The sequence below is a fragment of the Amblyomma maculatum genome, chromosome 7 (genome assembly GCF_055883805.1).
Source record: "Amblyomma maculatum isolate TAMU_Amacu chromosome 7, ASM5588380v1, whole genome shotgun sequence".
NCBI classification, from domain to species: Eukaryota; Metazoa; Arthropoda; class Arachnida; order Ixodida; family Ixodidae; genus Amblyomma; species Amblyomma maculatum.
Genome location: NC_139350.1, coordinates 86,109,735 through 86,170,682, shown reverse-complemented (window position 1 = coordinate 86,170,682; position 60,948 = coordinate 86,109,735). Strand labels below are relative to the sequence as shown.

General features: G+C 48.6%; 2 pseudogenes; both read left to right on the top strand.

The window, feature by feature from the left end:
• The first annotated feature begins 1,705 nt into the window (after positions 1-1,705).
• Positions 1,706-26,456, top strand: LOC146183869 (uncharacterized; annotated as a pseudogene).
• A 30,085-nt stretch (positions 26,457-56,541) lies between these two features.
• Positions 56,542-59,912, top strand: LOC146183868 (uncharacterized; annotated as a pseudogene).
• The last annotated feature ends 1,036 nt before the right edge of the window (positions 59,913-60,948 follow it).

Below are 60,948 nucleotides of genomic sequence, written 5' to 3'. Positions count from 1 at the left end.
CGTTTTTGCCGCGTCAAGCCGGCGTATTACGCCCGACGGCGTGCTCTCGAAGCCCGGCGTTGGAAAAAACGCGCTTATCCGCCGATCCGGCACTGCCAGATATTTGACGCGCGGGCGGCGCGGTGTCCTCTCGAACCGGAAGCTACTGCGGACGCGAGCCAATAGGAGCGCGGAAAGCTGGCATTTCCGATTTGAGCGGCCGCTGTCAACATGGCTGCCATGGCCGACGAGGTGTGCGGCAGTTTGGCCGCAGAAATGTGATTATCGTAAAAATAAACGCTTAATCAAGCACGGAATGTCGCTTTTCTGTGAGTATACGACCTACTCTCGTATCGTAATGTATTTGTTTTCTCCCTGAAGCGAAATTTGTAAAAAAAGAAGAAGCAAAGAAGCGTGCCGCTGGTATCCGCGCGAGCGTTCCGAGATATCTTCGTTCAATTGAGCGAGCCAAATCCTTCTGAGACCTGTGTACGCTTTCTACTTTTAACACAGTTAACACAGTAGCGTTGGAATGAGCCCTTTCGAGATTTTAACACAAGGGACAACGTCGCTTCTCTGACGTACCTCGCTGTGCGTTTATATCTGCTCGTTGGTGCATTTGCTTTCGCATCGAGGGATCCGCGGCAGCGCTCGCGCCGCTTCGTCGTTCCATGTATCTCGAGCTGGGCGTCGCGTCGGCGCGGCGGTTTTCGACGCGCGAAAATCGTGGAGAAAAACGCAGCATGTATTTCGGCTACGCGGTAAAGCTCCGCGAGCGCCTTGAGGCAGCGCAGCGCGCGGCTCGTGAAAACCTCGATGTCGCGCGCATGGAGCAAGCGGATCAGTACAAGAAAGGTCGTCGTCACGTCGTTTTCAACACGGGCGACTTGGTACTGAAAAGAACGCACCCGCTTAGTAACGCAGCGCGTGGTTTCGCCGCGTCGCTAGCGCACAAGTGGGTTGGACCGTTCGAAGTTACGGCACGGACTACGCCACTCACCTACCAGCTGCGGTTGTTGGGGAGCGGTGAATCCGCTGGTCCGGTCCACGTCGCAGACTTGAAAGCTTACCACCTTCGCAAGGACGATAACTGCGAAGCGGGGGAAGCTCAAAGCGATGCAGGTAGCAACCTGGTTCGCAACCGACGTTATAACCTAAGGCCAAGGTAGTGCACTACTTTGTCTAACGTCTTTGCTTCTTTCAGAATGCATTCTGATAAGATTTTGCAGCAGCCAGATGAACCACCGTCGCTGGGGCGGGAAACCGCGCCCAGCGCATGGTTCAAGGAGGGGCCACTTAAACAGGGGGCACCCCCCTAGTTTGTAGTGGTTTGTGGCCCATCATCGTGACCAGCGCGGCCGTGCGGGCCGTCTTCAAAGAGGCTGGCTTTGGAGCCCGCTGCCCAGGCCTGGAGCACGGGCCTCGGGAAGCCAGGTGTGCCCAGGCGGAAACGCCTGATGCAAAGGGGGTCCCAGTGCATCCAACACGGCGCCACGTGGAAAGTAGTCGACAGCGATGTGGAGTAGCAGCTCAGGGCCGCTGCCAGGTGTATCCGCGGCCGTGTGCAGCGGCGCTGTGACCCCGAGGATGTGGCCGCTGCCGGAAAGGGACCAGCCGGAACAGTCCCGCCATGCCTCCTGCTTCTCCCGCCACACGGACCAGCTGAGATGGCATCCCGCCAGAGCCAGACGACGCCTCCATATTGCACGCCGACCCGGGTTCGGACATGGACATGACCCGGCTGTTGCTGGACCCCGGGTCGGACATTGAGAAGGGGCAAGATGTTGGGCCCTGCGCCACATATCTTTAGGGCCCGTGGCGCGCCGCACATTCAAAGGCCGCGCCACTTCCCAATACTCCCTGCGCGCTGCCTGTTTCCCTCTCCCCGCTCGTTCGGGGATAACCGGTCCCACGCGAGGGGGCTATAGGGGACCCAAGCAACGCAGGGTGGCGCTGCGGGCGCCAGTGAAGAGCGCCCTCTCCAGCCAACGCCATGTAATCGGTCGGGTGGAGTAAATTGCTCGCCTGTAGACGTTCGTATCTTTGCAGCCTCTGCACGCGGGAGCAGCTCGCTTTGCGCGCGCTCGCGTTCTTTGTTGCTCGCGTTGTTGAAAGCTGCTTGCGCGCGCGCGCGCGCGCCCTGACCGCAGTCTACTTGCTTTGCACGCGCGCGCTTCTGCTTCAACCTTTCAAACTCGCGTTTGGACGAAGTGGTGTTTGAAGCGATTGTGCAGCATGTACACGCTTCGATAGGGTTTCCAGAAAATAGCCGACAGCGATGGCTATTTTCACAGCACAAATGTGAAAAAGGGAGAGCTGTGAGTCAGCCATGTGCATTCTGTTGAGCAGATTATAGAAGATAAACTGTTATTGTGAAGGCTAAGTGTGTGTCGTAGGTCAGCAATCACATCACGTACGACGTGGGGTTTGAGGCAAGTATATAATTTTTATTATACCCATTTCATTAAGGCCCAGATTGTAAGGCGCATGAAGCCATTCGATGCGCTGTTTGTTTTAATTTCTGAAGAGCTTGCAGATGTAATCTAGTTGGTGCCTATGAACTTAATAAAAGATTCGTGGGTTCTTTAGCATTTTAGGCGCGCTTTTCGGTATGTGCCGATATGTTAATTTTGATGCCGATTGTCGTGCAATTGCATACTCAGAACATTTTATACGTAGCTTCCACCTGAATAGAATGTGCATTCACATGTATACAAAGAAACATCAACCCTTCTGCTGCAAACGAAATGTTATCGCGCTTTAATTTTCGTGAATCGCATTCAGCTCCTAATAGCTGGTCCCGCAATTGACCGAGTAATTTCAATTCCACGGAGTAAATGAGACAGTTCTGGACCATATCTAAAAAAAACAAATTTTCGCTGCGTGGGTATTACTTCATTGTTCCTATGCTTTTATATTGGTATATAACTGTTTTATTCAGTCACTCGCCCCGCCGCGGTGGCTCACGCGTTAGCGACTGTTGGTCATGGCGACGCGGGTTTGATCCCGGCCGCCGCTCGCTGGAGGCGAATGCAAGGAGGTCGTTAGAAATATACGTTCCCGTTAAATAACCACGGAAGGGAGGGGGTGAAATTTTTACAGGTCTCCAATACAGCGCCCCTCGTCGCGCTGAGGTGTACGTTAAACACTACAAAACTAAACGAACATGTTCACTCAATTGTATCCTTGCTTACAGGTCATTTTATATATCCTGCCTTGGAGCTTCAGTGTCTGCTTTCTAAAGAAGAAACAATCTGCGTCTGAGCATGAGTTGTGAGGCAGCATGTCCTTGTTCTCGTTTGTTAGTTTTGCTCCTTATGTCGTGGGTTCGAAATGAACCAAACGGCCCGTCTCTGTTATGTGACATGTTTCTTTGCAGCTAGCATGGACATGCCCTGAAAAGCGCCAGCTTGAGATTTCCCGTGCTAAGTGTACCTGCAAGGCAGGAATTCAGGATCGCTGCAAGCATGTTGCTGCTTTGTGCTGTTTCATAAACTCCCACGAAGAGGAGTCCTGCACAAGCCAGGCACAACAATGGGACAAACCGAGCGGCAAAAATCCGAAGCCCTCTTTAGAGAGCACCTGGGCCTTAATGAAATGGGTATAATAAAAATGAAATACCTGTCTCAAATCCCACGTCGTACACGATGTGGTCGCTGACCTGCGACACACACTTAGCCTTCACGATAACAGCGTTGTCTTCTACAATCTGCAATGCCCATGGCTGATTCACAGCTCTCTCTTTTTGACGTTTGCGCTGCGAAAATAGCCACCGCTGTCGGCTATTTTCTGAAAACCCTATCGAAGCGTGTACATCGCTGCACACTCGATTCAAACACCTCTTCGTCCAAGCGCGAGTTTTAAAAGTAGAAGCAGGAGCGCGCGCGCACGCGCGCAAGACAGCTTTCTTTCAGCACGGAAATTCAAGCGCGCGCAAAGCAAGTAGACTGCGGTCAGGGCGCGTGCGCGCGCAAGAAGCTTTCAACAACGCGAGCGACAAAGAACGCGAGCTGCTTCCGCGTGCAGAAGTCGCAAAGACACGAAAGTCTACAGGCGAGCTGTTGCGACAGCCAGCAACACAATACCCTTCCCCACATTCCGAGCGTCGCGGAACCACTCCAGCCATTTTTTAAACTCAGCTGTGACACCTGTTTGCATGCCTGCGAAGCTACGGCGGCGGGCCGGCGCGAGCACTCACAAAGAGAGGTAACGCGAGCGACGCGAGCAGCACACGAAGCTGCCAGAACACGTTCGGTCAAGCGCTGCATCAGCGCCGCGCCCAACCAATACTTCAAAATTTTGCCGCTTGCGGAGGAGCGCGTGCTGCAGTTGCACAGCCAAACTTGAGGTTGGGTTCCCTATAAAGGAAGGCACGCGCCGCCGTCTGGTCTTCTCTTCGCTCCTGGACGCGCTGGCTGCTCGCTGCCTGCCTTCCCGGACGACGACCCCACACTGCCTTGGACGACGCCCTGCTGGAGTGAGATAAAGATGTTTATTACATGGCCCGCTGTGTGTTTGTCTTGCGTACCTCTCGGGCAGAGGAATCGCCCAAAAACGTTACGAACGGGTTGCGTGCCACAACGGGTGGACCCCCGAACAGTGCCTTCAGAATATCTACTTCTCTCTGGAGGCATCGGTACGCTACTGGTTCGAAAACAAGAGGTTTCGTTGACCCCTTGGGAACTCTAAGAACGAATTGGTGAGCACGTTTGCCAACCAGCACCGGCGACAGCACGCCGAAGATCTCCTTCACGCTCGAATTCGGGGCCCTTTCGAAAGTGTGAAAAGCTTTTTTGAGGACGTGCTGCGCCTAAGTGCTCGCGCCGACCCACAGGCTACCGAGGAAACAAAAGTGCGCGCCTTGATGCGGGGTGTCCGAAACGAGATCTTTGGCGGACTTATACGCGATCCGCCGATTACAGTAGCCAGTTTTGTGGCCGAAGCGACTAACATTGAGCGCGCATTGGCCACAAGAACCAACCACTATCAGAGGCTGGGCACTTACCCCAACGTCTCGAGCCTTGCCTCGTCTGACCCTAGTGGTACTGGCCTCACCAACGTCCGCGAAATCATTCGAGAAGTCGTGCGCGAAGAGCTCCAGAGGTTTTTCCCATCTCCTGAGCAGCCTTTACCACTATCCATCGCTACGGCCGTTCGTGAGGAAATGAGACAGGCACTCACAGCCGAAGCCAACTCTATTGGGCCAGGGATTGCTGCTGCAGAACAACAACCGGCTGAAAGTTATGCTGCGGTTCTCCGTCGGCTTCCGCCTGTACCTCACCAATACCAAACGGTTGCGGATTCTGGACCTCCGCGCCGTGTATTCCTGGCGCAGCATGACACGTACTCGGAGTCGCGGAGACGACGAAAAGCTGACATCTCGAGCACTGCGGATAGCCGTCCGTTGTGTTTCCACTGTGGTGAACTTGACCACATCTACCGCTGCTGCCCATACCGAGATCTCGGCCTGCGAAGATTCAGGCGGAGCGACCGACTACCTCGTTACGGTGAACAACCCCGAGATATCCAGGAGTACCTTATGCGCACTTCATCTCCGATGCGAACCGATGACCGTGAATATCTTCCACGCTCTTCATCGCCGATGCAAACTGACGACCGTGTATCCCGCTCGCACTCGCCACGCCGCCTTCCAACGCTTCCTAACGGGTCTCGCCGTGAGAGCTTGTCTCCTCTTCCTCGTCGGGAAAACTGAGTACGGCAACGCCTGAAGGTGGCGTTGCCGAATTCGGCCGAAAGAAAGCGCCTTCACGTACGTTAACATCATGACACCACGGACAACGGCACACGTGGAAACGTAAACGGTTTTGCGGCCTCTAGTAATGTAGACGTTATATTCGACGGTCACTCGGCCACTGCACTCATTGACACTGGCGCCGATTACTCAGTATTCAGTGGAAAGTTATGTCGCCGACTTCGCGAGGTGACCACGCAGTGGGATGGGCCTCCGAAACGAACCGCAGGAGACTACATCGTAATTCCTGTCGTAAAATGCACCGCCCGCGTCGAAATTATTGGCGAGACGTGTCCCACCAAATTTGTGATCTTAGAGAATTGCGCCAAGGTTGTTATTCTCGGAATGGATTTTCTTTGTGAATATGGCGCAGTCATCGATGTAGGGCAGAATAAGTTGACCCTCTGAGCACGTTCTTCATCGCCGAGGTTTCGCAGAGCCACTCCGGTTGCGCTTAAAGTTGATGCCGAGCATGTTAACTTGCCACCGCTCTCGACAGTATTTCTACCTGTTCGAGCCGAGACCCCCGCATGTGGAGAAAGCCTCCTGGAAGGAAGTGTACAAATGTTGCTTTCGAAGCGAATTGGTGTTGCGAGAGGAATAGCCGACGTTCAGGGAGGACGTACGAACGTCTTGGTGACGAACTTTAGGAACGAGCCGCAGCACGTGACAAAAGGGGAGGTTATAGCCCATATAGAAATGATAAGTGACGCTCGTGAGGCAGTTGTGTTGCCTGAGAGAGATATTTCGCTAGAACCGCACGAGGAAGAAAAAACCTTACAACTGAACATCGAGGAAAAACTTGAGTCGTCCCAGACACGCGAATTACTCGAACTTTTGCATCGTTACCGCGATTGTGTTTCAACGACATCGAGGGTTCGCCAGACGCCCGTCGCGAAACATGGAATTATTGTCGATGGCGCGGCCCACCCGATTCCCCAACCGCCGTACCGAGTTTCCATGAAGGTAAGAGAAGCAATACAAGACCAAGTGCTTGAAATGCTACATGATGATGTCATCCTGCCTTCAAACAGTCCGTGGGCCGCACCTGTTATGCTGGTAAAGAAAAAAGACGGGACGCTTCGGTTCTGTGCGACTCAACAAGGTAACAAAGAAAGATGTATATCCACTGCCGCGAATCGATGACACCCTCGATCGGCTTCGTCAAGCCCGCTGTTTTTTGTCTATCGATTTGAAAAGTGGATACTGGCAGATCTAAGAGAAGGAGCGAGACCAAGAGAAGACTGCGTTTATAACACCGGATGGCCTTTATGAGTTCAAGGTGATGCCGTTTGGCTTATGTACAGCACCAGCGACATTTCAATGCGTCATGGACACTGTGCTCGCCGGACTGAAGTTTGGTTTGGTTTGGTTTGTGGGGTTTAACGTCCCAAACCGACTAAGGCTATGACAGACGCCGTAGTAGAGGACTCCGGAAATTTCGACCACCTGGGGTTCTTTGACATGCGCTGACATCGCACAGCACACGGACTGAAGTGGCAGACATGTCTAGTTTATCTGAATGACGTTGTTATCTTTTCAAGCACCTTCGCTGATCATCTTGTGTGCCTCGAAGCTGTTCTTCGTGCAATACGGAACACCGCACTCACGCTCAAGCCTTTGAAATGTCGATTCGCCTATGGTGAGCTGAAGTTTCTTGGGCATATAGTTCGCCACTGAGGTGTAAAACCAGATCCCGAGGAAACAGCGGTCGTGGCTTCCTTCCCGCCGCCGTCAGACAAAAAAACTGTCAGAAGCTTTCTTGGTCTCTGCGCTTACTTGAGACGTTTCGTTCGCAACTTCGCCCAGATTGCAGCGCCACTTATCCACCTTACGAAAGACAGCGTCGACTTTGAATGGAACGAAGAACAAGAGGTAGCATTCAGGCAACTAAAGCAAGCCCTTTTATCACCACCTATATTTGGCCATTTCGATCAAAATGCCGAGAATGAACTGCGCACGGATGCCAGCAACAAATGACTTGGGGCAGTGCTCGTACAATTCCAGGATGGAGCTGAGCGGGTTATTGCGTACGCAAGCCGAACTCTTTCTAAGGCAGAAGGCAATTACTCAACAACAGAAAAAGAGTGCCTCGCCGTCATCTGGGCCATAACCAAGTTTCGGCCCTATCTGTACGGCCGCGCGTTTCGTGTGGTCACCGACCACCATTCGCTCTTCTGGCTCGCCAGTCGTAAGGATCCTGCGAGCCGGCTTGCGAAATGGCGCGTTCGGATACAGGAGTACGAAGTCATGATTGTACATAAACCTGGAAGAAGACATCATGATGTTGACTGCTTGTCTCGAGCACCCGTGGGACCGTCGTGAGGAGGCGCAGAGGATGAGGAAGACAGCTTCATTGGGGCCTTGAATCCGGAAGATATGGCAGATCGGCAATGACATGATCCACAGCTTCGTCAACTGATGGCGCATCTCGCAGGAAATGAAGGTGGAACGCCTCAGGTTTTCCTGCGTATTCTCCCTGAATTTAAGATCCGGAATGGTGTCTTGTACAAGGAGAATTTCGACAGCAGCCAGAGATCGTGGCTTCTTGTCGTGCCGGAAGACCTACGCAGCGAGGTCACTAAAGCGTGCCACGACGATCCTACCGCTGGTCATCTAGGATACAGCCGAACGCTTTCGCGTATTCGAGAAAAATATTACTGGCCGAAACTCGCGAAGTACGTGCGTCAATATACGAGAACCTGTCGCGAGTGCCAAAGGCGAAAAACTCCTCCTACTCGACCGGCGGGTCTTCTCCAGCCAATTGAGCCGCCGAGTGCTCCGTTTCATACCATTGGAATGGATTTTTTGGGGCCATTTCCGACGTCGCAATCAGGCAACAAGTACATTATCATAGCGACGGACTACCTAACGCGCTACGCGGAGTCCCGCGCACTTCCGTCGGGGACGGCTGCCGAGGCAGCGAATTTTTCATCGAGGGCATGTCCTCCGGCACGGTGCCCCAGCTGTGCTGATTACTTACTGTGGCGCCGCGTTTGTGGCGCAACTCACTCAGGAGATCTTGGGTCTAAGCTGCACCAGCCACCGCCGAACTACAGCGTATCATCCGCAAACTAAGGGACTAACAGAGAGGCTCAGCATAACTATAGCCGATATGATTGCCATGTGTGTGGACGTCGACCATCGGAACTGGGACGAGGTACCGCCCTATGTCACGTTCGCCTATAATACCGCAGTCCAGGAGACCACCCCTATGTCCCCTTTTCAGCTAGTGCATCGAAGGCAAGTCACCACCATGCTTGACGCTATGCTGCCTCACGCCCCGCCAGATGACGTAGCCGATGATGCTCGGCTAGTATGCGAACGTGCAGAGGAAGCTCGGCAACTGGCCAGACACCACATACGCCAGCAACAGCGTACCGATGCTCGTCACTACAATCTCCGGAGACGTGACATCAATTTCCAGCCCGGAGGCAAGGTCTGGGTGTGGACACCGGTTCGCCGTCGAGGGCTTTCAGAAAAACTCATGAAGCGGTATTTTGGGCCGTACACAGTTGTTCGTCGCCTCGGTACACTTAATTACGAGGTGCTGCCCTCTGCAACGCAACTGTCGTCACGCCGTTTCTCGCGTCCTGACATTGTGCACTTAGTGCGGCTTAAGCCGTATTACTAGTGATCACCTAGAACCGTTCCTTTTACTGGCAAACGTTCCGAGACCACCTGTACTTCAGCGCGGCAGTTAATTCATTTTGTGCTTAGCATCGGGACGATGCTTCTTTTCGGAGGGAGGCAGTGTAGCCGAAGAAGAAAAAGTGCAAGCGTTTGGTGAAGAAAGAAGACGCTGATGCGGGCGATCCTTTTCGGTGTTCTGGTGTCCCCGCCGCCGTCGCGCTGGTTACTGCTACTGCCCTGCTGACTTGCGGTCGCTTTCATCGTCCCTTCCTTTGGCTAGGACATGACAATATGTTGCTAACTTTGCCAAAATGTCATGCTGGCTACAAATTAAGATCATTACGAGCCAATTAATCTAATCATGGCCACTTTTTCAAACAGTTACAAGGTGTGCCTTGTACAGAAGCAGGCCCTGGCATTACCAAGAGCGCAGGCACACAAGGCTGACATGGAGGACGCACTGTTTTGTATTCACTCAATGAAAGGAGCCAGGTCGACACTTGATGGTGAGGGTGCCAATTATATGCAAGTGAGAGGTTGGCCATCAGTGACTGCATTGCAGCTAAGGCTTTAGTAGTGATGACAGTGCTGGTGACGGAGGCCCCACTGGATCAAAATTATGGGCCAATGAGTTGTAACCTGAGTAGGTTTGGAGCTTCAGGTTACATGCATCACGACAGTGATTCACAAATTTGTCAAAAGCTGAGCTCCTAATAGTACTGCGTGAATGCGAGTCAAGCTATGAATTTCAGGCCAGAGTACTCCTTGAAGTGAAGTAATGAAATGCTTATCCAGCCCCTTGCATCAAATGAAGATGATCATATACATATACCCAACAGGCCATCGATACGCAGGGATGTTTAAAGTTGGGGTAACAATAAGTGGTTCAATTGTACACCTAAGCTGAAAAAATGTCACATTGCACAGGAGCTCATAACATCGGAACTGGGTTTATATCCAATGCGGCATAGGGAAACTGAACCATGGAGCAGGGGTTGATTTCCTTCTGCTATAGTCTGGAACATTTGACCCCAAGAAAAATGCTGATCCTACATTTTAGTCTGACTTCACTGGTCCACATTTGTGAGCATTATTAACCAATTAGTCCAGCGAAATAAATAATAATAAAATATATATATTTACACTCAGAAAAGATGAAAGATTAAAAAATTTAAAAAATGAGTCATCACAAAAGGTCCGAAGGTTGAGCAAAAAGGGCCATAGGGATGAGCCACTGAGCGCGCATAGATCCGGCTTTATACAGTTGTCCCAGCGCTACCGTGCTTTCAGCTGTGCTCATGTGGACACGTTTCCGATAAAAAAAGGGGAGAGGCGGGGGGAGGAGCCAGGTTGTGCGCGAGCGGGGAAGCGCGCTTAGCGCTCACAGATTCGTTAGTTTTTTTCTTTTTTAATCTCAAAATGCCCACGTGACTTGTTTGGTTGTCATTGATGCCGCCCAAACTCTACTATATGAAAAGTTAGTAAAACCCTTTCGTAGCTAAAAATATTGTGAGCCTTCCGTGGACGTTCTTTAATTTGTACATGCCATGATCTTCCTCTTTCATTTGTACATACCATCATCATCGTCCCGCGGCGCCGGCCCCGGCATGCGGCTGGGTTTTTGTCATCGGAGTAAAACGCTAGACAAGGCATCGCTGGCCTTGCCGTCACGACCTCGCCGTCTCAACCTAGCCTTCTTTCACAAGTGGTGGAGGTCAAATTTGATCCCCTTGCTGCCTTGGGCCCTGCCTCTCGCTAGAGCTACGTTCCGGTCGCCGTTTGGCAACTGCCACCATAATCATGTCCACCGAGAGAAATTCCGACCTGGCCGGACCCTCTACCTCGGCTGCACCGACGCCTCCGACTCTACCCACACGCCAACGCGACCCGCCGTTGTTCGCTGGTCGTCGCGATGAATACGTTGGTGACTGTCTCGACACATATGAACGCTGCAGTGCTTATAACCGGTGGGACGACACTTTAAAATTCCTCAACGTTTCGATCTATCTCATTGAGGTCGCCAGAACTGGTTCATTAATAGCGAACCCCACACTACTAACTGGACCACTTTCAAACAGCAGTTCCGACAATACTTCGCCGACCGGCAGTTCGGACTAAGATCGCGAGAAACAAGCTCGCTTCCCGCCTTCAAGGTCCCGATGAATCATATGCGTGTTACATAGAGGCTGTTCTTGCACTTTGTCGGCGCATTAGTCCCACCATGACAGAACCTGAACGTGTGCACCACGTCTTAAAAAGAATCAATTCTATGGCTTATCATACCTTAGTTGCCCAGAATCCTTCAAGTGTTGATTCAATTATAACGACCTGTCAACGCTTCGATTAGCTGCAGTCCTCTCAATTACAGCCCGGTTTCGCACCTGGTCCGACCTCTGCTGACCTTGATCTGCGGGCAATGATTCGAGCAATTATCCGCGAGGAGCTCCAAGCCATCAATTCTTTTTTTGCTTTTTTGCTCGCATTTGGCAGCAGCGGGAGCTCGTGTGACGCACTTCGCCTAACGCTCCTCTGTGATTTCCCAGTTCGTGTTGCTGCCGCTTTCCTGGCCTCTGCATCTGTGTGCCCCTTGGACGTGCGCTGTTCTAGAGGCTGCTACTTCGGGACTGCCGTTTTGAAGTTGGCGCCTTTCTTCACGCAACAAGAAGCTTCTTTACCATTCGTGGCATCTCTGGGCGACAGTGGCGACAGCGGTGACACATATTTGCCTTATCGGATTCGTCTACTGTCGGCGTTTTTTGCTCGCATTTGGCAGCAGCGGCAGCTCGTGCGACGCACCTCGCCTAACGCTCCTCTGTGATTTCCCAGTTCGTGTTGCTGCCGCTTTCCTGGCCTCTGCATCTGTGTGCCCCTTGGACGTGCGCTGTTCTGGAGGCTGCTACTTCGGGATTGCCGTTTTGAAGTTGGCGCCTTTCTTCACGCAGCAAGAAGCTTCTTTACCATTCGTGGCATCTCTGGGCGACAGCGGCGACAGCGGTGACACATCTTTGCCTTATCGGCTTCGTCTACTGTGGGCGTTTTTTTGCTCGCATTTGGCAGCAGCGGCAGCTCGTGTGAAACACCTCGCCTAACGCTCCTCTATGATTTCCCAGGTTGGTCACTTTTCTTATACCTTCAGTCCAAACCTGCCGCTGCTGCCAAAAAACAAAAATTCTTGTTGATGCATTTCTGCTTTTACCGGTCTAGTTTTTGACATGTCCCGTTGTTGCGCGTGTAGAGGAGTGCTGTCTGAAGAGCACTCACAACTGACATGCTGCGCGTGCGACTTTTCCTTCCACTCGAGCGCTTGCTCGGGTGTGACTGATGAAACTCTCAAGGGGAAACGAGAATCGTTTAGAAATACATGGAAGTGTCGGTCTTGCAGGCCAAATACAAGTAATGGTGCTATCACAGGGAAAGCCGACCAGGCAGAAGTTAAATACCTTCAATTCTGTTAGACATAAACAGAAAGCTTAGCTCTCTCCTTTGCCTCCCTGAAAAAGTGGACGGAATCGAAAAGGCAATTGACTTGTTTTCGAGTGAGGTCGACAAGTTCAAAGAACGACTCGATGCCCAAGAGAAGGAAACAAAAGAGCGCAAAGTTCGAGTTGCAGTGGTGGAAAGCAACTCTGCTGGGTCTGATTTGACCGAGATCAAGTCTAGTGTCAATGACCTGGAATGGCGTAGTCGGTGTTTAAACCTAGAATTTCATGGTGTTATTCAGAGCGAACAGGAAGACCTACTGGCTAAAATTAATGAAGTGGGTGCCGAGGTTTCTCTTGAACCACTACTGCAACAGGATGTCATGACCATGCATAGACTTCCCGCGAAAAAGGACAGAAGTCCCATCATTCTTGTCCGATTTTCTCGTCAGGAGCTAAGGGACAAATGGTTCGCCAAAAGGAGTGCCTTCCGTGATGTAGACAGCTCTGTCTTTGTCAAAGAGAACATCACCAAGTATTCGCGAGACCTCCTTGGAATCGTGAAAGAGCAGGCGAAACGATTTGGCTTCAAATTTGATTGGCATGTCAATGGCAAAATATTGGTTAGAAGGAAGGAAGGGGACTCCGCTTTGCCATTCGGTCAGAGAGTGACCTTGCTCTGCTAGCCCAATAACTTGCCGTAAAATGAAAACTAAATATGGAGTATCACGAATTACTACTTCCCCATAAAGTAAACGGTTGCCTCGACCTAAATAATTTCTCTGCCTTACATATTGTGAGCCCTCTGTGGACCTTGTTTCATTTGTACATGCCATGATCTTCTTCTTTCATTTGTACATACCATCATCATCGTCCCGCGGCGCCGGCTCCGGCGCTCGCCTGGGTTTGTGATCGGATTAAAACGCTAGACAAGGCTTCGCTGTCCTTGCCGTCACGACCTCGCCGTCTCGACCTAGCCTTCTTTTACAAGTGGTGGAGGTGAAATTTGATCCTCTTGCTGCCTTGGGCCCTGCCTCTCGCTGGAGCTACGTTCCGTTCGCCGTTTGGCAACTGCCACCATCGCTATGTCTACCGACAGTACCCACGAACAGGCCGGACCATCTACCTCGGCTGCACCACCCCCTCCGACTGTGCCCACGACAGCGCGACCCGCCGCTGTTCGCTGGTCGTCGCGATGAAGACGTCGATGACTGGCTTGACACCTATGAACGCTGCAGTGCCTACAACCAGTGGGACGATGTTCTGAAATTTCGCAACATCTCTTTCTACCTTATTTTGGTCGCCAGGACTTGGTTCATCAACCGCGAGCCCCACACAACTAACTGGACCACCTTCAAACAGCAGTTCCGACAGTACTTCGCCGACCCGGCAGTTCGGACTGAGATCGCGAAGACCAAGCTCGCTTCACGCCTTCAAGGTCCTGATGAGTCATGTGCGTCTTACATAGAGGCCATACTTGCACTCTGCCGGCGTATTAGTCCCACCATGGCGGAACCTGAACGAGTACACCACGTCTTGAAAGGAATCAATTCTACGGCGTATAACATCCTAGTTGCTCAGAATCCTTCAACTATTGATTCCATTATTACGACTTGCCAACGCATCGACCAGCTGCAGTCCTCCCGATTGCAGCCCGCCAACGCTACTGGCCCGACCTATGCTGACCTCGACCTGCGGACACTTATTCGAGCCATCATCCGCGAGGAGCTCCAGACCCTCAAGCCTGTCTGTCGACACGGGTGCAATCACTCGTCCGCAACATCTAATGGCACCAGTCTCCGCAGCATCATCAAAGAGCTGGCAACAATCACCAAACCTATGACATCTGGCCCTCCGGCACCCCGCTCAGTACCGACTTACGCGCACGTCGCCGCATCCCCCCTCCTTTAGTTCCCCCGCCTCGACCGGCACCAACCTACAATCACGTCAATGCAATAGCGACGGCTGAACCTGCACCACCCTATTACGCACCTTGGCGCCCCTCCCGACCAATTTGCTATTACTGTGGCATTAGAGGACATATATCCCGCGTCTGTCGTCGCCGCCTCCAGAACAAGCGGCGTGGTTACGATACCTTTGAAAGTGACATCCCTTCAAAGTCATGTTATCAACGACGGTTTATTCCAAGCCCACCTCGAAGATCATCCCCACCTCCAGAATCCTCGCCTGAGTCTCGTGGAACCCATGCATCCCGACGTCGGTCCCTATCCCCATACCGCCGCTCAGTTTCCCCTCTCCGACCCGCAACAACTATCCCTGTCCGCCATCCGGAAAACTAAGCGTTGCAGCTTCCGGAGGTCAGACTGCACTCTACGAACTTAACAAAAGTCCTCTTGATTTCCCGTATAATGTGATTTCTGTTTTCGCTGAAGGATTACCAGTCGAAGCATTGATTGATACAGGAGCTGCAATTTCTGTCATTCACGCTGATTTGTGCTACCGTTTGCGAAAAGTGACGACACCATATGATGGGCCTGAACTCCGTGGAGCCAATGACGTCCCTTTGCGCCCTTTAGCAAAGTGCACCGTACGAATTGTTATTGAAGGCGTTCGTCATCATGTGCAGTTTGCTGTGTTCTCACCATGTGCGCATCTGATGATTTTAGGATGGGTTTTTTTGTCAACCGCTTCGGCGTTAATTTCTTGTGGCGACCGTGTTATCCATATGACAGACAGAGATTTTTCATCTCAAGTTTCTGAACGACATCATCCCCTTGCTGCCGCCGCTGATACTGTTTTGCCTCTTCAGTGCGAAAAACTGCTTACCGTTGTTTCTGACCACATCACTGACGGGGACGTACTCATCGCACCATCGTATCGTCATCTTGCACGCGGTATCGCCTTCCCGTCTCGTCTTGTGAGGTTCTGCAACGGCTCAGCGATAGTAGCGGCCACTAACACTTCACGTGAATCCCTCGTGCTCCCAAAAGGAACTTCTCTCCCCTGAATGGTGGATGTTAAACCTTTGTCCTTGATGGCGCTCACCGCCCCTCTGCCTCAGCGCCGTGTTTCGCCAGACGTCTCTCTTTCTGTTCTCACAAAGACTATTAATCCTAACCTCACGCCGAACCAACGCCAAGAACTGCTGACATTGCTTCGACACCACCAAGCCATTTTTGATGCCACTTCCCCACCACTGGGACGGACTAGTGTTGCGCACCATCGCATCATTACTGAAGGTCACTCTATCGTTCGCCGACGGCCTTATCGGGTTTCCCTCTCTGAGCGAAAAGTAATTGAAGAAAATGTAAATGACATGCTCCATCGCAATATTATTCGTCCCTCGACAAGCCCATGGCCCTCCCCAGTAGTGTTAGTTAAAAAAAAGGACGGCTCGGTACGTTTTTGTGTTGATTACCGGGCACTCAACAAAATTACCCGCAAAGATGTATACCCTATGCCAAGAATTGATGACGCCCTTGACTCTCTCCAAGGCGCCGAATATTTCTCGACTTTGGACCTCCGCTCAGGTTATTGGCAAATACCTATGCACGAGGACGATAAAGAAAAAACCGCATTCTCAACTCCCGATGGCCTTCACGAATTTAATGTTATGCCTTTCCGACTTTGTAACGCACCAGCGACATTTGAAAGAATGATCGATACTGTGCTTCGTGGCCTAAAATGGAGAACCTGTTTATGTTACATGGATGACATTGTCATCTTTTCGTCAACTTTTAACGACCATCTCACGCGCCTGAATGAGGCCCTCACGTGTCTCGCTTCAGTGGGCCTTCAGCCCAACACCAAGAAGCGCCACTTTGCACAGAAGGAAATTAAAATATTGGGACATCTAGTCAGCCATGACGGAATTCGTCCGGACCCTGAAAAAATCATCGCGGTCTTGAACTTTGCTCCTCCATAACGGACTACAGAATTGCGCAGTTTTCTCTGCCTGGCGTCTTATTTCCGGCGTTTTATAAGGCCTTTTTCAAGTATTGCTGCTCCACTTCATGAACTACTTAAAGCACGCAGCCCTTTCGTGTGGAGTGAACCGTGCGAAGCCGATTTTAATAATCTGAAACACGCCCTCACATCAAACCCTGTTCTTGGCCACTTCAGTGACAGCGCTCCAACCATCCTGCACACTGATGCCAGTGGTCTCGGTCTTGGAGCTGTACTCCTGCAGCGCGATGCAACTTCGCGTGAGAAAGTGATTGCCTTCGCCAGTCGGACTATGACTCCAGCTGAGAAAAACTACACCATTACCAAGCAGGAGTGCCTTGCCGTCGTCTGGGCTGTCCAAAAATTTCGCCCTTACCTATATGGTCGGCATTTCACAGTTGTGACCGATCACCATGCTCTTTGCTGGTTGTCTTCGCTCAAAAATTTGACAGGCCGACTTGGCCGTTGGATTCTACGCCTGCAAGAATTCAATTTCGACGTCACTTATAAACCGGGTCGCCAACACCAAGACGCCAACGCTCTTTCTCGCTGTCCACTTTCGGAATCGGCTTGCTGTTTTTCTTCCCAATGCATTTCCACCTATGACCACAGCCGACCATCTCTTTCCCCGACGTATATCACAACAGTTTCATTTGATGACTCTGAAAACAAGCACGCTCTCCGCTCACAGCAATTAGCCGATGCCTACTGCCGACCCATCATTGACTGCCTTATTGGCGCTTCGGACCCACCCAATGCTCGTCTTCGCCGACAACTTCGCAATTTTAAGCTCGAAAATGACATCCTACTCCGCTTCGTGTATTGCCCTGATGGAACTCGCTGGATCCCAGTCGTGCCGCGTGTGCTTCGCCCACGTATACTGGCGGCTCTCCACGATGACGCTACTGCAGGTCACCTTGGTGTTGACAAAAACTACGACCGCGTGAAAAAACGATTCTTTTGGCCTGGCCTATCTTCCTGCGTGGCCAAATACGTCGCATCCTGCCCTCTGTGCCAACGTCGCAAACGGCCGACGTCTTCGCCCGCTGGCATTCTACAACATCTTCCTTGTCCCGCCACGTCATTCGACGTAGTCGGCATCGACTTATATGGTTCGACGTTTGTGCGCCGCGGTACATCGGTTAATTAGGAGCGGCCAGGCTGGCCGCTTCCGACCCCCCGGGCAGATTGTGTGAGCTCTCTGTGGACCTTCTTTCATTTGTACATGCCATGATCTTCTTCTTTCATTTGTACATACCATCATCATCGTCCCGCGGCGCCGGCTCCGGCGCGCGCCTGGGTTCGTGATCGGATTAAAACGCTAGACAAGGCTTCGCTGTCCTTGCCGTCACGACCTCGCCGTCTCGACCTAGCCTCCCTTTACAATATTATTGTCCGGTCTCTGCGTAACAAGTTTGATGACTTCTCATATTTTGTTGACACTCTGCAGCACAATTTTGATGCAATTCTGCTAACTGAAACGTGGGCCGTAGGCGATGCTGACTTGGTGAAACTGCCCAGCTATGATCCTTGTTTCCTGAATCGCCTTTCTCGTGGAGGTGGTGTTGCCATTTACGTAAAGAACAGTGGCCTTCATGGCGAAGTATTACCTGAGTTCTCTATAATGACTCCCGACTGTGAAATGCTCGCGCTGAAGACTGCGGACAAAATGGTTTCTGTCGTTTACAGGCCGCCGTCAGGTGACCCAGATAAGTTCTTAACACATCTCGACAAATTTCTTGATTTTGCCGCTGAAGTTCAATACTCTATTATTATTGGTGGTGACCTCAACATTAATACACTTTCAGCTTCTAGTATAAATCGTCATTTGAATCACACAATTGCTTCCAATGGTTTTACAAATCTTATCACTACACCCACAAGGATAACAACAACGTCAATCAGTAAAATTGACCTTTTTATAGTAGACATTGTCTCCCCCGTCATTTCGGCTGGTACCATTGCTTGTGACCTTAGTGACCACTGTGCCATTTTCGTATCCGTGCCACATGGCTGCTCACCAAGTTACGCACAACCAAATAGTTTTGCTTATCAATGTATAACTGATGTGACACTTGCCCGATTTCGCGAATCTGTACGCGTTGCAGATTGGAACTGTGTTTTTGCCTGTTGTTCCGTTGATGAATCTTGTGAGCTCTTTTTAAGTACTTTGAAAGACATTTACAATAAGTGTTTTCCGTGGAAAACAAAGAAATCAAACATGAAACTCCGTAAACCTTGGGTGACTCCAACACACGTCAAAATGATGAATCATAAGTCTAGGCTCTTCAAACGCTTTATGTCCACTCGGAACCCTGATCACCTTACAGCTTTCAAACAACACCGCAACAAGTTAACCAACGAACTGCGAAGGTCTAAATATGCCTATCAATCGCGTATCCTCACTAGCAGAGAGGGTCCGAAAGCATTCTGGAAACTTTTAAATGAATCGTTTCTAAACAAGAATAAAAATACGCAATTAGGTCAGCTTGTGATCGATGGTTTGCCCTATTCCCGCTCTTTGCTGGCAGAAAAATTCAATGACTTCTTCACAAGCTTTAGACCTAGTGGTTCCGCGGTCGAAGCACTTCGGTATCTCCAAAATACAGGTTTAGAGACTTTTGCTTTTCATTTACCGACAAGCGAGGAAGTTTTTAGCGTTATAATGAACCTAAAAGCTACAAGTTGCACCGATTTCGATGGCTTCCAAATTAAACCAGTTAAATTTGTTTCGAATCTCTTAGCACCATGCTTAAGCTACATCTTTAACTTGTCGTGCACGAATGAAATATGAAACGTAACTGTTATTTTCAAAGGATGCGATAGAAACAAGATGACCCACTATAGGCCAATTTCTATTCTCCCTGTTTTTTCAAAGGCTCTTGAAAAAGTAATGCTCAAGAGAATCGATGGGTTCTTTTCTAAACATGCCTTAATAAATGCCAGTCAGTTTGGATTTCGAAAGGGCAAGTCCACGGAATCTGCTTTACTCTTTGAAAAGGAAATTATTTTAAATAATATCGAAGCTAAAAGTTTGACCCTTGGTATTTTCATCGACTTTACCAAAGCTTTCGACCTTCTTAATCATGAAATACTACTCTGTAAACTTGAAAGCTATGGTGTCCGTGGTTTTTCCCTCCAACTCTTTCGTTCTTATTTAAACATGCGCCAGCAGGTCGTTTCGGTCGATAATGATAAGTCTAGCTCCCTTCTCATTGAATGTGGTGTCCCGCAAGGTAGCCTCCTTGGACCGTTCCTCTTTAATGTATATGCTAACGACCTTCTGAGCATAGCTTATCATACAAGTTGTATTCAGTACGCTGAGGACACAAGTTTTTTCCTTAGGGGATCTTCTGCCGATGAACTAATCAATAGTGCAAATCTGGTTCTTTGTGCTCTCCACAAATGGTCCACAGCTAATGGTTTGGTCGTCCCCTTAGCCAGGATGTTACAGTAAACAGTACTCTGCATCTAGAAAATAACATTATTGAAATTGTAGACATGTTCAAATCACTCGGTGTTGTATTCGACTCTCGCATGAGGTGGTCTGACCATATAATGTATATTGAAAGCAAGCTCACTAGATCTGTTGGTTTCCTCTCGAGACTGCGCAACGAATTTTCCCCAAAGCATAAGCTCCTTATTTATCACGCTTTAATTCAATCTCACATAAACTACTGTCACCTCGTTTGGGATACAACATCCAAAACAAATCTAAAGATCATACTCGGTCTCCAAAAGAATGCAATTACACTGATCGCTGGTGCATGCTACACTGCCCATACAGAAACATTATTTTCGAAATATAGGATTCATCGTGTGCATGCCATGTTTGAGTATCATCTACTTCACTGCCCTAAATTGTCCCCTCAATGCTTAACTGACTTCTTGAAGAATATATCTGGACTTAAGCCTTACAAGAAACCCTTTCACACCAGAAGTAAACAAATATGGGACGTTCCTCGAACGAGGACGTTATACGGTAACCAGAGCCTTCGTTTTACTTTACCATGCATATTAAATCATTATAGCATACACAACCCAAATATCTTTGCCGCGTCAAATAAGGATTTTAAGCTATATTTTATCAATTCCGCACTGTCTCTCTGTACTTTCCGTTCCTTGCCTTAAACATTATTACAAGAATAGTTACTTCATTTTCATTACGTTTTGCCATATTTCGTGCATACTGTTACACTATTGTGGGTCGTTAATTTACTGTGCTGTTTTTTAACTTGCTGTTTCATTTGTATATATGTGCTCTTTCTGTGCTTCATAATTTTCATGTTATATATGTATATCTTCGCCTTAACGTCACACGTCCTGTTGCTCTGCCATTACTGGGCCTCGGGCATCTCTCAAGCTATCGCTGTAGCTTTTCACCTGAGGCCCACTTCCTGTATATTACTGGAAATTTTTCAATTTCTGTCGACATGAGTGCGATCATTCTTCCGCACCTTCTAATGACGCCGTTCTCCGCAACATGATTAAAGAAGAGTTAGCAACCATCAGCCACCCTATGACATCCGAACCTTCTGCAATCCGCCCAGCACCGACCTACGCGCACGTCGCTGCTTCCCCCCCCCCTTCTTTGGTTCCCCCGCCCCGACTGGCACCAACTTACAATCACGTCAATGCAATGGCGATGGCTCAACCTACACCACCCTATTACGCACCTTGGCGTCCCTCCCGACCAGTCTGCTATTACTGTGGTACTAGAGGACATATATCCTGCTTTTGTCGTCGCCGCCTTCAGAACGAGCGCCGTGGTTACGATGCCTTCGAAACTGACATGCCTTCAACCTCATACTATCAATGCCGGTCTATTCCAAGCCCACCTCGACGGTCCTCCCCACCTCCAGTATCTTCCTCTGAGCCTCGTGCGAACCATGTATCCCGACGCCGGTCCACATCCCCATACCGCCGCTCAGTTTCCCCTCTCCGCCCCGCAACCCCCCCCCCCCCCCCCTGTCCCAGTTTCCCCTGTCCGCCATCCGGAAAACTAAGTGTTGCAGTTTCCGGAGGTCAAACTGCACTCTGCGAACTTACTAAAAGTCCTCCTGATCGCCCGTACAACGTGGTTGCTGTTATCGCTGAGGGTTTACCGGTCGAAGCTTTGATTGATACAGGGGCTGCAATGTCTGTCATTCATATTGATTTGTGCTACCGTTTGCGAAAAGTGACAATCCCATATGATGGGCCTGAACTCCGTGGAGCCAATGACGTCCCTTTGCGCTCTTTAGCGAAGTGCACCGTACGAGTTGTTATCAACGGCATCCGCCATCATGTGCAGTTTGCTGTGCTCTCACCCTGTGCACATCTGATGGTTTTTGGATGGGAGTTTTTGTCAACCGCTTCAGCGTTAATTTCTTGTGCTGACCGTGTTATCCATATGACAGACAGACATTTTTCATCTGACTTTTCTGAACGACATCATCCCCTCGTTGCCGTCGCTGATACTGTTTTGCCTCCTCAGTGCGAAAAACTGCTTACTGTTGTTTCTGACCACATCACTGATGGGGACGTACTCATAGCACCATCATATAGTCATCTTGCACGCGGCATCGCCTTCCCGTCAAGTCTTGTCCGGTTCCACAGCGGCTCAGCGACAGTAGTGGCCACTAACACTTCACGTGAATCCATCGTGCTCCCAAAAGGAACTTCTCTGCATTGCATGGTGGATGTTCAACCTTTTTCCCTGATGGTGCTCACCGCCCCTCCGCCTCAGCAACGTGTTTCGTCAGACGTCTCTCTTTCTATTCTCGCAGAGACTATGAATCCTAAACTCACGTCGAACTAACGCCAAGAACTGCTGACATTGCTTCGACACCACCAAGCCATTTTTGATGCCACTTCCACACCACAGGGACGGACAAGTGTTGCGCACCATCTCATCATTACTGAAGGTAACTCTATCGTTCGCCAACGGCCTTATCGGGTTTCCCCCTCTGAACGAAAAGTAATTGAAGAAAATGTAAATGACATGCTCCATCGCAATATAATTCGTCCCTCAACAAGCCCATGGTCGTGCCCAGTAGTGCTAGTTAAAAAAAAGGACGGCTCGGTCCGCTTTTGTGTTGATTACCGCGCACTCAACAAAATTGCCCGTAAAGATGTATATCCGATGCCGCGAATTGATGACACCCTTGACTCTCTCCAAGGCTGCGAATATTTCTCGACCTTGGACCTCCGCTCAGGGTATTGTACGAGGACGACAAAGAAAAAACCGCTTTCGCAACACCCGATGGCCTTTACGAATTTAATGTTATGCCTTTCGGACTTTGTAATGCACCAGCGACATTTGAAATAATGATCGATACTGTGCTTCGTGGCCTAAAATGGAGAACCTGTTTGTGTTACTTGGGCGACATTGTTATCTTTTCGGCAACCTTTAATGACCAGCTCACGCGCCTGAATGAAGTCCTCACCTGTGTCGCTTCGGCAGGCCTTCAGCTCAACACCAAGAAGTGGCACTTTGCGCAGACAGAAATTAGAATATTGGGACATCTGGTCAGCCATGACGGCATTCGCCCAGATCCTGAAAAAAAAATCATCGCGGTCTTGAACTTTGCTCGTCCACAGCGGACTACAGATTTGCACAGTTTCCTCGGCCTCGTGTCTTATTTCCGGTGTTTTATAAGGCATTTTGCAACTATTGCTGCACCACTTCATCAGCTACTTAAAGCACGCAGCCCTTTCATGTGGGCTGAACAGTGCGAAACTGCTTTTAATGACCTAAAGCACGTCCTCACATCAGATCCTGTTCTTGGCCACTTCAGTGACAGCGCTCCAACTATCCTGCACACCGATGCCAGTGGTCACGGCCTTGGCGCTGTACTTCTGCAGCGTGATGCAACTTCGCGTGAGAAAGTGATTGCCTTTGCCAGTCGGACTCTGACTCCAGCTGAGAAAAACTACACCATTACCGAGCAGGAGTGTCTTGCCGTCGTCTGGGCTGTCCAAAAATTTCGCCCTTACCTGTACGGTCGGTACTTCACAGTTGTGACCGACCACCATGCCCTTTGCTGGTTGTCTTCACTCAAAAAGTTGACAGGCCGACTTGGCCGCTGGAGTTTACGCCTGCAAGAATACCATTTCGACGTCACTTATAAATCTGGTCGCCAACACCAAGACGCCGACACTCTCTCTCGCTGTCCCCTTTCGGAATCAACTTGCTGTTTTTCTTCCCAATGCATTTCCACCTCTGACCAGAGCCGACCATCTCTTTGCCCGACGTATATCACAACCGTTTGCTTTGACGATTCTGAGAACAAGCACGCTCTCCGCTCACAGCAATTGGCCGATGCCTACTGCCGTCCTATCATCGACCGCCTTATCGGCGCCTTATCGGTGCTTCGCCGACAGCTTCGCAATTTCAAGCTCGAAGATGGCAGCCTGCTCCGCCACGTGTATTGCCTGATGGAACTCGCTGGATCCCCGTCGTGCCACGTGTGCTTCGCCCACGTATACTGGCGGCTCTCCACGATGACGTTACTGCAGGTCACCTCGGTTTTGACAAAACCTACGACCGCGTGAGAAAACGGTTCTTTTGGCCTGGCTTATCTTCCACCGTTGCCAAATACGTCGCATCCTGCCCTCTGTGCCAATGTCGCAAACGGCTGACGTCTTCGCCCGCTGGCCTTCTACAACATCTTCCTTGTCCCGCCACGTCATTCGACGTAGTCGGCATCGACTTATATGGTCCCCTATCTCTCTCCGATGGGCGTAACCATTGGATTATAACGGCTGTCGACCACCTCACGCGCTACGCTGAGACAGCACCTGTACCGACTGGTTGCGCTGAAGAAGTAGCAAATTTCTTTTTGCGATCAATTGTATTGCGTCATGGCGCTCCTCGGGTGCTCCTAAGTGACCGCGGTACAGCCTTCTTATCGAAAGTCGTTGCCGAACTTCTTCACGCGTCATCTACCCTTCATAAGACAACCTCAAACTACCATCCGCAGAATAACGGTCTGACTGAGCGATTTCATCGCACCTTGTCGGACATGATATCCATGTACATCGCACCAGATCATCGAAATTGGGATACTGTTCTACCATTCGTCACATTCGCCTGTAATGCAGCAGTACAGCGTACTACCGGTTACTCTCCATTTTTCCTTGTTTATGGCCGTCCTCCCACTACAATTCTCGACGCTTCCTTCTTCTCTACGCCCGACTACTCCACATCAGTACCTACCCATTTTTTATCTCGTTTGGCCAGATGCCTTCATCTTGCCCGCCTCAACACGGCAGCGTGTCAAGAAGACCGCAAGACTCGCTATGATTCTACACATCGAGTGGTCTCTTTTCGTCCTGGTGACGAAGTACAGCTTTATACACCATTGCGCACCCCTGGCCTTAGTGACAAATTCCACCACCGCTATGTAGGTCCCTATGAGGTCATAATCCAAACATCCCCAGTGAACTACAAAGTGACGCCTGTTGATCCCCCAGCTCATCGACGCCACCGTGGAACTGAAATTGTTCATGTGTCTCGCTTGAAACCGTTTGTGCGCCGCGATGCATCGGTTAGTTAGGAGTGGTCAGGCTGGCCGCTTCCGACCCCCCGGGCAGATTGTGTGAGCCTTCCGTGGACGTTCTTTAATTTGTACATGCCATGATCTTCCTCTTTCATTTGTACATACCATCATCATCGTCCCGCGGCGCCGGCCCCGGCACGCGGCTGGGTTTTTGTCATCGGAGTAAAACTCTAGACAAGGCATCGCCTTCTTTGCCGTCACGACCTTGCCGTCTCAACCTAGCCTTCTTTCGCAATATAAGTACTGAAAAGCTCACATGAGCGTTTTTATTTTCCTTTTTTGTTTATGGTGACATCAGCTGATGTCAAGCTCCGCCCATCGACTAACTACGTGAAAAAACGGGTGCCGCCATGGAGGAAGGAAAGAAATTAGGAGAGGCCCTGACGTCATTTTTTTGACGTCGTTTACCCTCCGCCACGGAGTAAGATAGACAGGAGCGCCGACTCTGGCCCACTGCAATGCATTCGGCGTAGGCCGATTTTGCTACACGAACGCCGAGCCGGCGTCTGGCGCTCAGCTTCGGACTATACTCTCTTCCTCCGCTCCCCTTTCCTCGCCGACGCCACTTTGATAACACTTTCCTCCTCTCTCTATCCTCCTTGCAGAAAGAGACAAATATGCGCGCCACCTTTCAACAGTGTTGCGAAACGAATTGTAGTAACACAGAAATTTGAGCTAGTTGGTTCATCTTCGATACTTTACATGACAACCAAAAGCATGCGCTTTTGGTTGTCATGTGAGAATATATTTCCTTGCATGCTTCATTAAACCTTCAGTTGTTAGTCCGAGCGCTTGTCTTGTCGTCTCTTGTTCCTCGTTCCCTGTCTCAGCGCTGGTAAAATATCGAGGATTGCGAAACGAAATGCCCCCGATCTCGATCCAGTCGACCGCTCGTGCGTCGCGTACAACGGGCAGAGAGCAGACGGAGGGATAACTTTGCGCGTCGTCTGCTAGCCGGAAAACGCACAAGTGGATCGTGGTCATCACCAACCTGTATCTTTTTTTTTACGATAAAACTTTAAGATAAAGCTCCGCCATTGTTTTCTTCTATTTGTTTTTTTGTCGTCTGGGTATTCCCTTGAGAATGAGTTGACAGGGGCATGCAGATGACAAACTACGCAGCGAGATCACCAGTACGCAGACGGAACGGCACACAGCACGACATACGCATGAGGAGCGCATACTGTGCATTGCTTCTTTTTCTATATGCAGATGGTAGAGTAGGCGATGAAGTGTTTTGTCGTTGGATGTAATTCAGGGTACGGCAAAGGAAACGAAAAAGTCCCCTTGTTTCGGCCGCCAGCAAAGCTTTTCGAGCAGGGGAAGCAGAACATAATTCTGCCACCGATGCGGCATCTACAACGTTGAACTATGGAAATGTATAAACACAGATTATGTGCTCGCGTTGGAATGTCAGCGCATATTCAAGAGCCCTAGGTGGCTCGAATTGATCCAGAACCATCCACTTCGGCCTCTGTTCGTCTATGCGCAGGGGCCGGAGACTGAACTTAACATCGCGTACCGTTTTTATAATCGTAATACTCATACTTTCAACCACAGGATCACAGGACAAAAGAGAAAACACAGAGAGGTGAAACGTGCTGTCTGCACGGGGATCTTCGCAAATAGGAAGGAGTCAGCGGGACGCGGCAGGTGAGCTGTATGAAGCAGATGAGCGCAACGGGACTGAAAGAGATATATGCCAGCGATGAGGCAGGCAACAACTAGTGACACCTCAGTGCAGCGCGAAGATGCAGGCAACACAATTTCAAGGGATATATTCCCCGCGGCGATGCAGGCGATATATATTCCCGCAGCGATGCAGGCGATACGCAAGTGCAGCGACAAGAAGCAGACGACAGAGGCGGCGGCAGCAGCGGCAGCACGGAACTACAGTCACTGGAAATTTTCAGAGTACCACATTCGTTCCCCGAGCGCCGCCGGCTCGCCTACTGGCTGATGCGCGTCACGTGACCTCACATCGCCATATCCCTTCCAAGCGCGCTTGCGAAATGCGTGTCATGTGCTGGAGTTCCTCTTTTTTAGATTGTTTCTCGCATTGTACACGTGAGAGATTATGTTGTGATTTTGGGTGCGGCACCAGGCCTGAGTTAGGAAAGGTGTGCCTCTGTGCCCGAACGAAAAAAGTGATCTGCATTGGCGATCAGTGTGGCTTCACAGAACCGACCAGCAAAAATTCGTGCCTCATGGAACACCTTCTTGTGCTAGATACGCTGGTTCATTGGTTTCAAGTTATTTTCGTTTTGTCGCGAAAGAAGCGTAGAAAATACCCAACGTGAACATGGTGCGCTTATCGCAACATGTGTTTACCTTCCAACGCATTATATGTGTTTACCGTCCAGCACAGCAATATGCAGCATATGTTTTAGTTGCGGAATTTTGCAAAAGCTACCCTCACAGTAAGGTAAATATCTAGCCTGCAGCTGGCAGCAGATACATCTATATTCAGTTGTACGATATCACACACTACTCGTGCATGAAAGCGTATGCGCGCGTGTTCGTGTGCGGATCGATGACAGCGCGCACCTCTGCGTTTTTTATTTTTATTATTAATATAAACGTGCATAAAGTTTTATGCACAGATTTATTAGTTATGCATTTCTAGTGGCACGTTAAAGAAACACAGGAGGTGGAAATTTCCGGAGCTCTCCACAACGGTGTTTTATAGTCAGAGTCGCTTCGGGATATTAAAACCCATAAACTAAACCAACCAACCATATTTGTTGTGTGTTCGCAGCTGGTGACTTCTGGACAATGTGTGTCAACCATCAATGTACGATGTTGATGCCATTTCAATTTTTGACGGCAGTTAATGACCGAGCTTCTGGCAAATTGGCGGCACAAGGTGTGCGGCGATGAAAGATGAGGCGATACTATGAAACAATGAAAAGTACAATATTCACAACCGTGCGGTGATAGCGAAGATATAGTAAGCCATGTTTTTTATTCATGCTGAAAATGGGCGAGGCCAGTGCTTTAGTTTTCGTTCGCTTAATGACGGCGCCGAAAAAAAAAAGAAATTAAGTTCGCACAAAACAATATGCTTCAAAAAAGTCTGCTTCGCGTTCTTGGCGCCGCGACGGCTATAGGCACCGTGCAAGAGTAACTCGCGGGGCGACGCGCGCGCCCCTCGCGGCGGGAAGAACAGTTTGGGAGGGAGACGTGCGCCCGGCTGTGCAGCGGAGACGCGGCGGATCTGCTGTGCGTGGGGCGCATTCGCCGTTCGTTCTTTCGATTCGCGGCATTCTATGGTCACAAATGAATTGCTAGGTTGCAGTCCTTGCATTGCTGCTGTGGCACACATTTTCACTGGCATGATAACATATTTTTCGCGTCACCGAATAAGTTTTACGAAGCGAAGCGACGCTAAGGCGAATCGCTGCCTTCCAACGAGCAGTGAGCTGGCAATCATGCCCGGGTATTGCCGCGTCCAGATTTACCGCGAAGCATTCTTCCCGAAAGAGGACAGACTATACCTTCACCTGCATTAGCATCCTTTCTCAACCCGCAAAAAAAATATTTAAAGAAATTGGGCAACTCATAGGCATCAGCGCTACTGGGACCGCCGTGCGCGCCTGTGGGCCGCGCTCGTGGATGAGTTCATTGTGTAATTTTTATTTATGCTGTCCTGTGGTCTATATCTCCCTGTATACGATAGCTTGCATAAGCACCAGTACAATGCAGAGAGCAATCAACAGGAATGGAGTGCTTAAATGGCGCATTTACTATGTCTTCTGTATTAGTTTCGCGAATTTGCCTTGGCAACTTTTTTTTTTGCTTGCTTGCTTGCTCTCATTATTTTTTTCCTCCTCTCAGCTCGTTCCTTTTCTTCTTTCCACACCCTTTCCTTCCACGCTTATGCCGCTACTTTCCTTCTTCTCTTGGGCGGCTTCCTTTGTCCGTCCCCCAGCCTGATATATTTTTTTTCCTCGCCATCCTTCGCTGTCCACTTCGCCCTCCTCTGTAGATGTGATTCAGGAGGTGCCATTCCATACGCTTTATTCATTTAGTTGTGTTAATGTCATTTCAATGTCTACTGAGTTGTTGAACTTCGAATGATAAGCTGTTTCTCATGCGATACTGCCCAATCGAGACTATAATAAAAAATAAGTAAAAAAAAAATGTTTTTTCTTTTTTACTTATTCGTGAACACTCTGAACAGATCTTGCATTCATTACATGTCATCCTGCTCCAAACAAGTTGTCGAGCGGCTGGCTGCCACCTGTTAACTTCCCCTGTCAAAACTTGATTTTGTGGCAGAGGACTTGAAAGTGCCGTTAAAGAGGCATTAAGGATCGTTAAAAAAAACGAAAGAAAACTAGCATTCAAGTCGGCATGAGGCAGGACGTTCTTTCAACGAAAAAGAAAATTAAGCATGCTACAATTCTGACATGTGACGGAGAGGAAGACATGAATGTGTATTAGAAACTGTAGATCACTGTAGAAACTGTAGGCAGTTTCCATTCTCATAGCTGTGTCGCTGTATCAGCGACCGCGTGCCATCTGCCATCCTTTCCTTTATCGTCGAATGTAAGTGCCTGCGGCATCTTCAGGCCCCGGTAATCGCGTTCTCGAGTTTTCAGGCTTGTCCCTTTTTTTAAGGCTTTTTTCTCTTCTTCGACTACAGCTTCATTCATTCTTATTCTTCTCCCACACTCGTTCTATCCTTCTCGGCCGCTCGAGTCCCCGCAGCTTTCTTTTTCTTTTTTTTCCCTCAGCCACCCCAGCTTGGGGCGTTCGAGCTGGCCTTTGTGAAGCTGTACCACATTTTTCTACATTTTTACCGTGTTTTTTACGCCCCCACCCTCCCACCCTCCCACCCCTTTGTTTTTTGTTCGGCCTTTTCCAACTGCGCGCGCTTCGCCTGTCGTCTTCCGTTTCGCGTGTTTCCAGCCTAGAAATAAACGCCCAGCGGGCGGCCAGGACTTGTCCCTGTTTCTGCGTCTTGTGTCGTGTGACTCTCGCATCGTTTGTGCTTCGCTACGTCGCTCGAGCTGGCTGAAACTGCTACCATTTCGTTGCGCAGGCCGCCTTTTCAAGCGCGCGCCCTGCCTAGGCGGCCGCGCGTCTCTCTATCAAACTGTTCCGGCGCTCACTCGTGGCGCTGCCTATTCGCCGCGATTGCTGCCCCCTGGGTTTCTGCTCGGTGCCTATACTAAATTGTATGTCAGTTTTTTTACGCTGTCTCAACAAACCTTCTGCTTCACTTTATATTGCTGATACAAAGCGATTCATCGTTTCAGAGCGTGATAACGATCCGCACCTCGCTCCGGGTTGTACCATGTCCGGCCCCGCGGGGCCGACGGACGGCATTCTCCACGACTTAACAATATACACACACGTTCCTGCGACCTTCGCTGACATGCTATTTCACACTCCGTCATTTTATAATGTTGTAACACCCCAGCACTGCGCGTAGAAAACAAGTCGATTCAAAGGGAAGGGGATTTGCAATAGCAGGCGACCTGCAGTTTTCGCCGATCCACCCACACACTTACTTTTTTCCCTCGATTGCTGACTACGGTATTAAAGTTAGTGACCGCACAATTGGCACTCTTTGAATAAACGTGCCAGAGCCTTCCCGTTTTACTGAGCTTAAAAAGACGTTCCAAGCCTACGAATGCGGTCAATCGCCGTTCAGACAGCGGCCGGGTCCGGAGGTCTGGAAGGGAAATGGCACCCGCGGGCACCTTTGCGGTACTCTGAAAATGTTCCAGTGATTCTACACGGAACCGGTGGAGCAGAGGCTCGGCGGCGGCACGCTTCACCAGCGTTGATGATGATGATGACGATGATGTAGCCTTTCCTTCGTAACGGGCGGGCGCCTACTAAGGGCACCCTGGCTGGTTGCATACAAATACATACGCTACATACATACACAGTAACACTATCAAGCGCGAAGCTAATACACACAATATCGACGAAACAGTATCTGTAAAAACAGTTCTAGTGTCGCACCAGCGTCCACCACTTAGTCAATCGACGCTTCGTCGTTGAAACAGCCGCCTGGTTTGCTGCATCTGTTGTGCAGCTCTCGCTCGAACTTGAAGAGCGAAAACCCAGCGCCTGTGGAAGCGTAGCGCCCTCCTGTGGTGGCGTTGGCAGCTTCTCGCAGAACACGATGATGTGCTCCGCTGTCTCTTCGTGTACTCTGCAGGCTCTACACAGGGCGCATTCGACAGTAGTGTCAAAGCGCTTTCGATAAGTAAGCGTTGGCATAGCACCCGCGTGTGCCTCAAACAACAAGCGGCTGCCCACACTGTTGTCGCAGAATCTCTCGACGCAAATGTCCTGCTTGACTGCCCGGTACATTTCAAGCGTAGACTTCCGTTCCATGGCAGCCATCTACGCCTCTTGCTCTTGCGCGCGCACTTTGGCATTAATTGCTGTGGCCCATTTCTTCGCGCGGTGGGCTTGTACTTCGTTGCTGAAAAAGCCGGACTTGCGACGAAGGTGGGGGAGTCGCTTGACCCATTTAGTCCGCAGGCAGTTTTGGCTGACATAGTCGAAGACTCTGCGCGTCCACCTATCTTTGTACATCAGTCGCAGGCTGCCATCGTAGGTTATTGTGCTCTTTGCTTCTCGAGCCTCGAAGGTAGACCAACCGAGGTCTCCCTGCACTGCCTCGTTAGCCACTCACCCATGGCACCCCTGCGCCAGACGCCCTACCGCTCGCTGGCCACGCTCAAGCCACTCCCTTGTGGACGATGTCACAAATGACCGCGTTAGCAAATCACAGTGCGGGTACATCAACTGCTTTCTACAGCTCGCGGGTCATAACAAAGCGATTGCACCCCCATAGGCATCGCCTTCGCAGTATGTGCCCCGCTCACTGTGAAGCCTGTTTCAGGTGTTCCTCATGTCTTGCTGTGTATTCTGGCTGCGTGCTGAACCTAACGCCGAGATATCGGTATTCCGCTGCCTTCTCGAGGACGTCCCCTGTAGGTAAGTGGACAGTTGCTTGGTGTCCGATGGCACTGAGAAACACAGCACTGCCGACTTCTTTGCATTGAACTTCAGTCCAGTGGTGTCATTGCTTCAGCACATATGCTGATGAGGGCCTGGAGCTCTGCATTTGTCTCTGCCATTAATACTACATCATCGGCAAAGACTAGGCCTGGTAAGATCCATCGGTCATTCACACCCCCACTGATGTAGCTTAGCGTGAATCTCAACCGTGCATCCAAGAGTTTTCGCTCCACCCCAGCAACATGGGACAACGGGCAGCCCTGCCTAAACCCCTTCTGTACCACCACTGACTCTGAGTTGACGCCGTAGACTGCGGCCACTACTGTGCAGCGTGCAGAAAGGCGACGAAGCACGCCGATCCAGGTGGCAGGTATTTCCAATGACTCGAGGCATTGCATTAAAGGCTCATGCGGTACGCTGTCGTACGCCTTCGCGACGTCCATAAAACAGCAAGTCAGTCCACGAGCTTCCCTTCTTGCAATTTCAATACATTGGGTAAGGACAAAAATATTATCTTCCAGCTGGCGGTCTCAACGAAAACCATTTTGGAGCTCCGTCAGATGCCAATTTTACTCCGCCCAGCTACTCATCCACACTTTTAACACCTGGGTAAAAATTCTGTACATTATGCTTGTCTCTGTCAGAGGCCAGTAGTCCCGCAGAAGTCCACTGTCTCCACCCCTCTTAGGGATCATTGTCACTCTTACAACAAGCCAGTCTGCTGGTATCGGTGCGTCTTTCAGAATATCACAGAAGATACCCGCCATTTGCTCTCTTGATTGGGCTCCGATACACTTGACGAGGCCAGCAGGGATGCCATCCAAACCGCAGGCTGTGCGCGCACTGATTTTGCCAATGGCTCTGTCTATCGCTCCACTTGAAACCTTTCACTGTTCATCGTCCGGAGGTCGGGAGGGTATTTCCACGCCTTCGAAGACACATAGCAAGATGTCAGTTGCGTATAGGTCCCTCACGTGGTCCGTCAGTATGCGGTGGAGATCGCCCGTCTTTCCTGTTTTTTCATCCCTGATCAGCGGGTCTGGTGTTCTGCTGTGCATAGATGCTACGTATGTCCAAACTTTAGCCGCTGCTTTTTTACCAGCGGACGTAATCTCCCCGAGCGTCTGCCGATCTGCCTCGGCAATCTTGCGCTGTGTGATAGCTTGCATTTCATGCTTGCGTTCAAGGTAAAACGCCCCAGGCTGCAAGCGCCTCATCTGTGGGCAGCATCTTCATAGAATAGCGGTGTTGGCGGTTTGCAAGCCTTCCCGCTTTATAGGCAGCTTTCACCTCATCATCCCACCACTTTTTCCTGGAACGTCCTCCTCTCGAACGGGCCACAGTCTCATGCCTTGCCATGATGTTACGCAGTTCAGCCACGTACTGGTCGTATGTCGTGGACTCTTCATGGACCAGGCTTGCTTCGAATTCTTCTGCAACAGCCTCGTGTGCCTTCGATGGATGGATGAATAGAATATAGGAGCGTCCCCTTTTAAACGGGGTGGTAGCAGCAGCTATCATACTCATTTTTCTCCCTATATCTTAATTATTGATTTAAAATGGTTAACTAAACCGTCGTTTTATTTATTAAATTTTTGTTCCTACATTACTAACATTATGTCACTTCTCTGCTTTTAAGCCACCAATCTTCCAGTCGTTTTTTGCTAGTTTCCACCGCCGGTTTATTCACCCGGCCACTGTTATCTCTAAACCCCAGAGCTTCAGGAACAGTGATTGCGCCTGCATCAACTTCCGGATGGATACCATTACATTCGAGTATAACATGGTCAATTGTTTCACTGGAGTTTCCTTATGGAGCACATGCATAATCTCCATTGTTAAATTTCTTTTTGTAGCTGCGTGTTCTAAGGCACCCTGATCTAGCTTCAAAAAGTAGGCCACTGCCTCTTGAGTTATCAAAGAAATCTTCCTTCCTGATCTGCATTTTCCCGTTTCGGTACAATTCGACACTGTTTCTTTTCCATCGAATTTATCCAATTTTTACCTTATGTTTTTTTCACCTGTTGCTTAATGCTTTTTATTTCTCCGTCCTTGTGACTAGCATACTTACTAGTTAGTTTCCTAGTTCTTTTCCACCATTGTGAGTCAACGCTTTTTAAGTACAGATATTTAAATACTTTAGCTGCCCATCTGTTACTGTCCAATTTCCTCTGGCGTTCCCCATATAATATTTTACTCTGAGCTTCCCGTACTTCGAAAGATGCCCAGCCCATATCTCCCTGTACCGCCTCATTTGTAGTTTTGCCGTGGGCACCTAGTGCTAATCGTCCAACAGATCTCTGATTTATTTCTAATATCGACTGTGCCTCTGATTTTAGGCACAAAACCGCATTTCCGAAAGTAAGTCCGGGCACCATAATTCCTTTCCAAATACCCCTCGAAACCTCATACCTATTGTATCCCCACAATGCCTTATGCTTCATTATCCCGGCATTCCTTCGCCCTTTGGCCTTAAGTGATTGCTCATGCTTTCCAATGTATGCCAATCCTTCGTTTACCCATACCCCCAGATATTTATATTCTGCTACTCTAGGTATTTCATGGCCTTGTATTTTAAGACCCTGATCAGTCGAGCCATTGAAAATCATCAGACCCGACTTAACTGCGCTGAAACTGAAGCCTAGAGCGTCCCCTTCGTCTCCGCAATACTTAACTAGAGTTTGCAATTCTTCCAGACTCAGCAAGCAGCACAATATCGCCTGCATACATCAAACCGGGGAGGCGCTGCTCTACCGCCTTTCCACCTAATTTATATGACAGGTTAAAACCTAGGTTACTGTCTTGTATCCTCCGTTCCAGGTTTATCATATAAAGCATGAACAGCAGCGGTGATAGAGGACAGCCTTGTCTTAATCCTTTACATACGTTCACATCCTCCGTACTTCTTATCCCTTCCAACGTAATTTGTACTTTGTTATCCCGGTATATTTCCTGTAGGAACTCTATTATCTCATAACTGATACCTTCTTCTTTTAATATGTTCCACAGGAGTTCTCTGCTTACGTTGTCGTACGCTCCGTTTATGTCCAGGAAGGCCAAATACAAAGGTCTATTTTCCACTCTAGATATTTCGATGCATTGGGTAAGCAGAACAGGCTATCATCTAAGCGCCTACCATTTCTAAAGCCGTTCTGAAGTTCTCCGAGTATCTTGTTACTTTCAACCCATGCTTGCACCTTTAATTTCACCGCCTGCATGGCTAACCTGTACATAACAGATGTTATGGTAATCGACCTGCAGGATTTTATGTGCATCCTGTCTCCTTTCCCTTTATAAATCAAATTCATTTTACTCTGCCGCCAGCTGTCTGGAATTTGCTTATTCGTTACGACTGTTTCCAGAGCTTTTAACAACGTTTCCGTACTTTTTAGACCGAGTTCATTAATCAGCTTGATCGGAATTCCATATATTCCTATAGATGTGTTTTTAGGAATGTTTTTTTCTGCCTTTTTCCAGTTTAGATTGGTCAGTTCTAAGCTGCTTTGTATTCTGCTCCCTTGTGTTGCTTCCTGATTTGCGGAGATTACCCTATTGTCGCTCTTAAATGACTCGGCTATAACTGATGTAATGTAGTTCACTGCGTTATCTCCATCTAAACAATTTCCCTGGTTATCTTGAATCCGATCCTGCTTTCTTTGATTCTTCTTCCCTAGCTAGCTTATATGGTTCCAGAATTTTCTTGCACCGCCTCTAGAGGCATCGTGTATGTCAGCCATCCAGCGATCGGTGAACTGCCTTATTTTACTTTGGACGAGGGCCTGGACCTGAAGTTTCTCTTGTCGATATGATTCCCATTTTTGGCCGATTTCGTCCTTGGATACCTGTGCTTTCTTTGCCATTCGGTGTTCCCTTGAAGCAGCCCGTAGTTGTTCAATAGCTTCCCTGATTTCCTTATTCCACCAGCTCCGTGGCTTCCTCTTTCCATTCCAGCGGTGTGCTACTTTAACCTCCTGAACTTTCCTCCTTATGAGTAGTTCTACCTGTTCATAATCCCAGTCTTCCATGGGGCTTTTCTCTATTGCTTCCTCTATGTCTGCTGCTATCTGCGCTATTTGATCCTCGTTTAAATTTGCGTTTACGTTTTGTCTAAGTTCCATTTCCCTTTTCATCAAGGGCCCCATCTGCAGACTAATACGTTTATGATCACTTTCCAGACTACACTCTCCTTCTTCGTCTATTTCCATTTTTGTGACCTTGCTATAAATTTCCTGCGACCTTAGACAATAGTCAATGGTCGTCTGCCTGTTGCGGAATTCCCACGTGATTTGGCCTTCACTTTTTGTTTCTCTATTCACTATAACTAGATCGTGTCGCTCACAGAAATCTAGCATTAGCTTGCAGTTACAATCCGTGTATCCATCCAGATCGTCGATGTGACCGTTCATGTCCCCCAGTAGAATAATATTGGCCCCGTTTCCAAACTATCTTATATCGTCACTGAGACATTTAACAAGATCCCTGTTTTCTTGCCTGCATTGACGTCCTGTTCCTAAATAAACTACTCCTAGCCATGTCCTTATGCCGGCAATTGTTCCTGAAATCCAGATATGTTCTTTAGAAGATGATTTAATTCTTTGCCAATTTGTTCACTGGTGTATCAACGTACCTACCCCTCCACCCTTTTTTTCCGTTCTCGTTCTGTTGCACCCTTCGCAGACGTAGCCTTCTATAAACGGCGGATCTTCTAGATCCCTGAGATGAGTCTCGCAAAGAGCGTACACACCTATTTTGTCATCCTTCAACTGCTGTTCTATCTCTAGTCATTTCGCTCTTTTTCTACCTCCTTGCATGTTTATGTAGCTGATCCTAGTGTTAAATTTCTTTTTTGTACTTTTCTTTCTCGACCTACGTTTTGCCATTTTTGGGGCTCAGCCTCCATTATTACACTTTCTTCTGCTTCACTTCTAACTACCTCTGTGCACGGAGTCCTTGCGGACCCCATAAAAAAGCTACAGCCCTGCCTGCCAGGCGCCAGCCGATCTGTGCTCCAACCCTTCTGTTAAAATGAATGCCATCTCGCTGAAAAGCCCTACCAAAACCTGGTTTATGTAACTCCCTGTTTACCCCAACCACTTCGAAACGCTTCTCCAGGCTTAACTTTCTTATGTCCTGATTAACTGTCACCACGTCCTTTTCCATCTTTCCGTTCAATCCTAGCACCTCTGATACTGTGCATACAACTATCTGTGTCTGCTGTGCTATCTCCCTGATCTCGTCAACTCCCTTAGCTAAACTTTCCACCACTCCTGCAGCGTCACCATTTAGGACATCGTTTAGCCCCGCGGCTACTATTACCTTATTGCGCTCTGCGGAATTCTTCAACAGCCTATTTTACTCTCTTTCAGCACTGCCCTCATTGTTCTCCCTGGGAAGGCTCCAACCAACACTATCTTATCACCCCTTACAAGTTCCAAGATATCTCGCTTGCACCTGTTCATGTTAGAATCTCCGGCGATAAGCACCTGGGCCTTCTCTCTCCCTCTCCCAACTGTTGGCTCCTGCTTTCGGTTATCTGTGTCCTTATCTCTGGGATTTTCATCCTTCCTTACTTCTTCATTTTTTTACGGCTTCTTAGCTGCTTCTAAATAACTCTGACGGTTCGGATCCGCCTGACCTACTTTGCTTATGCCTTCCATGCCAGTGCTGGCCCCAGCCACGTGGCCCGCATTGGAATGTTCGTCCTCGTTGGTTCCAAGGATAAAGTCGGCCCCTTTTTTCAATTTTAGGAAGCTGCCCAAGCAGTTTCTGATTTTCCGCCCTTAACAAACGTACTTCATTTTCTAAATCATCCACACGAGACAATAAACTGCCCCTTTCTTTATCAAATCTATATAGACGCGCACTCAGTACGCAACACCGTCACAAAAAGTCGCTGCCTTCCGCTTCACCCACAGAGTCAAAACGCGTTTCTTTGAGATTAACCTGCGCCTCACACTGAGTACACTTTACCTTCTTTTGATTGCACATCTTAAGCGCTCATCGACTGAACTATATCTATTACGAATTCTCAGAATATACAAATTGCCAAAAGAAGACACAAGAAACGACTAGCAAACACGCGTTAAAAACCAATTCTGCGAATGCCAATAGCCTAGAAAAAAAGTATTTATCTAAACAAGATAGTTAAATAATGAACGCCAAGAAAAACTAGCTGCCGGCACGAAAAACCAGGCCGCTAGGACAAAGAGCTAAAATCTATTCTTTAGGCTACATCTAACCTAACTAGCTGAAAACGAAATAAAGTTAATAAAAGAAAGAACTCATCTATTTGACGCTTTGGAAGCTCCCGCTGTCGCCAGTCCGTCCGTTTCCGGTAGCCAGGTGCCTTCAGTGACAAATACTAGCGCCATCTATCGGATCCGCCACCAAGCTTTCTCCAACATAGCAAAATAGAGGGTTTACAAAAGGACGTCTGGCAACCATAAGCGGCACGCTGATCCCGCACTGGGAGCCATATTTTGTTCGCTCCATCCGTTCGCTTTGGTTCGCTTCGTGTCCGTCCGTAAGCGCCCGCCGTTCTGTCCGCGCTTTTCACGTTGTAACCTAGTGTGCTGTGCTTGGACCTCTCTTCTTTCCCTGGTGGTGCCTGTTAGCAACGCCAAGAAGCGTATTTTGGCAGCCGAGGCATAGCGGGGCCCACCGGCCGCGCTGTCGAGCGCAGTTACAAACTGCTCTACGAGTCGTGCATGGTCCCCTCATCGATCCGCGCAGCGTCACCCCTATTCAGGTACAGTATCCAGAGTTTTGTAATGCGCAGAATTTTTTTTTGTCTCTGTGCCTTTGCTATTTATTTGAACGACTATGAGAGATGATCGCGAGTTTGTTTGCTTGGTTTGCGCATTACCGTCGTTCATCCCACTGGTAGATACTTGTTGGTGAAATGAGCGAGGATGCAATTTATTTTGAGATGAAAGAATCGTGCGTAATTTGACGTAAGTTGGAATGGCGCTTGGCCTTTTCCTGCCTATGCCGTCGACGCAGTAGTTGGCACGGGTCTCGGAAATAATCAGGGGCTGCGTAAAAAAAATGTCATGGTAATTTCGGCTTCCAGTGAGTGAAGATTGATTGGTCTGCGATAGGCGATGATGAGTTAATAAAATATTTGTAATTAATTGAAAAATTGGTGAAATAAAGCAAAAAAAATGGAAATTGAGGGGTTAAATGTGTAAAAATGCTAGAATGAAAAACCAGTGCTTGGTGAGGCTAATGAAGAAAATTTTGAATGTGTAATTGATAATTGAAATAATTGAATAATGCGTTCAGAGGTTTCAAATTACTCAGAGTGGAAAGGCGATTGTTTCTGACCCTGAGTATTGGTGTATAAAAATATAAAACAATAAATAAAATAAAGAAGCTAATGATATAAATATAAAATAAATAATAGCTAAAAATTTAAAAAGTGAAGAAAGAAAACATCGTGTGTGTGTGTGAAAGAGACGCTATCGCGTCATACCCTAAACGACGGAGCTTAAGTGTCCCCTGAATTTTTTATAACAGTGTTGTATTATATAAATCTGACTTTACGAACACAGCCAGTTGCACCAAGCACAGACACTTCGCAGTAATGTGAGTTGACTTTTCAAATTTATTTTCGTTTCAGCTGAGTTCCTCTTCCTCCGAGTTCCTCGAAGCTTCCCTTGACAGCGCTTTCATATGAGATTAAGGCTTCAAATGTCTACTATCTGACAGAGGGAATAAACAAGAAATCGGCATATTTACAAAATCAACTGAATTTCAGGTGGCCGTCAATTAGCGAACCATCGAATGACTCGACAAAACACACAAAAGTGAAGCGCACGCTTCGTTGTTTTATCGGCCGCGCTGGCAGGTATGAAGGCACAGAATGCAAATCTGAGCTGCGCGCTCTGGACGCGGACCGGCCTTCGCATGCATTATCACGTGATAACATCTTCCGAAACGGGCTGGACGTGAACATAGTACAACACACTAGTGGGATGTCATCTTTTCCTGCTTTACTAGACGCCACGGGTTTGGCAGCGGCTTTTGCAGCATGAAACCCGCACCACGGGCGCACTAGACAGCCGTATTGCTCCCTGCGCCAAACACTACTATTTCGTTATTTCGTATGACTGTGAAAAGTAGTTTCGGTAATCATGCCCTTGTCTTAAATCAAATACACAATAGTAAATGTAACCTACGTACAAAAGGTTTCAAAGAACGTATTCGAACTATAGCGTTTGTTATACATGCATTGCTCCTTCTCCCGTGTCCTCCATCGAAGCATAAGCTTATCCGTCAAGTTAACAAGGCTCCATAGCACGCAAAGCAACCTTGCTGTTTTAGGTGATAGCACGTTCTGTGAGCTAGCTCCCAGTCAGAGGGACGGGCAGTAATGCTTTACATGGTGCAAGTGACACTTGTAAAACCGATTGGGATTGCAAACGAGCGGTCGCATACACGCGTATACCTTGTTTCCGTGCGCGTCTACGACGGTGCGCTTGCCGCAGAAGGGTACGCAGCAACATGCTGGCATCATTCCGAATAGAGCTTGGTGCAAGCAGCTACTGCTGTGATGTTAAAAAATGAAACAATCGCTTTTGATCATTCCAATGCACCTCGCGGTGCAAGCACGGGTTCCACGAAGGCGCACGTTGACAGCGTACTCGATGGGAAGCGCGGGCGGACTGAACAAAACATGGCCGCCGCGCACAGTTTCTGTTTTATTCACTAGATGGCGCGAACTTTTTCTAAAGCCTCTATTTCGCCCTTCCCAAGAACAGAGTCGGCGCTCCTGCTAGAGTCCCTACTCCTGCCCTCCACATTTTCTTTCTCCGCGACGCTCACGTACCTAGGGCCCTTAGCAACGCTGTTGCTAGTGGCCCGAGTTTTCATAGCAACAGCGTCGCCGTTGCTAATGGCCCGACTCGGCTAACCCTAAATTTTGACGTCACTTTCGCCACACATTCTCCAATGTTCTCCAATGCATTGGGAATGGCAAGGGCCTCTCCTAAGTTGTTTCCTTCCTTCATGGGTCCCGCTGAAATGTGCACGGCCATATTGAATTTCTGAATTAGCTTGTCTGAGCTCGTCTGCTACGGTGACTTGTGCATTTTAAGCAATTTATTTGTTTACCGCTGCTCCCAGGCTCCGCCACCATCGCCTTCGAAAAAGCGTCCCCATTGGCTTTACGGGAATGTCACACCCGAATCCTGCCACGGCGGCCACGATTCTCTTTTCGTACGCTGCAATTGTCTTGTTTGTCGTTTGTAAAGACACTGTTCGTAAGCTTGTATGATATACTTGTGCGGTTGAATCGAGGGTGACCACTTTCCCCGGGTGCACGTCAAGCGTCCAGCACTGCTTTAGACTTGTTTTCTTCTTGCCGCATACTGGACAGTTGGAAATAACAACTTAGCCATTATCAGAAGTTTCAGGGTCACTAAATTTTGCTGTGATGGAAGTGATTTTTATCTACCCATAGCAGTGGGATTTGCAAGGCCCTCATGCATGAACAAATTTTGAAGAAGAAAAATTGTTCTTTCTGCTTTTAACTCTTAAGAAAGACCATTCTCCTGAAAACCACTTGCAAAACACCATCTCTTCTGACTTGCGCGTGGTCGCCTGCTTTGTTGGTCAGATGCTGATGACATCCTCATGAAAGAAAATCAACATCTGACCAAGCAATCCTGCAAGCATAATTTTCAAATCTACAACAGCATTGCTATTGCTTAGTGCATCTATCAGCAGTTGTATCGGTATCGTAGTAATCGCATTTAATAGTAAAATGGATATTTAAGTGGTATGGTTTGATAATTACTGTTCAGTTTAATCTTTCTTGCATGTTTTGTAGCTTTCATCTTTTGCGAAGCTGAATGTGTACTTTTATAATGAGTACTTATTGAAAGTGGCCACTGGCACACTGCTGTGTCCCTAACTCTGCGTCGTCATGCAGCACTGCTTTCACCAGGTGTAACATGTGGCAAACAGCCTCACTGTTTACTTTATAAAAAGGTTCACTCCATTCCAAACACTCCAGAATTGGCTCTTTGCCCTCTTCGAACTCAAAAATATTTGCAGCTTTTTAATCAACCATCAAGAGTTGTGCCTTTTGTTAACCCGGCAAAAAAAAAAACGTTCTTCCTATGTAAGAGCCCTTCGAATTTTTGACTAACTCAAAACTACATCTTCGTAAGCAATATACAAACCACCTTATTTTTTTTTCTTGTGCTCGAATCTTTTTATAATAATTGTATACAAGCTGCACCTTTTGTCCTAAATTGGGACATTGTCAGTAGAAAATTGTTTTGTTCTTTTAGTTCATTTCTGTAGCTTGATATACATCAATTCTTGCCTTTTGAAGATTGCATTTGAAATGTGTGAGCATTTTGAGCTTTTGGTTGGTTTCTTAAACCATTGCACTTTATTTGAGCTCAGCAACATTCAAGAAAAAATTCCGATATTGCAAAAAAATACAGCGCACTGCATGTCCGGATGAAAATTTAATTGTGCGGTTTTTTTACAGAAATGCAAGTGCAATTCAGTTGGTTGCAATGCCTGAACATTTCATTTTATGAAAAGAGAGCAATTTGTGTTTTGTAGTGAAATGACAGCATGGGGCAAAAATGACTGGTTCTGCAGAGCTCAGCTTCAATACTACTTTCTGTTATCTAAACGAAAAGATTTCAAAGATTTCATAGCAAAACATTAAATAACAGGCTATCAGCTGAATTGAATTTCACATTTTTGCAGCGAGCTCCTTAGTATGCAATTTTCATCTGAATACACAGTACACTACGGAATGTTTGCAGATGTGGCATTTTTCATGTATGGTATTTATTGAAACTTAGGTTAAATAATTTTTTCCCGAGTAGTGCATATTAAAAGTGAAACTGTGGCCTAACAGAAAAACACTCACATGGAAGGCGACAGGACATAAGGCTGACTAACAACTCATCTTTATTCAAAGGCGCAGAAGAATATAAAGGTGAAAGGGTGAGGGAATGTGGAGCGTTAACACACACAAACAAATGCTCGCAGTCATCACAACTAAATAGATTAATTCAGGGCCATGGGATAAAAGCAAAATAAAAACAACAAAACATATGAATGCATGTGGTGTAAAGGGCCAACTTGGAAGAGCTTAAAAGCTGAAACCAATGCGTAAGGAAACGCGGCTGAAACACCGGCGCCACGATAACAACAAAAGGGGGGAGGGGGTGGAACGGGGTGGCTGGAGAGACCAAGATTCAGCATAGTCTAAAAACGTGTACAACTGTCCGAGGTATCTCTTCTCCTTTTCTGTATGTGCCACAGAGACGGTGCTGATGAAGATCCCCGTAGTCATTAATTGCCACCGCTTCCAGCATTGGCCGCATTCACTGCACGCTCTTTTTAGCCAAAATAGTAGACTTGTGCAGCATCAGGACACATCCGGTGGGCTCCCAATGCTTGCTTTGTTGAGACAGATGCCCCCCCCCCCCCCCTCTCCAGAAGCAGTGTTGGAATACCTTGCATGCTCCATTGCTCGTTCATTATAGCATCTACCAGTCTTAGGGGGCAGGGGACACATATCTCAACACTGCAAGCATTGCAAGCCACTGGATCTGCGCAATGGTGCACGAGCTGACCTGCTTGACTAGAAGAGCACTCAGTTAATGCGAAACGTTCTGGAAGCTGTGGCGATTAACCACTATTAGCACCGCCTCTGTGGCACTCACTGAAAAGAGAAGAAACGCCTAGGACAATTCTTCAAGTTTTAGTGCCCTAGTGTTTGAATAAGTTGGTTTGCTTGCTTGTACTTCCAGCCGCTTCTGCCTCCCCCTCCCGCATCCCTATTGTTTTTATCTCGTCGTTTGTGTTTTAGCCACGTTTCCTCACGCACTGGGTTTAGCTTTAATCTCATCTAGGTTGACCTTTTACACCACCCACGTTCATACATTTTCTTCTTTATATTCTGCCCTTATTCTGTGGCAGTGACTTCACTTTTTTCATCGCGATAACCGAGTGCATTTTTCATGTTAACGCCCTTCACTTCTTCACCCTCTTCCTTTTGCTTTTATATCCTTCTGCATCCATAAACAAAGATTAGTTGTTAGCCAGCCTTGTGTTCTTTTGTATTCCTTGTGTGTGTAGGGAAATAGGAAAATTGCTTTTCACTGTAGTAAACTGCAAATTATAAAAAACAATTGGAGAGGGTCAAGCACCCTGATGCATTCGGCATAGAATGGTCATAAAGGAAGGATGTGCTATTGCAGTTGCTGCACTGTTCTGTCAAAATAATCCTCACAGTTTCTTCCTTCTTCCTGTATGCATTGTAATTGCACGTTATTAGCCATGGCTATAGAAAAAGTGTTAGATTACGAACCCATTGTGCATGCTATATTCAAGCTATTAATTTTGCTGTATCATTCTTGCAATGTGCCTGAGAGCAACTTTGGTAACTGCAGGTGTGGTTATGGGCAGGATGCTTGTGCCCCTGAACACCGATTTTGCCCTGGAAATTGCCGAAACACCTTGAATGCGTGAAAGAGCTGCTGTCCAGAGCCTAACTGTGCAAGCCTGTTGCTACCTTGCAGGCTCGACTACCACGGAGCGCACCATGCCACTTTAGTGGACATATTCAAAAGTGAACTTTCCCAGCAAAAAAATTCTATTACACTGAATATACATTTGCAGTATTTCAGGGATGTGTACTTAGTACTTAGATCATCATAGTATGAGCCACTTTGGTCCTCAAAACACCATGAAATAAGCAAGGCTGAATGTGAGAAAGAAGATGGCTTCAGAATATGAAAGAGCACTGAACAAGGGTAGAGGAGGAACCTCAGTTTGCAAGCCGAGCCAATATTGTGACAAGGAGAGTTGTCCTCTTCTGGGTAGCACCATCTTCACTGGCAGGGTTTAAATGCACTTTTGCTTAAGAAGAACCAAAGCTAGGGAGGGAGAAGAAAGAAGCAGCGCAGGGAGTGAAAGAATGCTTCCTCGGGTATGAATTTATGAGCCTAGAGCCGATGAGCCCTGTGACCTGAAAAAGAAAATAAAAAGTCGCAGTAGCACAAAAAGCAACAATGTGAGGTAGATGTTACGTCAGCTCCTAAAGCAGGTTTACACCTGTTTCTTGAAAGAAAGTGAATAGACAGGTATTCCAAAGGGACCTGATAAGCAATACAGACACAGGGGAACAGTTACCAAGAGCTTTCCAGAAGAAGAGAAGGACAATTAAAGAAAAGCAAAAATCAGAGTAATGCATACCTGCCAAGGGTGACATTACCTGAAGAAAATCATTCAAGGGGAACCAAAGTAACCAGTGCTGAGTAGGTATAAAGGAGCACTGAACAAGGGTAAAAGGGGGGACGCCTCAGGTCGCAGATGGAGCCAATGTTTCGACAAGTGGACTTGTCTTGGTCTGGGCAAAGCGGTCATCACTGGCAGGGGTTTAAATACACTCTTGCTTCCAGAGAAGAAAAGCTGGGGAGGAGGATAGTGTTTTTTTATTGCGCAAGTTCGCCCTTCGGCATAAGGGTTTAATATATTATCAGCTGATCTGCAACCTGAATTCGCCGCTGATTTACACAAGCTTTTGTTTACCTACAGTGACCTTTTTGACTTCGGCACCCGCCCATTGGGTCAAACGACAGTTGTAACCCACCGCATTGACACCGGGGACGCCAGTCCTATCCACAGGCGGCCCTATCGTGTTTCGCTTGCCGAGCGACGCGTCATTCAAACGGAGGTCGAAAAGATGTTAACGAACGACATAATCGAGCCTTCCAGTAGCCCCTGGGCATCCCCTGTCGTGCTGGTCAAGAAGAAAGATAACAGTTGGAGATTCTGCGTTGACTACCGTCATTTGAATAAGATAACCAAAAAAGATGTATATCCTCTTCCGCGCATCGACGACGCGCTTGATAGTTTGCACGGAGCCAGCTACTTTTCATCCATCGACCTTCGTTCCGGCTACTGGCAGATTTCTGTCGACGAGAGAGACCGTGAAAAGACAGCGTTCATCACCCCTGACGGCCTCTATCAATTTAAAGTCATGCCTTTTGGCCTATGTAACGCCCCTGCAACTTTCGAACGGATGATGGACTCATTGCTGCGCGGCTTCAAGTGGACGACTTGTCTTTGTTACTTAGACGACGTCATTGTTTTCTCGTCCACTTTTGACAGCCACCTCTCTCGCCTTTCTACCATTCTCGAGCTATTCCGCCGCGCCGGCCTTCAACTTAACTCAAAGAAATGCAGTTTCGGCCATCGGGAAATCAAAGTGCTTGGTCACTTGGTTAATGTCAACGCCCGAACAAAATTATTCTATTACAGAGCGAGAGTGCCTGGCGCTTGTCTGGGCTATTACGAAATTCCGCCCTTATTTGTTTGGCCGCCATTTTACTGTGATAACAGACCATCATGCCTTGTGCTGGCTTTCCTCTCTCAAAGATCCTACTGGCCGTTTGGGGCGCTGGGCGCTACGATTACAAGAATACACCTTTTCCGTCGTCTACAAGTCCGGCCGGCTTCACCAAGATGCCGACTGTTTGTCACGTCATCCCGTCGACTCCCCTAGTCCTACAGACTCTGACGATGATGCATATGTCTTATCTGTCTCCGCCTTTGCCAACATTGCCAAGGAACAGCACTTAGATCCTTCTCTGCATTCCATTATCCTCCGTCTTACCTCCGACCGCCCTGACCCATCCCTCGCCTTATTTGTGCTCCACCAGAACACCCTATACCGACGTAATATGCGACCAGATGGCACAGACCTTTTGCTCGTCGTTCCACAACACCTGCGTTCCACCCTCCTTGAACAGTTCCATGATGCTCCCACGGCTGGCCACTTGGGTGTCTCTCGAACATACGACAGCCTGCGCCGACGTTTCTACTGGCCGGGGCTCTACCGCTCTGTCCAGCAGTACATTGCCGCGTGTGAACTGTGTCAGCGTCGGAAGAAGCCCACAATTTTGCCTTCAGGTCATATGCAGCCAATACCCATACCAACTGACCCATTTTCCCGTATAGGCGTTGACCTCCTTGGCCCCTTTCCAGTTTCCACCTCGGGGAACAAATGGATCGCTGTCGCCACCGATTACGCTACTCGGTACGCTATTACCCGAGCCATCCCGACCAGCTGCGCCACAGACGTCGCTGACTTCCTTCTAGAAAACGTAATTCTTCATCATGGTGCTCCTCGCGAACTACTAACTGACCGTGGCCGCTGTTTCCTGTCGCGAGTGGTTGACGAAATTCTCCGTTCGTGCTCCGTCCGCCACAAATTCACCACCGCATATCACCCCCAGACCAACGGCCTCACGGAACGTCTAAACCGTACCCTCACAGACATGCTGGCCATGTATGTGTCTGACGACCATCGAGATTGGGACGTTCATCTCCCCTTTGTCACATTCGCCTACAATTCATCTGTCCATTCTACCGCTGGATACTCCCCATTTTATTTATTATTTGGCCGACACCCGTTACTACCCTTCGACACCTCTCTACCCGCGGCAGACGCCACCAGTACTTACACCAGTGATGCCGTCACCCGTGCTCATGATGCCCGCCGGTTAGCTCATGCCAGGCTCTCTGCATCCCAAGACTCTCAAAAGATCCGGTACGACAGCCGCCACCGTGATGTCCACTACACTCCTGGATCTCTCGTTTTGCTGTGGCTCCCGTGCCGTCGAGTGGGCTTGTGTGAAAAACTTTTGCCCCGTTACACTGGCCCTTACCGTGTTTTGCGCCCCGTGACCGACGTCACCTACGAAGTTGAATCTGTGGTTCCGAAGTCCACGTCCACAGCTCCAACCTCCGAAATAGTGCATGTGTCCCGTCTGAAGCCCTATCATCAACGTTCTATTTCGCTAACATAGACCGCACCGGGACTGTGCTTTTCCCGCGGGAGGGTAGTGCTACTTAGCTTTATTCGCTGTTCGTGATGAGGATGAAGAAGTGCAACAGACTCCGAGAAGATGACGACACTGAGTGTTGTGAAATCGGTGCCCTCATCAACGTTAGTTGTGCGGACAGCTTTGGGACTGTAAATCTTCCACGTAACAATATATTAATATAGACCTGTAGCAGCAATGAATGCCAACAGCTGTCGGTGATGTGGGTCATGTGTCCATACCCCTGTGTCGGGCGGTCAGGTAGGGTGGTAAGAGTGGCTTCTAAGGTGTGCTTTGCGGGCTACGCGAAGACCAGGACAAGTTGTTAGGAAGTGGTCTAGTGTGGCCTCCGTAGCAGGGGCTGGGCAGAAAGGGCAGTTCATGGGAGCAGTCTGGCTGGTCCAGGAAGACTTTACAGCAGGCGTTAACGCAGCACCCACGCGGATTCTTCTTAGCGCCACCTCCTCACGGCGAGTTAAATCGCAGGGAAGGTTTGATCCACACGGTGGAATTAAACCACGCGTGGAGCGGGGAAGAAATTCTTTTGCAGGCGCTATGGCACCTCCTGCGGACAACTTTAACATAGGCAGAGGATATGTCACTTTCTGGGAACAGGACGCATCATCAGTTTCTGTGAGACGGAGCGTAGTGCGGGGAGCCCACACCACACACACAGGGCAAGGATATGTTTGCACAATATTGCAGATATCGTTGATGATGTCGAAGGTATTAGCTTTACTCCGTAGTGCTCGGGCTGCTTGGCTGGATTCCTTATGCAAGATCAAAATGGTCGGGGGTGCAGCATATAGGCTGTCTGCTAATGTAGACAAACCGTCGCGAATGGCAACGACCTCTGCTATTAAAGAAGGAGGGTGCGTTGCTTCTGTTCTATATGAACATATGTGGCGTATTTCAGGAAGAAATGGACAAATGAGGGTAGTATGTAAATCTCATAGTCAGTTCTTGTGTTTACATAAGCTTGAAGTGCCCCAGTTGTGTCTGTGTAATGATCTGGCTTCGCTTCTTGCACGGAATGTTGAACTCGGCGCTTTTCTCGTAGCGGACGGTTGTTTGTCATCTGTGGCCAATTCCATGGAGGTTTCGAAGGCGTTGCTTCAAGCAGCGTACAAGACGAATCAAAATAATGCGCTAATGCAGACGCTACAGGAATAGCTTCGCGCTTCAGGTAGCGCGCTGCACGACGCTGCTTGACGAGCTCATGAATGGTGTTCAGCTGGGCCTCCGCTTGGAGAGTGGGAATGGATGTCAGGCGAGGGAGGCCAGTGATGGCTCGCATTGCCTCTCTACGGACTGTTTCCAAGTGGTCCCAATCTCTTAATATGAGACGTTAAAATTGGGCTTGATAGACATGCCGGCTGTAATACAGAACGCACTAACGTTCGAGCCATGTTGCTGCAAGCGCCGCCTGTTTTCTGGGCTATGCGCCGAAATAGGTTCAGTGTACTAGCGGTCTTCTGTCGTGCAGATCAAACCCATGGCGCTGCTGAACCAAAACTGTCCAGTTCGACACCAAGAACTCACATCAACGAAGTGGTAGTGAGCAGATGCCCGTTCAATGACAGCTGTAATGGTGCTTGTAAAATCCTGCGTCTACCCCTCGGTTTGTGATAGGCTTAAAGTTTCTTTTCTACTGGGAGGGCTAGGCTAATTTTCATGCACCACTCAGATGCATTGTCAAGAGCAGTCTGAAGGCCTAATTCTTGGCGGCTTAGATCTGTGTGTACTGACCATACTGTGATGTTGTCTGCATACAACAGATAAAATATGTCCGGAATGGTTGCTAGTTGCCAGGCCAAAGGTAGGAGCACCATTTTAAATAGTATTGGTGCCAGCACGGATCCTTGAGGCACACCCCTCTTTACGCTGAAGTGTCCAATACATTCTTTACCAATCCTTATGGAAATAGAACGGTCTTCTAAGAATGATCTTACAGGTACATACTCTGGGTGGGAAACACAACCAGCGTAGAATGGCTAGAATCGCTGAGTGTCTGACATTGTCGTAGGCCTTGTGGACATCCATTGCTAGAATGGTCCGGATTTTGCGGGATCGTCCTCCTAATAGTACCATACTTGAAAGGTGTTCCAACCCATCTTCAGTGCCCAAATGAGGGCGAAAGCCAATCTGAGCTGGATGGTACCAGTTGTATCTTTCAAGCCACCATGACAGGCGCATAGCTAACATGCATTCTAGTAGCTTGCAAAGTGTGGATGTAAGCACTATTGGGCGAAGGTTGCTTAACTTAGTGGGAGGCTTCCCGGGCTTAGGGATTGGCACCACCTCAGCATGCTTCCAAGAGGTCTGGACATCTCTAGAGGTACAAATTGTATTCAGGGCCTCAAGCAGGCACTCTAGAGCTGGTTGGTCAATATTTTTAAACACTTCGTATGTTAGGTCATCCGGTCCCCGAGCTTTCTTCGGTTTCGTTTGGTCAATAGCTGCAATAAACTCTGCCATTGTGAAATGTTTTTCAATACCTTCAAGGTCCTCTTTGCGTGGAGGTGAGCCCGCTTCTGACGGGAAATTATTCGGGCTGATGAATGAAGGTGGAATGTGGTCGAAATCCGGAAATAAATTCCTGACCACCACTGATGCAAACTGGCTTGGAGACTGTCCAGATGCTAGACAGGCATTGCCTGCGGGGTCCTTTGAACGCCTGCCAATTTCCATGGACCGGAATGTGCGCCATATTGATTGAGTAGTAGACGTTGTGTTTAGAGATCCGCACCAGTCCTGCCATCGCTGTCGAGAAAGGCGCTTCTCATGTCGGCGTGCCGCTGCTGTTAGCTGGTGTAGCGTGACTTGACGTTTAAAAGTTAGTTCTCTAATAAACGCCAATTCCGCTATGCGACGAGCCGCCCATGGCCGAAGAAAGTACAGATCTGGAGGCGTTCTGTTTTCCTCTACCCAACTAGAATGAGTTGCAGCTTGCAGTGCAGTGCGCAAAGCTTCCTGTGGATCCACAGTTGTGAGCAAAGTGTTGTTTAGTAGCGTTCTGAACACGTACCACTCAGTGACCACGCAGCAGCATCTATGGCGGCGCTGGTAATGTGGGTCTAAACCAATGAGTAATGGATAATGGTCATTAACCCAACAGTCTAGTTCTCGATCCCATGAAACAGCACGTGCACCACACCACCATGTGAGGTCTGGAGAGGAAGGCAGTGAACGGGGACCATTCCAACATCGTGTTGTGGTGCCTGGTGAGTAAAATCTGCATCAGTAAATGCGCCTAACACTGCACTTACCTGCACAGTAGAAGAGGGATAACCCCAGGTTTGATGCGGGGCATTAAAGTCCCCTCCAACCAAAATAGGACATCCCGGGTATTTGTAACGAAGGTGCGCAATCTATTCCAGCTCTATTTTAGGTGCTCCACCACTGTACGGACGTATGTAACACGAGACAAAAATTATATTGGTTCGGGGGAGGCGAACTAGCACAGCCACTACCTCTTGCCATTTGTTGCACCATAATGCCAGTGAAACCTCAGTTTGGGTGTAACAGTCGGCTACATATATGACCGCTTTGCCAGGTGTCTTGGACGTAGCACTGCATCGGCAGTCTGGAATGCTCGGGCAAGAGTAGGTAATGAAGCCGGAAAGCGGGGGTAGAGCATTTGTTTCTTGTAAAAGCAATGCCCATGCAGGAAGTTTACCAATGCGCAGTCGTGTGCGGATCTCGCCTGCCTTGGTGACGAAACCACGGCATTTCCATTGCAACACGTAGCTGTTGCTCTTCAGTGTTGGATCCATGTTTAGGAAACTGGAGTAAGATTAGCAATTAGCACCTTTGTTAGTTGTTGCAGCTGCTGTGCCACGAAATGGAGCGAAATGCCACAGGAGACAATGCGGCAGGTGCTTGTGGTTCACAAGGGGCAAGCGAACTGTGAGCAGGTGATTGAGACGTAGTAGGAGGATGATCAGAAGGACGAATAAACGATCGTGCAAGCAAGGATCGTCTTTGGGAGAGACGTTGAACCTGCTCCTGCAGAACTGTAAGTTCTTTGTCCAATTCGACAATTTCGTCTGTAGGTTCATCTGCGAGCTCCTAGTTTTGGAGTCTTCTAGCGGAGCGTGTTTTGTCACGCCGTAATACATGATCATATCTTCGTGTCGCGGAGGAACCTTCATTTACAGCAGGTTTTGCAATGGTCTCATCTTCGTTAAGTTGAAGCAGTGAAAAACGGTTCGATGTTGGCAAGGGATCATTTGGTGACTCTAAAGTTGGCTTCACGCGATGTTTCTGGGAGCGCATGCGGCATTTCTCTATGGCGCGGCGCTTTACTGGGCAGTCTTTGGACGTAATGTCATGGTCGTATTGACGGCAAAGGCCACAGCGATATTCTTTGGAATCAGAGTCCTTCGTAGAGATGGGTGCTAGAGATGGGCAGGAAGCTCTCATGTGGCCCGGGTGGAAGCACCGATAACAATGCACCACTCCGGGTTTGTACAGGAGGTGCTGCAAGATTCCCCCATAAAGTGAGATGCGCGCCGGAGGAGACAGAGGCCCTTGCAGCGTAACCAGACATGTACGTCCTTTACCTATGTAGCGTGCTTCTACCACCTTGTGTGTAGAACAGTCTAATAAAGACGCGAGATCTTTGGGGGCGATATCCGGGTCGACACTAGAAACGACATAACGTCGAAGATCCGATCAGGATGCAAGATAAGCTTGTACTGCCAACACGGTTGTGTCGGGTATGTCAGAGGCAGGCAGAGTTTTCAATTCCAGGAGCCGATCAACGTCGGAAAGGGAGCGCACCCAGACGGGTATACTGCTATTAGGACAGTGAATAGCGAAGCCTTGAAATCCCGTCGTTCCAAGGCATTTGTCAAGTGTTGGTTGGAGAAGACGGTGAGACAAAGTTGTAACATCAAAGCACTCACGCGGCTTCACCACCACCTTGTAAATCGGTGACTGTCCAGGCTGAGAAGGCGCCCTCTCTTGTGGGCAGTTCCTTGGAGGCATGTTTCTGACTCAGATGTCAATTGGGCAGCTCGTTTAATGGGAGACGTGGTGCCTGGAGGACGAAGGCGTTCCATGAGTTCGAGTCCAAGCTTCAGTGAAGGACAACTATCACCGGTGCGACTTGGAGAACAGCTGGTGGTTTATCAGCACATGCAGCAAAGCTGCATCGTTGGTGAAATGGACGAATCTGATGGACCGCACTGGTAACACGTCTGATTCAGGCGGCACTTCATCTTCCTCCATAGTGGGTGAGAAGAAAGTAGGTCAAGCAGTGTGGACGGGGAAAATGGGTGAAAAGAAAGTAGATCATGGAGTGAAAAAAAATTTCTTCAGTAGGTATTTCTTAGCCTGGAACCAGGGATCCTGTGGCCTGCAAAAGAAATAAATGCCGCAGTATCAGGAAAAGCAACAATACCCGGTGGATGATTAGTGACCACTTAAGCAGATATGGTGCAGATACACCTTCTTACGAAGGGACAGGCTTTGCAAAGGGCCCTGATAAGGAATAGATCTAAGGGGAACAATTCTTAAAACTTTCTGCAAAGGGAGGGGGGTGCAAAGTAGCAGAGTAATAACCACATAATTAGTGTACCACAACTGACATGCAAAAGAAAAGGTTCCAGGGCAAACTCGAGTAGCAAGAGATAAGGAGGAAATTGTTTGGAAAAGCATGTGCAGCTTATACTATTGCGGAGGGGAATATAATGTACATATGCGGTGAAAAAACTCTGCAATTCACACTTTATGGGATTGTTTTCCAAAGTAGTTATGGTGCAGAGGGAATATACTTGAGGGATTCTAACATTCCTTTAGAGATATTTATTCCTGCTGGTTCCAGTGTTCTAAACTTATGGATTAGATATGCCTCTCTATATTTGCTGTCCCTTGCAAATTGAAATGCTGGGAAACTGCTTTCGGAAAATTTTTGCCTGTGTCTGCCCGATGACCATTAAGTCTTACGTTCATTGCTTGCCCTGTCTCTCTGATCTACTGTTTATGACAGAAGGAGCATTCCAGAAGCTAGACGACGTTTGAAGATCTGCAGTTAAAGCCTGATTTTATGTGAAAAGTGAAATTGCTTGCATTGCTTTTAACTGTGGGGCCTTTTTGTATATGACTGCACATTTTACATCTAGGTCGAGAGCAAGGGTGTGGTTGTGTTGGATGCTTGTTGCCGAGTTTAGAATGTACTAAATATCTCTGAGGTTTGCGTTACGTTTTTATGTTACCCTTGGTGCCTGCGAGGAATATTTTCTTCACACGTTCGTTACACGCTAGCATGGAATGGTATTTCCGCAGAATATTGTTTATGTTTGAAAGAGAGTATTTAGTTACAAAAGAAGGGCTGGCGTTCAGTGTTGGCCTTTGGTCATTTCTGAGCACATCGTTGCGGTGTGCTCACGAACCGGAGTCCAGATAATCGTTCGATGCGCGGGGGCACAGAGATAATTGCTGTTTTGTAAAATATTGCTGGCGAAGTACGATATGTACCCCTGCTCGATATTGCGGCAGGCACCCCTCGAGTCGGTCATGATGACCCGTGAGTCCTGATCTGCGGCGGCTAGCGCGATGGTGACCTCTTCCGCGTGTGTTATGTTGTGTGCCCGGAAAGTGAGTCCGTTTATTACAGTGTTTTGCTGAATGACTGCGGCCGTGTACCAACCCCCATGGTGCGGGCCGGAGGCGTCCATGTAGAAGACTCCCTGTTTGTGGCTGTAGTGGCGAGCCAATGCTTCCGCCTGCGCGGGACGTCTGCCACTATGGTCCTCTCGTGTCATGTTGGCCAGGAGATGATGTACGTGCGAAGCATGTTCACTCTGTTGGGATATGTACGCGCTCTTCCGAGTGTATCGAGTGGTGGATGTGTAGTCGGGCAAGGAGACGGCAACCCGACAGCGTTTTACACAGTCTGTATTGGTTCATCAAGTGTGCCTCTCGCAGTTCATTAAAGGTGTTCACCATCCCCAGGCCAAGTAGGCGCTCGTTGGAGATGTTGACCGGCAGGTCGAGGGCACGTTTGTATATTTTAAGGGGAATGACTTCTAGTGCATTCTCGTCAAATTTGCGCTGGTGGAGGTATGAAGCCGAGTATAGGACTCGAATGTTTACAAATGCATGCGCCAGCCGCAAGGCGTCTTCGCATCGTAACCCTTGCGAAACCTTGTTCGTAACTTTGTAATCTCGTAACCTTGTTCGAAACCCGGCGGACCATGCGGCCCAACTCGTCCCCCACCATATGCAAGTTGGCCAGTGTTGTGTCAGCTCTACGATGTTTGTGAATAAAAAGGCCCAGTACTCGAATCTCGTCGTGTTCGGGTATGGGTCCACTGTTAAGGGTGAGGTCGATTTTGGTGGTGCACTTAGATGAGGGGCATATGTACGTGAGGATGTGTCCGCTCGCATCGAGTTCCCCAGCCAAAGAGACTTGGCTTTGTCCGCATGCGCGGTGACAAGATCCGGGGCGGCGCTTGTGCTGCCGCGATGTTGGCGCCATCTCGATAGCTAATGTTAACCACCAATGTTGGCGCCATTCCGCGATAGCTAGAGTAACTACCCCGGGGGAAAGCCGGCCTTAAAGGGGATGATGAGAGATCGTTCCCCACAGAGTTTACGGCGGTTATTTGGCAATTAAAACGTGCCTTGTGTAATGCATTAGCGATTTACTGTTTAGAGTGCTCCAATATTGCAGAAAAAAGTCCATGGATTTCACTAATGCAGAAGGAAAAAATTGGCAGTGGCATAGCAGTAGCTATGGCTCTGCCTAGGTTCAGCTGGTGGTGTAGCTGGTTGTGGTGCTTGTGGTTATGTTTATGGTTATGCAGTGATTCACTCTGGCCACGGCATACGGTTCAACTATTGTTTATTGCGGGGTGCTACCTGGTTATTCTATGTATAACTAGTAGTGAGGCAAGAAGTGCCGTGGCTGCAACGATATACTTGGTTGTGGGTGATGTTAAGGCAGAATGTACAACTGCCGCTCCGGCACCGGCTGCAACGGCATTCTTTACGCCAGCAGAAATGAAAGCATCCCTGGAGACCGCGTTGGTTCCACCTGCCGTCAGGCCACCTCCTATAGTATCCAACGTTGCACCCCCGGCGGTAGCTGCGGTAGAAGCGGGAGTTAGGCCGCGGTTGGTAGCTACCGCCTCGCGAGTTGATGGCGTGAGTTGGGGCAGCGCCCTCTAGAATATTATCAGGCCTGCTCACTTCTCTGGTCGTGGCCCCTGACGTCACTCAGTTTTGACCGACGCCTCCTCTCGCGCGGACGTGCCCACGCCGTTCGCGAGAGCATGATTTGCTAAGCCTGACGCGGCCTATCGCGGCATGCCGGTGTCTTTTTGAGCTGGTTCTGTTTGCGACTGGAGAAGACGTGTTTGTCTGCGTTTGTGAACTGGTGTGTGGTTATGTGAAACGTTTCGTTCGCTGAATATTCGCGTAGTGTACCCCTGCAAACTGTCGTAATGGGGCGATGCTGCGTGCCCAACTGTCGCGGCAATTACGACAATGGGCCGAAGGTTCGAGTGTTCTCGTTCCTAAAGGACGACCGAAGAGCAAAGTGGGAGCGTGCTGTTCGTCGAGTTGACGTCGATATCCGTTCTGTCCGTGATCCGAAGGTATGTGTACGTCTTTACTACTTTTGAGTCATATTAAAAGCACCACCTCCAACATGTCCGGTTCTTGCTCTACTATAACGATATAATAACGAGTGCGCTTTTGATTTGCCAGCCAGCATAAGCCTTCACATTGTAACGTCTGTTTATTTATTTCCAGAAATGTTCGCTTCAACTGCGGCACTTTGCTGTAATGAGACACGATATCTTCATAATGCCGCGCGCATGCCTTGAGAGATGTTTTTTCCTGAAGCGAATATAATGATCTCTTGTGTGCTTTTTACTTGCCAGTCAGTAAGACTTGACATTGTCACGGGTGTTTATTTCTCTTCTGTAACGTTCGCTTTGACTGCGGCGCTTTATTGTGATGAGACGCGCCATCGCTATAAAATCGCTCAAGTCTTGAGTGGTGTCGTTTTTTTCCAGGGGCGCCAGGACGTATTATCAGTTCACGCACACGCTCGAAGTAATTTGTAGATTGTTCTGGAATATATTTGCTAGTCAGCGCGCTTCGTCGATAAAGAACCAGCGTTGGCTAAAAAAAAAATAACCGACTGTCGAAGGATAAAAAGCGCCATAAAATACAGTGTCTTGTGGTTGGTTTGTGGGGTTTAACGTCCCAAAGCAACTCGGGCTATGAGAGACGCCGTAGTGGAGGACTCCGGAAATTTCGACCACCTGGGGTTCTTTAACGTGCATTGACATCGCACAGCACACGGACGCCTTGCTTTTCGCCTCCACCGAAAAGCTGCCGCCGAGGCCGGGATGAGAGTGTCTTTTCATGTTTACACGGTCCCCTTCATTATTTCTTAGGAATATGTACGGCTTTACTTCAGCCGCATTTTTATCCATGTAGACACCTCAAATAGCCTCTTTTTTATAGCTTAGTAAGTGAGGTGGATGTGAAGCAAAAAAGGCCTGTAATATACCGTTTATTCTTTGTGAATGGTTTGCAGGTGTGCGAGCTCCATTTCAAGGCCGAGTACTTAAGGACGACTACTACGTACAGCAATCCAAGAACCGGCAGGGCAATAGAAGCTCCCATGGGCGCTACTCGGCTTACTCAGGACGCAGTGCCGACCATTTTTCCAAATGCCCCTGCTTATTTGAGCGAATGCGCACCAGTGCGCCAGGAGCCAGAGGCAAAGAGAAAACGCCGCGAGGCATCGCATCTAGAAGAAGCTATTCGGCAGTTCATCTTATCGCACGAAGAACAAGACCGCCAAAATAAGCTTCAGTCATATGAAGACTTTGTATCGCGCCTACGAAGCCTCGATCTCTCCACCTACTGGATGTCAGTAAAAGCAGAGCATGCTGTTCTCTTTGTTCACATAAAGGGTGAAGATCCACCAGACGTCGAACGATCTGTGATTGTTAGCAAGAACATGGAGGTAACTGCCTTCTGGAGGAAAGTGAAAGTTCCTGTAAAGGACCTGCTCATCCCGTGTAAGCTGGACGATCTGCGCTGCCTTCAGACTGCACTAGACAGTATGAGAAGTTTCAAGGCTCCAGACATTTGCGACAAGGATGAAAAAGTCAAAGCGAGTTTCAGCTTGCTTTTCTCTTTGCTGGACAGCCTCAGGTGTGATGATATTTTGCCGCAAGAGAAAACAGAAGCACTCGGCTTTATAAAAGAGCAACTTGACCTATTGCACAAGAAGGACCATTCAGCACGGTACTCTGCTGAGCTTTTAATATTCTCCAGTATTCTATACACTGTTTCCCCACACGCCTACCGATTCATTCGCAGTGCTGGCAAGTTAGCACTGCCCCATCGATCTACACTCATGCGTATCTGTTCGCAATACAACGTCAACCCAGCGAATGAGCAGGACGACGAAGGGTTTTTACGTTATATGAAGAAGCGATCAAGCCTCCTGAAACCGCATCAAAAGATTGTCACTATAATGATGGACGATATCCATATTCAGCCGTACTTCGAGTACAAAGGTGGATCGGTGGCCGGGGCAGCTCCTAATTCTTCCGAAGCAGCCAAAACTGCGCATGTTTTTATGACGCAGTCCTTGCTATCATCACACAAGGATGTCGCACACATTCTGCCAGTATCGAACATTGAAGCAGTCCAATTGCACGCAATCCTAAGAAAGACAATATTGGAGCTCGAGAATGCAGGGCTTACTGTCATAGCAGTAATAACAGATAACAATTCCATAAATAGAAAAGTGATGTCCTTGTTTTCTAAAACACGAACAGTTGACATCGTGTACACTCACCCAGTGGACGATTCAAGACCCCTTTTTTATGTAGTAGACCCAGTCCACCTTCTGAAGTGCATACGAAACAACTGGTTGAACCAGAAAAATCCAGGAACGTGCATCTTCTACCCTGAATTTCCTAGTAGATCTCCGTTAGTTCGGGTTAATGGAGCCTCTTTCAAAGCTCTTCGAGACTTGCACGCTTCGGAGCAACACAGCTTCGCAAAGTTTGGTTGTGGATTGAGCTACAAAGCACTACATCCATCCAACATTGAGCGCCAGAATGTGAAGCGGGTTTTAAATGTTTTTAGTTCATTTGTGGTGGAGGCTCTAAATATGCGCAGAAACGAGCTTAATTTTAACTACGCCGCAGGGACAGCGCATTTCATTGACCTAATACTGAAGTGGTGCATATAGTCAACGTGAAAAGCCCCTCCAAGTGCCGGCGCCTAAGAGATCCTCTCCAGGATCCAGTAAGGAGTTTGACTGACAAGCAGATAGAATTTCTTAATAAATTTGTGGATTGGTTGGACACATGGCGAGACATCCGGATGGATACAGGCGCACTAACCACTGAAACCCACGCAGCGCTGCGGCTGACTTGTTACTCGCTTGTCGAACTGTGCCGGTACTGCCTTGAAGAATTGAATTTCGACTATGTGTTGCTGGGCAAATTTCAGACCGACAGTCCAGAGGGAAGGTTCGGACAGTACCGTCGGCTGTCTGGAACAAATTATCACATTTCAATAAAGTCTTTGAGTCAGAGAAAAAACTGAGGCTACAAGACAGTTTGGTTTTGCCAGATATGCAGGAACTGCAGAAGCCATGTGCTGAAACACTTGACGGAGCTCAGTTGACAGAGGAGTACGGTATAAAGGTGTCGGATCGTGATGTAAGAAATAAAGAGTCCATTCTGCCCGTGATAATATACATCGTAGGCTTTTGCGCCCACGACGCGTTAAAGAAGCTGCCCTGTCAGTATTGTGCCATGAATATTACGTCTGAGGACCGGGAAGTTCAATTTGAACATGTATCGCGTGAACATGTATCGGAAGTGATTAAAGCGAATTATGTGTCGTATGTACTAAGCCGAGAGACCGCTTGTAGAATAGCCCTGCATATGGAAGGAATGCTGCATAGGTCCAGAAACTTAAGACTTCTGCTTGAAAAGTACCGGGATAAGAAAGTAGAAACGATCATTACGTCATAGGCGTGAACTTCAACCATTTACATAGCAGGGAACCGAAGAAATCTTATTGATAAAAATGGAAATAGCAAAGCACACTGGGACAATAAACAATGTTTCAGTAAAATAGCAAACAGTACCAAGCATATAAGGTAGCGGCAAGAAATATACAATGCAGTGGGTTTCTGCCCACGTTGTATTAAATAATGCTGCTGCAACATGACTCCCTCGGGAGCTCTGACCACCTAACACATTTCCAGGCAGTCAAATGCTCCTTTGGGCTCACACATATACGCGTGAGCCGCAGGCTTGCGTCTTTCAAGACAAGAACCTAGTTCAAATCACTTCGATGTATACAAGTGACCTCCCTCAGGTAGATGTGTCGCGTCAACAACCTCCGGATAAAGCTTTGCTCTCCAAGAGCTAACAGCTGGCTATATCTAGGTGAGACGCGCTAGCATAGGGAACAGTAGACAACGAGGTCGCCGAAAGAATACGATCGACCGCGTTCCTATTCTGCCAAATGATCAATCCCACGGACTTCACTACACGTTGTTCTAACGCTTCGCGCGGCCTTCCTCTGTGCGACGGAAACGGTCACGGCGCTAGGCAGCGGAATGTCCAAGCTGCGACGCAGTCCTTAAGGACACGTGTGTGAGACTCGACCTGACCAAAGTTGATACAGTGCGGATCAATATGCCAGCTGTAAAGCCTGTCTTAATTTGGTGGGGATCGAGTACGCCACACTCAGTGCGCCACCGAAAGTATCTTACATCATGCGGGGGATTGGGTGCAACAGGCGTCTCCCACTTCGCATATCTTTGGCACATATGTCTAGGGGCGCAGAATAGCAGA